The sequence below is a fragment of the Salmo trutta genome, chromosome 1 (assembly GCF_901001165.1).
Source record: "Salmo trutta chromosome 1, fSalTru1.1, whole genome shotgun sequence".
NCBI classification, from domain to species: domain Eukaryota; kingdom Metazoa; phylum Chordata; class Actinopteri; order Salmoniformes; family Salmonidae; genus Salmo; species Salmo trutta.
The window spans coordinates 67,113,480-67,167,619 of NC_042957.1; the positions used below are offsets into that span (position 1 = coordinate 67,113,480).

A 54,140-nucleotide genomic window follows, 5' to 3' on the forward strand; every position below is an offset into this window, starting at 1 on the left:
TCTCGGTCAATTTTTAGGGTGGGTGCATGGAATCAATGAAGGGTGAGATGCTGCAGCAGAGCACTTGTTGGCAAACAACCAGCCATTGATCATACTGACAAATAACATTAGTTAATAGCACCAACGAATCGAATAGCCACCATTCAATTGAATGCACTGATGCATTAATGTAAGTAGGTTTGATATCGTTTAACTAATTTAAATATAAACGATTAACATGTTATTAATAAGACTGCAACATATGATTAATTCATACATAAATATGAATGATATATGGGTGAGATCATGATTCATGTTATAGAACCGACAGGGAATGCTCGACATTAACCTCGTCGTGATGTCAGTAGGACAAGCTGGAGGGGGCGGGGCACTTTGTTCATCACACACAAACTAGCAGGGAAATATCAGCTCGTGTAGTATGCACATTGTTTTAACTTATCAATAACATGCAAAATAGCAGATACAAATGTGTCTAGAGTTAGATCACAACCAAAACGCAAAAACGAGAGCAGCAACAACAGAAAAACAAGCACCGAACTCAGACAGTAGCTAGCTAGCTAGTTCCTTAAGGTTAGCTAGGATTCTCCTCGACCCTGAGAGAAGGAAGCCTTCTCCTACTACCTCATAACGTTACTGTTTGAGTCAAATATAAAACTCGTAAATTTGATTTAAGGTCATAACTAATGTTAGTTAGCTAACTTGTTAACATGACAGCTAACTAAGCTGTACATCATTCAAAATGACTCACTGGGTGCCTATACGTAGTTAATGGTACCGCACTCAGTAACGTTATGTGTACAAGCTGTTTCATGTAATGTTATGTGTTGCTGCTATTGCTGTCACTTGTTTGGCTAGCTAGCTAACGTTCGCAACAACAATAGCTAACTAGCTATGGATAGTTAGCTAAAACTAGCTAACGCGTTACCAAGTTCAAGTTGTCCGTTTTGCTAGCTAGCTTACTAGTAAGCTTAACGTTCTTACCATCAATGTCATTGAGCAGAGCCGTGTCAATATCGCTGGGGTCATTTAGGGATATGGTTGGATCCAGATTATCCAGTGACTGATCGTCAAAAGACAAGTTCATTTTTGCTTTCTCGTTATGGTTAGCTAACTCACTGTAGCTAAAAACTTACGATTTCCACTTAAATCGATGTTTGTGTATCTAGCTACATTTGCAATAATTCCAGTGAGATAAACTCTGTTATTGATCTGTCAAATAGTGCCTTCTTCTGTCTTCATATTGATGCCCAAGAGGCACACTTCTCACGCTAAACAGTGCTCATTGAAGATCCACATGCTTGGCTAGCTAGTAACAGAGCGCTTAATGAGTGACACTTGTTCTAGCCAATCCCCGACCACCTGTGAATTTTGTCTCCCCCTTCATAGTCTCATACCTGTTTTGACTGGCAACTCCAGGACGAAATACAGTATGTCCATGGTATTTACATTTGTGCATGGCTATTTTGCATGGCAAAGAATAAAAAGCAGTGTTCCTTGAAAACTACTATAATGTAGGATGAACACTGTGGGGAAATACATATCCAAAGTTAATACGCTTCTTCAAGTGCCAAATACATAAATTGAACGTGGAAATATCATGTCATGTTTTTAATATTTGTTTTGTTTCGTGGTCTGCACTTATATAATGCATTAATAACGTTTTATAATCGAGAAAATGGTATTGTCCTCTGGAAAACAATAGCCTTGGTATGTTTATTATGGGCTTGTCCTTAACAGCCAATCAACGCCAAGCAGGGGTGGGCTAACAACTGTTCAAGCTTGTGTGGCCCGTAGTGATGACTCTGCCTGTAGAACCAGAGAAATCGACCAATGGGGAACTCGGAAACCGAGTGGGGTGATCTGACATCACGACTTTGGCTCCCGTGGTTACATCATGTATTTCTCCTGGAGTAGTGGAGGGGAAGGGGGAGCAGGCTAAATATATGGAGGGACATACGTACAGTGCCCAGTGCGGCTTCAAAACTTTTAGGGCAAGACGAGATTAACAGGGTTGATTTGACAAAGCTCATGGAAGTCCCTTTTGGTTGGACAATGACATGTAGCATAAAGTCAAAGCAAACAACATTTTCTTCAAACAATAAATAACAAAAACAAATATTATTCAAACCATGGTAATTAAGCAATTAACACAAAGTAATGGCTCTCGAGAATGACCATTCAATAATCAGCAATAATAACCTTTATCAAATTATCCGATATGTGGATTGTAGTAGGACGTGAGCCGTGTGTGAGCTCACCAAAACACAAGCACACACAAAGAGGGCACAACAAAGGTGTGGTACTGGAAAGAAATGGGTCAACGACCGACAGTAGCACAGCTGCAAACTAGTTGTTAAATAGCAAGCAGTGGAGCAGGAGCGATATAGTATATAGGGGCCCGGCCTGCTGTCAGCAGGACTGCCTTTGTTGCCTGGGACGATTGTTGTCCTGACTGACATGATGCTCTTTTGAATCTGGCAACACACCAGGAGATCAGTGTGATGCTCAACAGGCAGCCAAAGGAGCAGTCAGTTATCAGCATAGATCCAATAGAGAGGTTTATGGGTGTGCAATGTATTCAGTCAGGGAGATCCAGGCGGATCTATACTGAACAAAAATCGAAATGTAAAATGTTGGTCCCATGTTTCATGAGCTGAAAAAATAAAATCCCAGAAAATGTCCAAACACACAAAAAGCTTATTTCTCTCAAATTGTGCACAAATTTGTTTACGTCCCTGTTAGTGAGCATTTCTCATTTGCCAAGATAATCCATCCACCTGACAGGTGTGGCATATCAAGATTAAACAGCATGATCATTACACAGGTGCAACTTATGCTGGGGACAATAAATGGCCAGTCTAAAATTTGCAGTTTTATCACACAACGCCACAGATATCTCAAGTTTTGAGGGAGCGTGCAATTGGCATGCTAACTGCAGGAATGTCCACTAGAACTGTTGCCAGAGAATTTTATGTTAATTTCTCTACCATAAGCCGCCTTAACATCGTTTTAGAGAATTTGGCAATATGTCCAACCGGCCTCACACCCGCAAACCACGTGTAACCACACCAGCCCAGGACCTCCACATCCGGCTTCTTCCCCTGTTGGATGGTCTGAAACTAACTACCCGGACAGCTGCTGAAACTGGGTTTGCACAGCTGAAGAATTTCTGCACAAACTGTCAGAAATCGTCTCAGGGAAGCTCATCTGCGTGCTCGTCATTCTCACCAGGGTCTTGACCTGACTGCAGCTCTGCATCGTAACTGACTTCAGTGGGCAAACGCTCACCTCCAATGGCCACTGGCCCGCTGGAGAAGTGCACTCTTCACAGATGAATCCCGGCTGCAACTTTACTGGGCAGATGGCAGACAGCGTGTATGGCGTCGTGTGGGCGAGGGGTTTGCTGATGTGTGGGGTTATGGTATGGACAGGCATAAGCTACAGACAATGAACACAATTGCATTTTAATCAATGGCAATTTGAATGCACAGAGATACCGTGATGAGATCCTGAAGCCATTCATCCGCCACCATCACCTCATGTTTCAGCATGATAATGCACAGCCCCATGATCTGTACACAATTCCTGGAAGCTGAACATGTCCCAGTTCTTCCATGGCCTGCATACTCACCAGACATGTCACCCACTGAGCATGTTTGGGATGCTCTGGATAGACGTGTACAACAGCGTGTTCCAGTTCCCGCCAATATCCAGTAACTTCGCACAGCCATTAAAAAGTGGGACAACATTCCACAGGCCATAATCAACAGCCTGATCAACTCTATGCGAAGAAGATGTGTCGTGCTGCATGAGGCAAATGGTCACACCAGATACTGACTGGTTTTCTGATCCACGCCCCTACTTTTTTAAGGTATCTCTATTCCCAGTCATGTGAAATCCATCCATTAGGCCTAATTTATTTAAAAATGGACTGATTTCCTTTTGTGAACTGTAACTCAGTAAAAGTGAAATTGTTGCATGTTGCGTTAATACATCTGGAGTTTCTCCATGGACATCAACAGGAAACAATTCCCTTGGCATGGGAGGGGAGGTATAACTATAAGAGGAAAGGTTCAGGGCAGGGGAAACATGCAGTGCTATGAATAACATGGTGCAAGAAGTGAGTCCGTTGCATCACTCAGTGGGCCACTATTCCAGGATGAACCATGAGCTTGTCTCTGCCTGAATTTACCATGTGTGTTCACTATCATATACTAACTCCATCGCAAGGACAAATGTAACACACACACAAGAAAATAACCACAAACAAAGTGTTGGTAGAGGTCACACGTTGCTAATGTTTTATTGGTTAATACGTGCATAATCAGGTCACACAATAGAAAGCTGAAACCAAAGTAATGAATTGCAGAACAGTACAGCCATAGAACACCCACATCATCATACAGGAGGGACAAGAGTTCTCCTGACCATCTAGTCTGGACCGGAACATTTCCTAGTCAGGAAAAACAGCTGTTCCTCAACAGAACACCGGAGGACACAATTTCCAGCTCCTCCATGTCCATACTCAGTGAGCAAAACTGGTTGAAAAAACATTTCAACTAGTTTTGCTGTTGAAATTACATATTTTCAACCAGTTTTGCAGATAGTGAAGATACACATTGGGTTACAATGTCCAGTAGCTCATTCCAGTTGCAACCCAACAGGTCCACATGTTCCATAGCAACCCAACAGGTCCACATGTTCCATAGCAACCCAACAGATTCACATGATCCATAGCAACCCAACAGGTTCACATGATCCATAGCAACCCAACAGGTTCTCATGTTCCATAGCAACCCAACAGGTTCACACAACCATCTGATCGGAGGACAGCCGTCAAAGAGTAAGCATATACATAACTCTTCTGGTTTAAAAAAAATAAAAATAAGTGACACATAGAAATCAACTGTTTAAATGATCAAGTGAGATGTTACTGAAAAAATGCAACAAAGAATCTTATTTCAAACATCTCTATTCTTTGTCCAGTCTTAAGACATAAGAGGAACAGCAGTTGTTGACTGTAAAATGTATGCTACTATTTCATAAGAAGTGGAATTAAAGCCATAGAAGACCAAATAGGACAAGAATGAAACAGAGTTAAAGCTCATTAATAACAGTTTATTCTGTTACACTATTCTAAAACACATTCAAACATTAATGCCCAAGACAAATCATACAAATAATGTACTTGTTTGTAATATCACCCTCTAACATTTATAAATGACTGTTACAAATAATGTTTTATCTGGAAGCAGATGTTTTTAAATAAAATACAGTAAGGTCTTTTCTGACAAATATTACATTTTATTTAAATGAGTATCTCATTTACAGTATAATACACGTAATTTTGCTAAGTATATAAGGATACTTGCAAGTAAACACATAGTTCCTATTGAAGTGAAACGTCATGGCGTTTTGTCGTTAATTGTAGAAGCTTTATAAGCATTAACTTTGAAAAGTACTGGCAAAAGAGTTGAAATGAAGAACGAACCTCTTTTGCCTCAAAAAGGTCTATAGCCCATGTTTTCCTGACAACAGGAAGACAATGTTATCCCCTCATCTAACTCCATGACCTACTGTAGGTAAGCAAAGTAAAATAGAATATTAACAGGTTAAAAGGGGAAGTCCCACTAGCAGAGTCACAGCCCACAGCTACCACCCACTGTAATCCTCAAAAATAAAAGACAGGAAGCTTTACCAAACAATTCAGACCACAGTAAAAATACATAAAACACGGTAAAAATAACGTTTTTGGTCATCCTTCCGAAGCACATCCGAACCCATTTCTGTTCCACACATGAATGAGTAAAGAGGAGAGCAGGGGAGCTTCTCCAAAGTAGAAAGGATTTGGGAGGAATTCATTTTCCTGCATGACATTACTGTACATATACAACCAGGAGACCAAACAATACATTAATGAGTTAGCCTTTCGACTTAGCGATCTACACAAAAGCTAATAATTCAGTTTGACTTTTAAACATGTACTGCAGGTAATACTCACATATTTCTGATGTATATACATATATTTATGTAAACATACGTACATTTTTACAATAACTACATGTATAAGCGTTTGCAATAACTATTTTCTGTGAAGTATGCTACGAATACACCATCATAAAATTACAATTTGATTAGATTTTCAGTGCCATATTTCACCTGCACTTTTCCTTTAATTTCCATATCAGGAAAAAGTGTCCGTTTTTCTATTTACGACTGTCTGTAAAGTGTGCTTTGTAGAGCAGAAAAGGGCTGAAATTTCATAACGCTATAAAATCATATGCAATTAGTCTAAGAAAATATCTTGTGTCCTATAAAAAGAGTTCCCATCTTATTAACACAAGGATAAACATACTGAAACGTTCAAGGGTCCAAAAGTGCATAAAGCTCATTCAATTATTCTCATCATAGTAGAAGGGGAAGGAAAACATTGAAGAATAGCCCAATATTAGAAAACACCAGTGGAGGCTGCTGAGGGGAGGACGGCTTATAATAACGGCTGGAAAGAAGCGAATGGCATGGCATTAAACACATGGAAACCATGTGTTTGATGTTGTTGATACCGTTCCACTTATTCCGCTCCAGCCATTACCACGTTCCCGCCCTTCCCAATTAAGGTGCCACCAACCGCCTCTGATAAACAATTACTAAATGTGTTTGTCATTAAAACCTCTTAGGAAGAACAAACTCAAAATCGCCACATTTACATAGTGTACATGTACTACCAGAGCAGAACGTCACTGCTGCAACTCATACGGCTGTTTTACCATTGTAGCGGTAGTATTAATCACATTCCATTTGTCACATGCGCCGAATACAACAGGTGTAGACCTTACTGTGAAATGCTTACTTACAAGCCCTTAACCAACAATGCAGTTATGAAAAATAAGAGTTAAGAAAAATATTTACTAAATGAACTAAAGTAAAAAATAAAAGAGCAACAATAAAATAATAATAACGAGGCTATATACAGGGGGTAACGGTAACGAGTCAATGTATGGTACCGGTACCCCCTGTATAATATCGGTCACAAATATTTGGTGGGTGATACTTAAGTTCTGATTGAAAATACTATTTTGGACCCTTTCCTTCCCCTACAGTATGTACACACCACACAAGATAACATGGAGGGAAGTTGACAACAGCTTTTCAAAGAGGAAAGCAAATATAAAAGCTGTGTAACAGATATTTGCTGTGGTGCCATAGGGCTTGAACCTTGACATGGCTGCTTGCAGCTATATATATTTTTTCCTTCTCCCTTTTGAAATGTGGAAACAGACACAGGTAAGTAATGTTTGCCATTTGGCCTTGCTGAACTATTGGGCCATAATTGAGTAACACTAGCATGGAGTCTGTCAAAAAGTAGTCTTTCCTCATGCATTGCCTTTCCCTGTACCAACATTTCACAACTGTAGAATGGGTAATGAAAGGGTTAAGGACACCTAAAAAGGAACGAGTAAAAAAAAAAGGAAAAGAGGCAACTACATAGTGCAGCGCTAGTACATAGTACAGAACAAACCGTTAAAAGAATAAACGCAGAAATTATTCATAAGCTACATTTATTAAACTAACACAGTACTCCTCTGTTTGTATAGACTATATGCCTCGGTCTGCTTTTTCAGAAGGATTTTTTCTGTTAATCTTCACACCTTCAGAGGAACATAGAGACGAGGTTGTCATTTTATCCTCATCCTCACAATGTTAGGTTATATCCTCCTTAGGGTAGCTAGCTGCAGATGAGATACAAGACCACAGACATATCCCACACTGACAGACGGATCAAAACCCCAATAGTAATACATGATGCAACGCAGCTGGGCAGGCGGACAGCAAGCATGGTCCTCTGCAGGAGGAGGATTGGTGTTCAGTTCAGTAGCTACACTGCTGCTTGGCAGGAGTGGCGGATAGGGCAAGTGGGCCGGGGGGGATACCTAGGTACTGTAGATGCCTCAGAGAGAGAGGTTTCCTGGGGGAGAGTCTACAAGGCAAAGAGGGCATCCTCCGTCCGTTCAGCCTTCTTGCGGGTGCCGCTGGGGGCGCTGAGAGGGGGACCAGGCTCATCACCAGGGAGCGATGGTAAGGAATCGACCACCTTCGTCCGATCCTCCAGAAACTTATCAAATTCTAGAGGAAGAGGAGAGAAAACCCCTGTTAACAGCAGGACATATAAAAATGGTGAGTCAGTTGTTGACTTTTTGTGTAGTGATCCTCATTGCTGCACCTTCTGGAGAGGCACAGTACTGCATGTTTCTGCCCCACATCAGCAGTGAAACACCTGATTCAGCCAATCAATGTGTTGAAGATCAGTAGATTGGTTGAATCAGGTGTGATGGTACTAAGCTGAGACAAAAGCCTGTAGTACTGCGGCTCTCCAGGAGCAGGATTGAGAATAACAGCACAAGGGCTGCGTATAAACGGGCAGCCCAATTCTGATCTGATTGGATTGGTCAAAAGACCAATTAAGTGGCAAAAGCTCAGAATTAGGCTGCCTGTGTAAACGCAGCCTAATATACCAAGTACTAAAGAGCTGATCAGAGAATTTTGACACACAAATTAAGAAACTGAATCTATGCCACATTTAAATGAGAGCTTCTACATGAGACATGCACAGTATCAAGTGTTAGTGCCCTGAATCCATCCATACCTTCACTCGTCACCCCTTCCTCACCATCTAAACCATCGCCTTTCTATTCAGAGGAGAAGAAATGGAAATCAGTGAATCCATAACATTTGTGGGCAAGTCTGCCAGGAGGATCACACAACCATTGACTCACCAAGATGCCTTACAGTAAATGGACATTGTTAGGAGACAAAGTCGAAACATTAGTCTTCCCTTAGGTATTGTATGAGAATGGGTTGCAAAATTCTTTCCCAAAATCCCCTTGTTTTCCATAAATCTCGGAGTAGAATTCACAGATTTCCTGCTTATTCCCTCTTGATTCCAGGAATCTTCCTACAAGGATTTCTTGAAAACCAGGGGATTTTGGGAAAGTTACTGACATGTTACAACCCTACGTACAAGACGACTAGGCTACTTACCTTCCTGACTCTTACAGGACACCATTCACAACTCAGGGAGGTCACTCTCACGCAGTGCTTTTGTACTGACATTGAGGTACTTCAAGAACATGTACTTTCCACCACTGTGATGGACCCATGCTTCCACCATACTTCAATAGATCCATCCACTCGTCCATCCAACCTTTCAGAACCTGTTTACTCTGCTATATCCCTTTAACAACAGGACCTGTGACTACCTTTCACATTCATCAGGGAGAACCACTGTAGCATCACCTGGTGTGATATGATACAGTACCAATGTCATCTTTAGACAGGCAGGTTTTATTCTCCACTCCAATAGATTCTCTAGATTAGCATTATGGTAGCATGTGAGAGATGTACTAAGTCTATCTCATAGGTCACTGTTATATCACTCTCATTATTGGTGGAAAATCATTAGTCAGATAATGAATGGATGGAAGATGGTCAACTAAAGTTCAGAACACTACATGTGATCTACCTGGTTACGTGAAATGGATAGAAATGTGACTAAAGAAAAAGAAACGAGAGAGAAAAGAGAAAGAAGAGAGCGAGAGAAATCAAGGTAAAGAAGTCTCACCACATCAGCACAGAGCCACTCCTCTATGTCATCCATGACAGAGGACTGCGATACGGGGATCTATGGAGCAAAGCCATGGACAAACCCAGCGGACGGCACAAAGCCACACAATAATAAACCCACCGTCACACCCACCCGACAACACAACAGAACAAAGAAACGACAAAAACAAAAGGAAAAACAACAAGAATAGATTCACCGGAGGCTCTGAGAGGAAAATAACAAATAACAAAAACAAAGCCATCAAACCCAAACCAAGATCAGAGAACACCAGATACATGGCAGTGGTCCTCAGACAGTCCCTGTGTGCAGGTTCCTTTATCATTGACTCATTGATGTATTATGCATAGGGACAGGATTTCTAGCTGACTACATGACCTGACCAGGAAAAAAAATATGGAAAAAAAAGAAGAATTGGGTCCCTGGGCATAGGCAATAACCAGGGCCCAGAGTTTTACCTGGGTCAACTCACATGGTCAGGATTCTGGGAAAACTCTGGTCCCAGACCACTTCCCAGGTATTTATTTTGTCCTCGTTAGTTCTAATGAGTAGGCATGGAACTACCAGCTGATTTGATAGCTACAGTTATGTAACGCTGTTAATTAGTCCAGGTCATTAGTCAATGAACAGATCATTCAGTTAACGTGATTCAATCATTTGTTGGAAGGAGAACCTGCAAAACACAGGGACCACCGAAGACTGGGAATGAGGACTAATGTCATAATGACACACACACACACACACACAGAGCATGAGCAACGCTGGCTGCATGACATCATGCAGTGATAGTGAGAATGGAAAAGAGAAGGTGAGGGTGGATGCCATGGTTTGTGTGTCATGTGGAGGTCGGAGTGACTCAGGGTACAGTACCAGCAATCAGGACTGATAGGAGAGGGGTCAATGGTCATGAAGGCTGCCCTAACATTTGCCTATATGCACAGGTCTAGGATCAGCTTACACTCCTGGTTTAATGGTTCTGGGTAAAAGTATACCCATATGCACAGATCTAGGATCAGTTTACCTTCCTCAGATCCTAACCTGAACCATTAATTAAAACATCCGGGTCACGATGTAACTGAATCCTAGCCGATCTCTTCCGATCTCCTTTTAGTTGCTGATCACAAAGATCCAAGAGAAGGAGATACTGAGAAGTTACACAGAAGGACACAGACTAGTGGTGTTGAGAGCAGAAGACTTTGATGGAGAAGAGATCATGTTCAAGCTGCCAGGCATCTGATGTCATATCGACAATCTAGTCTTTAGAATCTAGATTCTCTAACAGATCAAATTCCACTGTTGTGTACCGATACGAGATGGACATAAACGTATCATGCTCTTAAAGATTCTATTAGATCTTTTGGGACTTTGACGAGAGATGTTGAAACACAGAATGAAGAAAGGAAAACAACAACAGGTACTGTTGTGTTGGATGCTTCATACACTAGGTCACTAGCGGTAGATAGAAAACTCACTCAAAAGGTAAAACAGAGGGTGAGTTACTGTAAGGGAATTCCCCACAGAGTCACGTGATCTGCATTATGATATGAAAGTCAGATCATATGGACGTTTGGCTGTCTAGCTAACTAAACTCCTTTCCAGCAACTTCACAATGTATTGTTTTTAAGCCTTTTTCACAGATTCCGGGTGTTGAACATTACGCAAAGACAACTTTGCAAAGTCAACAAAGTTGACAAACAAAAGTATGTGGACATCCCTTCAAATTAGTGGATTCTGCTATTTCAGCCATACCCGTTGCTGACAGGTGTATAAAATCAAGCTCACAGCCATGCAATCTCCAGACAAACATTAGCAGTAAAATGGACTTACTGAAGAGCTCAGTGACTTTCAATGTGGCACCGTCATAGGATGCCACCTTTCCAACAACTCAGTTTGTAAAATTTCTGCCCTGCTAGAGCTACCCCGGGTCAACTGTAAGTGCTGTTATTGTGAAGTGGAAACGTCTAGGAGCAAAAACAGCTCAACCGTAAAGTGGTAGGCCACATAAGCTCACAGAACGGGACTGCCGAGTGCTGAAGTGCGTAAAAATCGTCTGACCTCGGTTGCAACACTCACTACTGAGTTCCAAACTGCCTCTGGAAGCAACGTCAGCACAATAACTGTTTGTCAGGAGGTTAATGAAATGGATTTCCATGGCCTAGCAGCCGCACACAAGCCTAAGATCACCATGCACAATGCAAAGCATCGGCTGGAGTGGTGTAAAGCTCGCCGCATTGGACTCTGGAAATGCGATCTCTGGAGTGGTGAATCACACTTCACCATCTGGGTTTGGCGGATGCCAGGAGAACACTACCTGCCTTAAAGCATAGTGCCAACTGTAAAGTTTGGTGAAGGATGAATAATGGTCTGGGGCTGTTTTTCCATGGTTCGGGCAAGGCCCCTTAGTTCCAGTAAAGGGACATCTTAACACTACAGCATACAATGACATTCTAGACGATTCTGTGCTTCCAACTTTATGGCAACCGTTTTGGGAAGGCCCTTTACTGTTTCTGCATGAAAATGCCCCCGTGCACAAAGCAAGGTCCATACAGAAATGGTTTGTCGAGATTGGTGTAGAAGAACTTGACTGGTCTGCACAGAGCCCTGACCTAAACCCCATCGAACACATTTGGGATGAATTGAAATGCCAACTGCGAGCCAGGCCTAATTGCACAACATCAGCGCCTGATCTCACTAATGCTCGTGGCTGAATGCAAAAAAATCCCTGCAGCAATGTTCCAACGTCTAGTGGAAAGCATTCCCAGAAGAGTGGAGGCTGTTATAGCAGCAAAGGGGGGACCAAGTCCATAATAATGCCCATGATTTCGGAATGAGATGTTCGACGAGCAGCTGTCGACACACCATGGTCAAGGGTTGACATAGAAGGAGCATAATTGAAATAAATAATAAAGTATGGAACAGTTTTATACCAATCACAACAACAATCAATGCGTCAGATCATCCACAAGAATTGTAGCTAATAGGTTTAATATGTTAAATGGGTTAATGAACTAGTGTCCAGTGTTAAAACAGGACTACTATGCTAGTTGTCTTTAAATATGTGTAGTATATTATCTCCACTGAACAAAAATATAAACACAACATGTAAATTGTTTGTCCCATGTGTTGGTCCCAAGCTGATTACACGGCATGATCATTACACAGGTGCACCTTGTGCTGGGAACAACAAAAGGCCACTCTAAAATGTGCAGTTTTGTCATACAACACAAAGCCACAGATGTCTCAAGTTGAGGGATCGTGCAACTGGCATGCTGACTGCAGGAATGTCCACCAGAACTGCTGCCAGAGAATTTAATGTTAATTTCTTTACCATAAGCCGCCTTAATGTCGTTTTAGAGAATTTGGCAGTACGTCCAACTGGCCTCATAACCGCAGACCAAAAAAAAAAAGATATCTGTGACCAACATATGCATATCTGTATTCCCAGTCATGTGAAATCCATGGATTAGGGCCTAATGAATTTATTTCAACTGACTAATTTCCTCATATGAACTGTAACTCAGTAACATCTTTGAAATTGTTGCATGTTGCGTTTATATTTTTGTTCAGTATAGTTCAATAAAATGTATCTATAGACCGTTAGCTTGACAATGCATGTGACAGAGATGATGATACTTATCGCTACACAGACGTATGAACCAGGTCGAATCAGCAATAATGATACTGTTGACAAAACTGATGTCAATCATCGAACAAATCTATAATGTCAACAGCCATGGCAACTTAACACCTGTTGTGCAGCAGTAAAGTATCTGTACCTCTCCTGGGTTTAGTGTGTGACTGTTAGACATGAACTGTTTGTGACTGATGAAAACCCACACCTGGCCCTGGGGACCAAGCAGACCTTTCACTTCATCCATGAAGGGAGGATGAGAGGACCAGGACCAACAGTAGGAGGGACAGAGTGAAGGGAGTCCACATTGGTCCCGTGTGGCTCAGTTGGTAGAGCATGGTGTTTGCAACACCAGGGTTGTGGGTTCGATTCCCACGGGGGACCAGTACGGAGAAAAAAAATGTATGAAATGTATGCATTCACTACTGTAAGTCGCTCTGGATAAGAGCGTCTGCTAAATGACTAAAATGTAAATGTAAAAATGTGTGTGTGTTTGTATTCAAAATATGCATAACAACTCAGATTCACCAGCTCAGAGGTCCTAGGAGTTTTGATTCCTTTCAGAGCACACAAGGACAAATTAAGATTCTAACAGCTTATTTATTCATCATTGTGTGGGTATTGTACAATTGGAGGAGTCGTCTGTCTTTTTCTAACGTGTCTCCATTCTACTGTTGGCGCTAGCTGGTTTAGCAGTGCTGGGATATGGATTGTCAGGGGGGTGGATGGATGGATGGGGGGGGGGGGGGGGGGGGGGGGGGGGGGGGGGGGGGGGGGGATGGTGCCAGCGGTGTAGGGGGGAATATGGATGATGGGGTGATTGGACATAGGGGGAGGACACTGAGGATGGAGTCCTCACCATTCCTTGGGTAATAAGCCAGCTGTCTATGGGCAGCTCCAACTCTGGGTTACCATCCCCTATGACCCTCAGCTGAATCAACAACAGAACAACACCTTACACAAGATAGAGGAAGCCCCAGACCAGAGCAACAGAGCACAGAGAGGAAACAGAGAAATCAAATGCAATGCAACAACCCAGACTAAAGAAAAGATGGGGAGAGGAAAGGATGGGGGGAACCAACGAGAGGAAAAATACAGAATCATTCCAATTAAAAAGGTGAACGCATGGGGAAAGGAGGAAGAAAATAAGGATAGTTTGAACCCTCAGCTGATCACTAAGCCCCAGACAGGCAGATACATTCCATCTGAGGCAATCTCAACTGGCACTGGAGGGTGAAGGGTGTGTGTTATCGGTTTGTGTAATCGGTTTGTGTAATCAGTGTGTGTGTGAGAGAGTTTAGATTTCATAATACTTTATGTCTGGCTTTACAGGTGTAGAACCTGATTATTACAAAGTGCCTTGTTAGTACTGACTGACTGTGGTACAAGAAGTGGAATGAAAAAATAAATACAAGAGTTTTGACAATTTGAAGGAGAAAAGGTGACATGCAAAAAGTGGAATTCAATAGCATGGTTTCCTATGACCTTTGACACCCATAACGTGACAAAATACTGTCTTACAGAGAGCAATGACCAAGACAAGAGGAAAAAACACCAAACACTACTGAGGAATGACAGAATGACCAAGTAATGTTTATAGTTTAAAATGTCTAGAGAGAGTATTACATGTAGCTCTTTAGAATACCTAGTTATACTAGACCACAAGCCATGCGGTAGTATGTGCTTGTTACTCCAACAGTGTAGTTCACCATACAGAGCTGGCTAGCCATGGTCTACTACTGTATTCATCTGGTATTACTCCTGGAAAGTCAGAGGCTGTGTCCCAAATGGCACCCTATTCCCTATATAGTTCACTACCTTTTGACCAGGGCACTATATAGGGAATAGGGTGCCATTTGTGGTACAGAGAGCCGAGGTCAACTAACATCACACTACAGGCCATCACATGCAGAGAGAGGAGACCATGAGCTGAGAGATTAACCTTAACCATTTTAAGAGCACGTCAACCACACTCTACACTTCAATGTGGGGGGGATGTGAATCTAAACTACATCCTCCAGCATGCTTTGGTGCACTCACCCCTCCAGTGGCGTTCTGTTGCCTGACGTCCAGAGCTGAGGCAAGCCCGCCCAGGGCTCGAGGGTCCTCGTACTTCACACTGACCACACACACACATACAGACAGAGAACAAGTTAGAGCCTGTCCCACTATGTGGCATGGAGATGGTTCTGGAAGGCTGAGAGTGGCTCTAGAACAGGAGTGGACAACACCACATTCACAACTCTGGTCCTGGGGGACAGCAAATTGCAGGCTTTTGTTCCAGCCCAGTTCTAACACACCAGATAGATTTTATTAATCAGGTGTGCCATTGCGGGACTGTGATCAAAAGCCTGGAGAGCTAAGCTTGAGGAAGCCATACTTTTTGCGTTGATCTGCCAGAGAGCTGGTCCTGGTCTGAGCAAACATGTCAAAGTCGTCTCCAGGGTTGTGGCCCGACAGAGAGGACAGGGTACCACTGACACTGTCTCCACCCACATCTGAGAGACAGAGGGAAGGGGAGGAGGGAGGGCAGAGAGAGAGAGGCAGACAGGCTCAGAGAGAGACACAGAGAGAGAGGCAGAGGAGAGAAGAGAAAGAAATGAAGAAAGTTGATAGAGGGTGTAAAAGGGGGAGTGGGGAAGAGAGTAAAAGAAAGAAATGAGATCTAAATGTCCACAATGACAGTCATCATCCTGCACCAGTCCTCTAGAATCAATGACAGTCATCATCCTGCACCAGTCCTCTAGAATCAATGACAGTCACCATCCTGCACCAGTCCTCTACAATCAATGACAGTCATCATCCTGCACCAGTCCTCTAGAATCAATGACAGTCATCATCCTGCACCAGTCCTCTAGAATCAATGACAGTCACCATCCTGCACCAGTCCTCTAGAATCAATGACAGTCATCATCCTGCACCAGTCCTCTAGAATCAATGACAGTCATCATCCTGCACCAGTCCTCTAGAATCAATGACAGTCATCATCCTGCACCAGTCCTCTAGAATCAATGACAGTCATCATCCTGCACCAGTCCTCTAGAATCAATGACAGTCACCATCCTGCACCAGTCCTCTAGAATCAATGACAGTCATCATCCTGCACCAGTCCTCTAGAATCAATGACAGTCATCATCCTGCACCAGTCCTCTAGAATCAATGACAGTCATCATCCTGCACCAGTCCTCTAGAATCAATGACAGTCATCATCCCGCACCAGTCCTCTAGAATCAATGACAGTCATCATCCCGCACCAGTCCTCTAGAATCAATGACAGTCATCATCCCGCACCAGTCCTCTAGAATCAATGACAGTCATCATCCCGCACCAGTCCTCTAGAATCAATGACAGTCATCATCCTGCACCAGTCCTCTAGAATCAATGACAGTCATCATCCTGCACCAGTCCTCTACAATCAATGACAGTCATCATCCCGCACCAGTCCTCTAGAATCAATGACAGTCATCATCCTGCACCAGTCCTCTAGAATCAATGACAGTCATCATCCTGCACCAGTCCTCTAGAATCAATGACAGTCATCATCCCGCACCAGTCCTCTAGAATCAATCATCATTCAGAAGCACCTCTCAAACTCCACTCACTGTGTTTGTCCCAAATGGCACCCTATTCCCTATGGGTCCTGGTCAAATGTAGTGCACTATATAGGCAATAGGGTGCCATTTGAGACGCAAGCGCTGTAGCGCAAAGGAGCATATTCTCCCCCCTCTTCTGTGTCTCAGGCCTCAGCCAGAGCATAGTGCCACGGAGTGCAGCAACATCATTTAGGCTAACAGAGGAGTCATTTACAGAGACTTATAGAGCAGGGCTTATTTCCCATTAGAGCTCTGATTAGAAACCTTCTTACACTCCACTGCCTTTGTGTGAGTGAGTGTGTGTGTGAGTGAGTGTGGCTGGGGCTGCATGTATGGGCGGTGTGTTGCTTGCTATGGGCTACGCATCATTACAGTATAGCGCACCTAGCATCTGGTGCATTTGTATATAGTACACAGAGTATCATTTATGTTCCTACTGAACCATTCCCCATCCTTACCCAGGCCGGCGAGCTGAGTGGACAGAGTTGAGGGACCGGAGGTAGGGTCTTGGATCAGGGCCCGGGCAGGGGAGGCTGTAGCCCCAGCCCTGGGGGCGGTCACAGGGGGGATGCTGGACGGGGGTGTGGAGGTGGCTCGGAGGCTGACCACAGCGGGCGAGCCTGGCGTTAGGTCTATCAGGTTGTCCTCCGTGGCTTCACTTAGCATCTGGAGGGAGACAACAGAACACAGTCAACACACACAGCAGTGGCTCCTGTAGAGAAAATGAACAGAGGTAGAAGGATGGATGGAGGTAATGGAGATGTTTACTAGTCCAACACATCACTGTCCTCTACGTTAGACTACGGACATCAGAGGGCTTTACGAGAGAGAGAGAGAGAGAGAGAGAGAGAGAGAATATTCTAGTTCTCTGGAACAACACCACTATATCAAAGGTTCCATGTGAACATGTCATATGGTCCAATAAGAAGGTCCATACGTTACAGTAGTAAGACATGTTTCAACATTCTCCTCATTGACTCTATTCATCTCAAGACAGAGCTGGGATAGAATGGAGTGCTGCCATACTTGCCTCCATTAGCTGACCACGACACAGAGAAACAGAGAAACACAGAGACATAAAACTGCTATACACATGCAGCAAATCAGTCAAACATTGACAAATCTAAATCATATTGTATTTCAGAAAATACATCGAAAATGGACTGAAACAAATCAGACAATCAAAAGTTATTTGTCACATGCTTCGTAAATAACAGTTGGAGAGTAACAGTGAAATGCTTACTTACCATCCCAACAACACAGAATACAATAAAGAATTCTTCAAATAATATAACTAAATTGTAGCACGAGGAATAAATACACAATGAGTAATGATAGCTTGGCTATATACATGGGCTATCAGTACCAATCTGATGGGCAGGGGTACGAGGTCATTGAGCTAGATATGTACATATTGGTAGGAGTAAAGTGACTAGACTACAGCATAATAAACAGTAGCAGCAGTGTATGTGATGAGTGTGGAAATGTGGAAGTGTGTGTGTGGCCACAGTGTGCCTGTGTGTGCCTGTGTGTGTGTGTGTGTGTGTGTGTGTGTGTGTGTGTGTGTGTGTGTGTGTGTGTGTGTGTGTGTGTGTGTGTTGGAGTGTCAGCGTAAAGTAAGTGCTGTGGTAATCACAACAAAGTGACAGATAGTAACATGTATATCCACTCCTGTTGAGTTGATCATAGAAGTATAGATCAGTGAGATAACTCACCCCGTTATTCTGCACCGCTCTACCCAACCGGTACCTCTCATACCTGCAACACACCACAAGTCCTCAGTGTTCCATGTAAAGAACATGCAGGCATTGGCATCAATCATACATTTACATTTCTGTCATCTATAAAACAACATGAAAGGAACGCTTTGACTTTTTGAGAGCATGGAATGTTTAATAGAAGTGTATGCTCCAGATAGGTCCCCTGAGAACTAAGATGTTTAACTTTGCTCTTGTAGGTCGGACCTGCTGGGAAAATGTGCTCTACATGCAACATCATGTCACAGCAGATATCCTTGTTCACCAGTGGACTTTGTGTAGCTGGAAGCGTAATAAGTCAAGTAAGTCTAATTGTGTGTGTGTGTCTGTGTCTGTGTGTGTGTGTGTGTGTGTGTGTGTGTGTGTGTGTGTGTGTGTGTGTGTGTGTGTGTGTGTGTGTGTGTGTGTATTGTCATGCCCATGTCTGTGCGTTACCTCTCGTATCGTAGGAAGATGTTGTTGAGGTCGTCGTTGACGTGCAGCAGCTCCTCTGTCACCTCCTCGTTGGAGACCCGGGAGATCAGCTCCACCACCCGCTGCTGCATGGCCCTGCACGTCCTGTTCAGCTCCTACACACACACACACACACACACACACACACACACACACAGACACAGACACAGGGTGAGGACACAGACACAGGGTGAGGACACAGACACAGGGTGAGGACACAGACACAGGGTTAGGACATAGACACAAGGTGAGGACATAACATCACTGATGGAAAGGTGAGTCTGTCACTCGGAAGGTGGAAGACTAGAATTCTCTAAAACAGGTCTCTAGCCAGCCAGTAGCCATACATGTCCATCATTAGACTCAGTTGTGTTACTTAGTAAGAGAAATCACAACACCTACCTTTTATTTATTGAATCACAGTTTAACTGTATTACCTAAAGTCACCTCATAAAACAGTGGAAAGGTCACCTGATTCAAATACCTATCCATCACACCCTCAGTCACTGCCTGATATGGCAACAGCTCAGCCTCCGACCGCAAAGCACTACAGAGGGTAGTGCGAACGGCCCAGTACATCACTGGGACCAAGCTTCCTGCCATCCAGGACCTCTATACCAGGCAGTGTCAGAGGAAGGCCCTGAAAATTGTCAAAGACTCCAGCCACCCTAGTCATAGACGGTTCTCTCTGCTACTGCACGGCAAGCGGTACCGGAGCACCAAGTCTAGGTACAAGAGGCTTCTAAACAGCTTCTACCCCCAAGCCATAAGACTCCTGAACATCTAATCAAATGGCTTCATAGACTATTTGCATTGCCCCTCCCCCTCATTTACACCTCTGCTACTCTCTGTTGTTATCATCTATGCATAGTCACTCTACCTACATGTACACAGTACCTCAACTAACCGGTGCCCCCGCACATTGACTCTGTACCGGTACCCCCCTGTATATAGTCTCGCTATTGTTATTTTACTGCTGCTCTTTAATTACTTGTTACTTTCAACAAGATCAGCATCTAGGGACAACTTTAACCAACACCAACTCTCACTTAAGCAAGTACAGTACAGTAACATTTGTTGTTCCCCTCCCCTCACCCCTAGAGCGGTGGCACCACTCCCCCTAGAGCGGTGGCACCACTCCCCCTAGAGCGGTGGCACCACTCCCCCTAGAGCGGTGGCACCACTCCCCCTAGAGCGGTGGTACCACTCCCCCTAGAGCGGTGGTACCACTCCCCCTAGAGCGGTGGTACTACTCCCCCTAGAGCAGTGGTAGCCTAGTGGTTAGAGCGTTGGGCCAGTAACCGAAAGTTTGCTGGATTGTATCCCCAAGCTGACAAGGTACAAATCTGTTGTTCTGCTCCTGAGCAAGGCAGTTAACCCCCTGTTCCCCGGGTGCGGAAGACGTGGATGTCGATTAAGGCAGCCCCCCCGCACCTCTCTGATTCAGAGGGGCTGGGTTAAATGCGGAAGACACATTTCAGTTGAATGCATTCAGTTGTACAACTGACTAGGTATCCCCCTTTCCCCTAAAGTGGTGGTACTATGGTGGTACTACTCCCCCTAGAGCGGTGGTACTACTCCCCTTAGAGCGGTGGTACTACTCCCCCTAGAGCGGTGGTACTACTGCCCCTAGAGCGGTGGTACTACTCCCCCTAGAGCGGTGGTACTACTCCCCCTAGAGCGGTGGTACTACTCCCCCTAGAGCGGTGGTACTACTCCCCCTAGAGTGGTGGTACGGTGGTACTACTCCCCCTAGTGGGCTAAATGAGTTCCAACACATTTCAGTTGAGCAGCAGGGTAACTACGGCAGGGAAGGTATAAACTTGTATTTAGGGGTAAAAAATTTAAAAAAATAAACAGATGGAGCGCTATGGGTGAATTCCTTTTTTTTGTTAATGGTGCGTGCAGTACACAGCTGTCTCAAATTCTCAATGATGAAAAGCTTCCACAGTTAGGACAGAGAAATAGAATTACTAGACTGAACGTCCCCATTCAAGTCAATGTTATGGAATTGTGAGGGCCTCCCAAGTGGCGCAGTGGTCTAAGGCACTGCATGCTAGCTGGGCCACTAGAGATTCTGGGTTCGAGTCCAGACTCTGTCGCAGCCGACCGGGAGACCCATGGGGCGGCGCACAATTGGCCCAGCGTCGTCCAGGATTTTTCAAACATTTAGTATCTGACCTGGAGTTATAGAACTATAATTACTAGAATGGGCATCCCCATTCAAGTCAATGTTCTATCATTGTATTTCTATGCTGGTTGTAGTCCATTTTCTGACCTGAAGGAGTTCCAGGTCCGAGGAGTCCTCCTGTCCAGGCACCATCTCAGTCAGCATCTCTGACATCACTTTGGTGTTTCCCCTCACAATGTCCAGTTCACTGCGCAGCCGAGCGATCTGAGGAGGACACACAGGCAGCATGGATCAGAGAGAGAAAGTATTCCCTGATCTGATCAAAGCTAAGTGGAGGCACCCTTGCTTTTTCCCATCTACACATGTTAGATCAGTGTGTATAAGGTAGTTGTTGTGAAATTGTTAGATTACTTGTTAGATATTACTGCACAGTCGGAACTAGAAGCACAAGCATTTCGCTACACTCGCATTAACATCTGCTAACCATGTGTATGTGACCAATAAAATGTGATAACACCCAGGAGGGGAGGAAGGAAGGATGTATGTTGACAGTTTTCAAACAGGGCCCAAGATTATGCAAAGGCCTACAGGATGCATCTCAATTTTTTTAATATCCTTTCCTTCATCCTCACTAACCTATTAGAACTTGATCGGTGAAAACAAGTGCCATACAGTATGGTTCTCACATATCATACCAGTGCAGTTGAAGGAGAATAGGGGAAGAGAGGAGGAAGGGAAGAGAGGAGAGGAAGGGAAGAGAGGAGAGGGGATGCCACGTAACATTAGTGAGATGCACTCCCGTATTATGCATATCAAGTTCTTTGACGCAACCCTCAGGACAGGAGACACTTGTTTTTTTATTGGACAACGTCCAGTGAGTTCTTTTCCGTTTTGGGCCTAATGAACATGACCCTGGCAGTAGTTTAACATTAGCCGTCAGAGGCCATCTTTATCCTCACCTGTTCAGGGTTGGCGGTGATGGGGCCCTGTACGTTGGGGATGTGTGGTATCTGTAGGACGGGGGTGTGGAGGACGGGGGCCGGAGCCGGGGCGGCTGCAGGCTTGGGGAGGGTGGCTGTGGCTGCAGCGTGGGGCTGGATGGGGGCTTTGTACTTTAGTACAGCTGGGTCCACCTCTGGTAGACCCTGTAGAGAGAACACAACATGTAGTTAGTTAGTAGAGCTCTGTAGAGAACACAACATGTAGTTAGTAGAGCTCTGTAGAGAGAACACAACATGTAGTTAGTAGAGCTCTGTAGAGAGAACACAACATGTAGTTAGTAGAGCTCTGTAGAGAACACAACATGTAGTTAGTAGAGCTCTGTAGAGAGAACATGTAGTTAGTAGGCAGAGCTCTGTAGATAATATGTAGTTAGTAGAGCTCTGTAGAGAGAACACAACATGTAGTTAGTTAGCAGAGCTCTGTAGAGAGAACACAACATGTAGTTAGTTAGCAGAGCTCTGTAGAGAGAACACAACATGTAGTTAGTTAGCAGAGCTCTGTAGAGAAAACACAACATGTAGTTAGTAGAGCTCTGTAGAGAAAACACAACATGTAGTTAGTTAGTAGAGGTCTGTAGAGAGAACACAACATGTAGTTAGTTAGCAGAGCTCTGTAGAGAGAACACAACATGTAGTTAGTTAGCAGAGCTCTGTAGAGAGAACACAACATGTAGTTAGTTGGCAGAGCTCTGTAGAGAACACAACATGTAGTTAGTAGAGCTCTGTAGAGAGAACACAACATGTAGTTAGTTAGTAGAGCTCTGTAGAGAGAACATGTAGTTAGTTAGCAGAGCTCTGTAGAGAACACAACATGTAGTTAGTTAGCAGAGCTCTGTAGAGAGAACAACATGTAGTTAGTTAGCAGAGCTCTGTAGAGAACACAACATGTAGTTAGTTAGCAGAGCTCTGTAGAGAGAACATGTAGTTAGTAGAGCTCTGTAGAGAACATGTAGTTAGTTAGCAGAGCTCTGTAGAGAGAACACAACATGTAGTTAGTTAGCAGAGCTCTGTAGAGAGAACACAACATGTAGTTAGTTAGCAGAGCTCTGTAGAGAAAACACAACATGTAGTTAGTTAGCAGAGCTCTGTAGAGAAAACACAACATGCAGTTAGTTAGCAGAGCTCTGTAGAGAGAACACAACATGTAGTTAGTTAGCAGAGCTCTGTAGAGAAAACACAACATGTAGTTAGTTAGCAGAGCTCTGTAGAGAAAACAACATGTAGTTAGTTAGCAGAGCTCTGTAGAGAGAACACAACATGTGGCGCCCCCTGTGGCGCGCACGCGTGTTGGGTCTCACCCTCTGTGGTGTGCGGATGTGTAGATGTGTGTTGGGTCTCACCCTCTGTGGTGTGCGGATGTGTAGATGTGTGTTGGGTCTCACCCTCTGTGGTGTGTGGATGGGTGACAGAGTATCCAGGTCAGCCATGGGGAACTCGATGCCTTTCCTCTTCAGCTCCTCATAAATATGGACCACCCCCGTCAGGTCAGGGCTACTCCTGAAGGCATCCGCCCAGGCCTGGCAACACACAGACAAACACAGAATAAAGGCCTGTCCGGGTCAGGGCTACTTCTGAAGGCATCCGCCCAGGCCTGGCAACACACAGACAAACACAGAATAAGGTCCGGAAGCAACACCGAGCCGTTACATCCTGGTGGACATGTGAGAGGAGTGGATAGATGAAGGCCAAATGGTGAGGGCCCAGGTGTTGTGTTGCTGACTTCAGTCCTGTGTGTGTGTGTGTTCAGTCTCTGGTTACCTGCCTGGAGCTGCTCAGGTACAAGGTGTCCTCTCTCCTCCTCTCACTGTATTTAGAGGGGTTTGTTTGAGGTGTCTGGACTCATTTTGGATGTAGGGTTTTCCTAACTGCTGCAGCCTGGCCTCTTACAGCTCTCTGTCTAATGCGTGAGAGATGGGAGGTTGGAGCCTAGGGGTTTCTTAGATCAATATAATGTACCTGGATCAGAGCCAGGACTTTGTCCTGTACGATGGTGGGGGGGTTGGTTTTGGGGGAGATTATTTTGACGAGGACACCATCAATGAAGTCCCGGTTAGCCACGAGGACGTGAAACCGGTGGCCACAGTTCTTTACACACGTCTCCAGCACCTAGAAATGGAAAGATGGAGGTAAAACATCAGAAAGAAAGGATATATGTAAACAATGTTTCCCATGCCGATAAAGCCCCTTAAATTGAAATTGAGAGAGAGAAAACATCAGGAAGAAAGAAAGTATGATAGAGAGAAACTCCCTGTAAGAAGAGAAGTGTGGTCAGATATTGATAAAGAGCTGACTTCTGTCATGGAATACAGGAGCTTTGATGCAGCTAAAAAAAAAAATCAAGATCCACATAAACAAAATATGAAGACAGAAATAACATAAGAGTTGAGAAATCGCCTGAGGGAGAAGTCACAGTGAGACACAGCAGACAGCTAATTCATGAACGTGTGTTGGTGGCTTTTTGAAGCTCAGGATTGAAGAACAAGTGTAACAGATAATAGCACTGTCCTAGTTAAGCATGCATGCGTGTTCGCAAATGTGGTAAGTGTGCTCTAAATGTGAAAGGTCTATTTGTCTGTTTCTCTTCCCAGAGACTAGGTTGTTGATGAGGGGGAGTTCAGACAATAAGCCTCACTAGACCTAGCTCTGGAAGGATTCTCTCTCTGTCCCTGCTGGTGTGCTCATCCAGTGTTTTCCAAATGGTGGGTCTTCAGCGCTTTGTGACAACTGTCCACGTATAACGGCTTTAGAAAATACTTCCCATTGATTTGAATGGTCAGGTTCTACCGCTGGGTAGCAGACTGTGGGCTCAAGACATTCCAAAACATCTCCAGATGCACTTGGACACATGATCAGTGATGCAACCTGCATGTTTCAGGCTTTTCAACACCACACACCCTCTATTGTTCATCTGAAAAGATTTAGGTGGGTCAACGTTGGGAAGCCAAGTAGAGCCTGTCTCACCGTCAATCCTAGCATCACCTCCCGGTAGTTCCTGTTCCCACTCAGTCTCTTCTTCAGCGCCCGGATGGCGTCTTTAGGCCTGCAGGAACACAACACATAGAAACTTAGCTAAGCACACAGAGATCCTGTTAGCGTTCTGTAAGTCATTCTATGATTAACCAGCTAATCTTAAAATGTAAAGTAAAAGTATGCATGGCATTCTTGGATTAGCATAGGGCTTTGGTCATGCTATCAACTCAACCCCTTGTTTTTATTGACCTAAACCATCTTAGCCGTGGCGTTGTTGATTTTGTATGAAGCCGTGCGCAGGTCTCAGGAGTGGGACGTCACAAGGCAACTAGCAGTAAATATCTTTCCTCCGTGAGGCAATAACCACACATTGATACCTACCTGGCAGTCTAAACACATACACTTCATTAAAGGCCCAGTGCAGTCAAAACTCAGTTTTTTGTATCATATTGTACAACAGCTGTTAAAACTAACACTGTAAAAGTTTGAAATAATGTGATCAGTGTTATTTCCTTATAATTGCTGGTTAAAAATATAATTTACACAGGACTTTCTAATCAGCAGGTTTTGCATGGATGGAGTTGTGGCTTGCCTGGTGACATCACTAAGCAGTATACAATAATAGACCAATAAAGAGTTCCAAACCAATAACAGTTTTGAGGTTACATATCCCTCCCATTAAGCCCCTCAGACCAGCTCCCAGACGGTCCTAGCAAAATTCAAAAGTAACAGTCAGTATCTGGTGTGGCCACCAGCTGCATTAAGTACTGCAGTGCATCTCCTCCTCATGGACTGTACCAGATTTGTCAGTTCTTGCTGTGAGATGTTAACCCACTCTTCCACCAAGGCACCTGCAAGTTCCCGGACATTTCTGGGGGGAATGGCCCTAGCCCTTATCATCCGATCCAACAGGTCCCAGACGTGCTCAATGGGATTGAGATCCGGGCTCTTCGCTGGCCATGGCAGAACACTGACATTCCTGTCTTGCAGGAAATCAGCCATACTGCTCGTTCTGTGCGTGGTGGCATTGTCATGCTGGAGGGTCATGTCAGGATGAGCCTGCAGGAAGGGTACCACATGAGGGAGGAGGATGTCTTCCCTGTAACGCACAGCATTGAGATTGCCTGCAATGACAACAAGCTCAGTCCGATGATGCTGTGACACCCTGCCCCAGACCATGACAGACCCTCCACCTCCAAATCGATCCCGCTCCAGAGTACAGGCCTCGCTGTAACGCTCATTCCTTAGACGATAAACGCGAATCCAAACCATCACCCCTGGTGAGACAAAACCGTGACTTTACCAGTCCTGTCTGGTCCAGCGATGGTGGGTTTGTACCCATAGGCGACGTTGTTGCTGGTGATGTCTGGTGAGAACCTGCCTTACAACAGGCCTACAAGCCCTCAGTCCAGCCTCAGCCTATTGCGGACAGTCTGAGCACTGATGGAGGGATTGTGCGTTCCTGGTGTAACTCAGGCAGTTGTTGCCATTCGGTACCTGTCCCGCAGGTGTGATGTTCGGATGTACCGATCCAGTACAGGTGTTACACGTGGTCTGCCACTGCGAGGACGATCAGCTGTCCGTCCTGTCTCCCTGTAGCGCTGTCTTAGGCGTCTCACAGTACGGACATTGCAATTTATTGTCCTGGCCACATCTGCAGTCCTCATGCCTCCTTGCAGCATGCCTAAGGCACATTCACGCAGATGAGCAGGGATCCTGGGCATCTTTCTTTTGGTGTTTTTCAGAGTCAGTAGAAAGGCCTCTTTTAGTGTCCTAAGTTTTCATAACTGTGACCTTAATTGCCTACCGTCTGTAAGCTGTTAGTGTCTTAACGACCGTTCCACAGGTGAATGTTCATTAATTGTTTGTGGTTCATTGAACAAGCAAGGGAAACCGTGTTTAAACCTTTTACAATGAAGATCTGTGAAGTTATTAGGATTTTTACAAATTATCTTTGAAAGACAGGGTCCTGAAAAAGGGACGTTTCTTTTTATGCTGAGTTTATATCTGTCTTTCTGCCCGCCTGTCTGTCTGTTTGCCCTATAGAAAGATCAAAGCTAATCTTTATAGAGAAAGCTCTCTGTTGCAGATGAGGTAACGAGCTTCCATGAACTCTGGAGCTCTGTGAAGTTTCAGAGGAGAGATGAGAGCGTGTATCTCACTGTCTGTGACAGCCACGGCTGAGTGTATGCAGTGCATAAAACATTAACGGAGTAGTGCTCAGGCAGTAGTCTCACTGACAGTCAGTCTCTCCCTGACACTAGTGGCTCCTATGGGAGGGAGTTGAGGCCTTCAGACTTCAGACACAGACAGACTATAGAAAGAGAGGAGCTCAGGGAATACTGGTGTGCATGGGTGTTACATCATGTCAAAAGTTCCACTTCCAGAAGTTTCAGGTAGGCAGTCTATGTTTATCTGTCTGATAAGTGGAATTAGTCCAGCTAGCTGGCATTTCTTCCACATGCATGTCCTTGTCTGAACCTAAAGAGGATTGCCTGCATGCCATTCAGTTGTCACCACGTCTGACTTCCTACACTACCAAAATACACAAAGGCAATAGTAATTTGTTACTTGGTAGCCTTCACAGTCAAATTACACAACGCTTCAAGTAGGCAGTGGAAGTTGTAATGGAGGCGAGAGACTGATATAGCTCAAAAGACATGGGGCATTTTTTCCCCCTGGATTGTACTGAAATAGTGTTCTCCCAGGACTTCAGACAGCTAGCCAGTAGACAGTCATACCGGACCTGTTAACCACTGTGACTGGAACACAAGACACCCCAGTGTTCAGTCAAGCAGAATAGAGTGACTGGGGCTGCGAGTGAGAGTCTCAGTGTGTGTGTGTGTGTGTGTGTGTGTGTGTGTGCCAAAGCCTGAGTGCATGTGGGCATGAGGAATGTGAGAGACGGAAAGGGAGAGAGAGAAAAGATAGAGAAAGGGGAAGCAGAAGAATGATTCGGGGAAGAGGAAAGAATTGTAGGTTTGAATCCCTCCAGTTGTTACTAAAGGTCACAGCACTCAACCAATTTCAGGAGAGTCAACAACAACAACTTTTATCTCATTAAACTCAAAGAAAAATGTACGCTAATTTGCACTGCAGCTTGACCCTGCACTGCAGTGCAGCTTGACCCTGTGCTTGTCTCAACTGCATGCGTGATGTGTGCCATGTAGAGAGTTTGAGAGCAGAAGACAAATGTCTGTTGTTCACTATAACTAATGCACAATAAAGTTGTATTGTATTTGTGCACATCATTTGTATGTTATTTTTGAGTGTGATAAGAGGGTCGGGTCAGTCAGTCAGGTGAAAGTGTTGGAGTATTCTGATGTAGTCTGTAGCTCACCCTTCCTCCGTCTCATTGATGATGTCACAGATCTCCATGTTGAGGGTCCAGTCCTCAGCCTGCAGGCCACCATCCGTGGCCTTCTCTGGAAAAGACAACAGGAAGTCAACAACAACAGGAAGTAAACAAGCCTGCTCACTGGACCAAGGAGGACACTAAGTAGTAGGAAGTTTCCCCTAGACGAGCGGTGAGCAACACCTAACCCCATAGGAATAACCGGTACAGCCCAAAACGGATGAACCTCCCCTTTGGGTCTGGTTCCTACCTAGGTTTCTTCCTTCTAGGGAGTTCTTCCTGGTGCTTTCACTTCTGCTTGTCTTGCTCTGTGGGGTCTAGGCTGGGCAGCTTGTGACAACTGCTGATGTAAAATAAATAAAATAAATGAGGCCTGATTGATTGACAAGATGGGAGATGTAAAACAGGTTTTATAACAGACCTAGAGTCAGTACTCTGCCAACCCACTGTCCACTAAGCCTTGGGCTATATTTCAGTCTGACTGCGCTGTGACCTGTCCCCTTACCTCAACAAGCCGCACTAATTAGCCTAAACTCCATGGCTTATGTAACATTACTGTGGGCATGAGAAAAAGTTGTGTAACCAAGCACGTAAAAAAGAGATAACAGTAACAGGTTCTGTAGTAAGCCAATCTCTCGGTCTTGACGTGTCTCGTTTGATAACTGTAGTGTAGGCCTAGGCATTTTCAGATGTTAAAAATGCATTCTTCCTCCCTTCCTGGACGTAGGTTGATGTCTGATGATCTAACATGCTTGGATAGGTGTGAGCAAGGCTTCCACTGTGGTGATTTCACCAATCACCTCATGTGTGATGCATTTTAACCTATTTAAACAGGATCATGGGTGTTCTCTGCATTGTCTTAGAGAGGAAAGTAATGGAGGGAAACGTGACAGGATTTGGGCTATTGGCTTTTCAACACAGTCAGTAACTTTGAAGTTCTATAATGACATAATTGAGCTGACGTCTGGAAGTCCACTACCACTGGTGTCGACCAATTACCGTGCTGAATTCATCCCTCCATGAAACAGGATTAAAGAACTGTGTGTGTGTCCCACATGGAACACAATTCCCTTTGAGCCCTGGTCGAAAGTAGTGGACTACATAGTGAATGGGGTGTAATTTGGGAAGCAGACCTAGTCTCACTCCTGTTCTTCGCTGGCAGAAAATAAGGAAACTGAGCCAGCAAGAGCTAGAGGTTTTTAGAGTCAAAACAGAGCTAAAATGATGACTAGACTAGCTCTAGGTTAGCTCATAGCTCAGAACATTTCCACCTCCAGCCCAGGGGCTCAGAGCAGTGTGGCATGCCCAGGCCAGGGACCTCTCTCTGGGGCTATGTGTCCTGTTCTGGCCTCTACCTCCCCTCTCCTTCCAACCCATCAGATCACACAGTCTACCACTGAGGCCACTGTGTGTGAAGGACTAATGCTTTTGGTGTCTGTTTCTCTCCTTTCACACTGCCTCTAATCTAAATATTACTCAAATAATGTACAGTGAGGGAAAAAAGTATTTGATCCCCTGCTGATTTTGTACATTTGCCCACTGATAAAGAAAGGATCAGTCTATAATTTTAATGGTAGGTTTATTTGAACAGTGAGAGACAGAATAACAAAAAAATCCAGAGAAACGCATGTCAAAAATTGATTTGCATTTTATTGAGGGAAATAAGTATTTGACCCCCCTCTCAATCAGAAAGATTTCTGGCTCCCAGGTGTCTTTTATACAGGTAACGAGCTGAGATTAGGAGCACACTCTTAAAGGGAGTGCTCCTAATCTCAGCTTGTTACCTGTATAAAAGACACCTGTCCACAGAAGCAATCAATCAATCAATCAGATTCCAAACTCTCCACCATGGCCAAGACCAAAGAGCTCTCCAAGAATGTCAGGGACAAGATTGTAGACCTACACAAGGCTGGAATGGGCTACAAGACCATCGCCAAGCAGCTTGGTGAGAAGGTGACAACAGTTGGTGCGATTATTCGCAAATGGAAGAAACACAAAAGAACTGTCAATCTCCCTCGGCCTGGGGCTCCATGCAAGATCTCACCTCGTGGAGTTGCAATGATCATGAGAACGGTGAGGAATCAGCCCAGAACTACACGGGAGGATCTTGTCAATGATCTCAAGGCAGCTGGGACCATAGTCACCAAGAAAACAATTGGTAACACACTACGCCGTGAAGGACTGAAATCCTACAGCGCCCGCAAGGTCCCCCTGCTCAAGAAAGCACATATACATGCCCGTCTGAAGTTTGCCAATGAACATCTGAATGATTCAGAGGACAACTGGGTGAAAATGTTGTGGTCAGATGAGACCAAAATGGAGCTCTTTGGCATCAACTCAACTCGCTGTGTTTGGACGAGGAAGAATGCTGCCTATGACCCCAAGAACAACATCCCCACCGTCAAACATGGAGTTGGAAACATTATGCTTTGGGGTGTTTTTCTGCTAAGGGGACAGGACAACTTCACCGCATCAAAGGGACGATGGACGAGGCCATGTACCGTCAAATCTTGGGTGAGAACATCCTTGCCTCAGCCAGGGCATTGAAAATGGGTCGTGAATGGGTATTCCAGCATGACAATGACCCAAAACACACGGCCAAGGCAACAAAGGAGTGGTTCAAGAAGAAGCACATGAAGGTCCTGGAGTGGCCTAGCCAGTCTCCAGACCTTAATCCCATAGAAAATCTGTGGAGGGAGCTGAAGGTTTGAGTTGCCAAATGTCAGCCTCGAAACCTTAATGACTTGGAGAAGATCTGCAAAGAGGAGTGGGACAAAATCCCTCCTGAGATGTGTGCAAACCTGGTGGCCAACTACAAGAAACGTCTGACCTCTGTGATTGCCAACAAGGGTTTTGCCACCAAGTACTAAGTCATGTTTTGCAGAGGGGTCAAATACTTATTTCCCTCATTAAAATGCAAATCATTTTATAACATTTTTGACATGCGTTTTTCTGGATTTTTGTTGTTGTTATTCTGTCTCTCACTGTTCAAATAAACCTACCATTAGAATTATAGACTGATCATTTCTTTGTCAGTGGGCAAACGTACAAAATCAGCAGGGGATCAAATACTTTTTTCCCCTCACTGTATTTCCTGTGTACACAAAGACAGTATTTTGCTAACAACATGTCAGAACATGAGAAGCCAAGGTAAACAGCATGACACGGTGTTTAGCTGCTCAGGCCCAGTGTGTGAACAGCAGAGCATTAAGTGTTGTTAAGTCTTAACCACTGCTATCTCCACTGGCACGCCCCACGTAACCTCCTCAAGTGGATTGGAAAGCAGACAGGCAAGGAGAGGAAAAGAGGGAGGGAGAAAGAGGAAAATTAAAAGGGAGAAGGAAAGGACCAGACCTAGTTAGGGCTGTTGTGGTCATGACATTTTGTCCGACGTTGATTCGGAAGCAAATAATTGCCGGTCTCACGGTAATTGACCGTTAATTAACAAACACATTTAGCATCTCCTGGCTTCCTCACATAGCCTACAACTTGAAAGTCACGCGGTGCGTGTGTACACCAGTTGTCTCTACACCCGTTGTAAAGCGGATGAATGTGCTTCATTTTAAGACGTTATTTGGCCACTTTAGTTGTGATACAAACCTTATTAAAACATATAGGCCTATGGGCTAGGCTACATGAGGTGTTTAAAAAAGATAAATATTTTTTACCTTTATTTAACCAGGCAAGTCAGTTACGAACAAGCTCTTATTTTCAATGACAGCCTAGGAACAGTGGGTTAACTGCCTTGTTCAGGGTCAGAACGACAGATTTGTACCTTGTCAGCTCAGGGATGTGATCTTGCAACCTTTCGGTTGCTAGTCCAACGCTCTAACCACTAGGCTACGCTGCCGCCCAGGTGTGCGACTATGATTTTAAAAAGTTGCACAAAAAAAAGGCATGTGCTGTTTCTTGCCTTACTGCACACAAGCTGGGCATCATTTACAAGTGATTTCACTACACCTGCAATAACATCTGCTAAGTATGTGTCTGTGACCAATAACATTTGATTTGAGAAGTGATAATAGATCATTCACAAGTGGTAGGCTAATATTGTCAATAGAAAAGTTTGTGGTCATATGCACAACCTTAAAAACATAGGTGCTGGGCTAATAAAGGATTCTAGTGTAGAACAAGAAGGCCTGCACACCCTTAAAGCTCCCAATTCACCGCTTTATAGACAACGTTTTGATCTGAAACAAATCATCAGGTCAAACACACCGAGTGTCCACATCCCAAAATATCCACATTTCACCTCACATTGTGTACATGACGCATGGTGGATGCAACAAACGTGTATCTCTAATAATTAAATGAGTACTGTGATGGTTCCAGAACATAATATACTCTCTAATAATTAAATGAGTACTGTGATGGTTCCAGAACATAATATACATTTAAAAAATGACCAAGTGGGTAACCTGGAAGGCAAGACAAATCAAAGTGAAGTAACATATTCAGGTAACAAATGGTCTGATATCAAACTCTCGATTCAGACCTCTAGGAGACATGGTACACAAACGGGGAATCCAATACAATTCTCTTAATAACAGATTATCAGTATCTCCACCCCTCCTAGGAGTCTTAACATGTTCCATGCCAATGCATCTCAAAGAGCTAATGTTGTGACGAGTCTCCATGAAATGCACAGCCACAGGGTTTCTCTAGTCATGGGATCTGATATTACTCCTGTGTTCTGCTATCCTTATTTTCAGAGCTCGTTGTGTTTTTTCCTACATAGCATAGACCACAAATACACTTGATCAGGTATATCATGTTTTGTGGAACATGTAATGATGCCCTTAATCTTAATGGCCTTGCCCGTAATAGGGTGACTGAATATTGTGCATTTGTTGGTGAAGTTACATTTGGTGCATCCGCCACATCTATAGTTACCGTCCGGCACATTGTCTAGGAAGTTACTGCGTGGCTCTGGTGGAAGATCAGACCTCACCACCATGTGACTGATGTTGGGTTCTTTAAACGTCTTTTCCAGTTGTCCTCCTCCAGTGCTCAAGATGTGCCAATGTTTTTAATAATGTGGTTGAACTGTTTTCCAAGTGGGGAGTACTGAAGGAAGCATTGAATGCGTTGGTCAGGAGAGCAGGGAGGTTTGGGCGTGAGGTTGTCATCCTGGGTCATATTTTTGTAAACGTTCCCTTGCGTCATGCAGCCATTCCCCTGGGTAACCCCGCTGTCTGAAACGCTCATCCAGATGGTCGGTTTGTTTGACAGTCACTTCGTGTACTACAAATCCTACGTATGCGACTGGATTGGCTAATGGGGAGGTTCTTTTTTAGGGGTGTAGGGTGGAAGCTGTCTCCGCGTAATAGGGAATTTCTGTCAATCGGCTTCCTGTATAGATCTGTACTAACCCCCCCTTCTTACTTAAAATGTCAAGAAAACGTATTTCACAAGCAGTGAATTTCAAATGTTCACTGCTTGTATTGATGGAGGAGTGGAATCGATTAAGTTCCTCCGCTGTGCCCTGGAATAGAACGAATACGTCATCAATTAAGCATTTCCAGAGTCTAATATAGTGCAAGAATGGATTATTAGGGCTGAAAAATCACCTTCTTCTAAAAAAATAAAAACACATACAGATTGGCATAATTGGGTGCCATTTTACTACCCGTAGCAGTTCCCTTCTGTTGAATGAACATGCCATTTTCAAACATGAAAAAGTTCTTAGAACAATCTCAGCAAGCTACTGTGCCAGTGGGTTGTTGACTGAGGTAATGTGCCATGGCTTCTAGGCCTCCCTGATAGAGGATATTAGTATGCAGTGATTCAACGTCAAAACAAGCCACAAGCATCTCCCCATTCATGTTGTGCATTGTCTTGAGGGTGTTAATCATGTCCATAAAATCATGTACATATGCAAAGAAATCAACAAATGCAGAAATATTTTCAGTCAATGGAGGCCACAATAGGTCTCCCTGGTGGCTTATCCAGTCGTTTTGTGGATTTTTGGTAAGGCATGAATGACGCTCCTGATTGGATAGTCAACTTTCATGAACTCATATTCTTTTTGCATAATGTCTCCACTTTCCATAAGAGACTTCAGCTTGCAGTGAATCTCATCTTTGAACAGGGGTGTAGGGTCACGTGACAATTTCTGATAGAAAAAGTATTGTTCAATTGTCCCCAGATGTCATTCACATAGTCACCACGGTTTAACGACACCATAGATCCGCCCTTGTCAGCATTACACACTATCAAAGTGGAATCCTTTTTTAAAACATCCAATGCTTGCCTCTGTACTTTAGGGAGATTATTGTAGACTGTATTCTTGTTTCTTAATCAAAATCTGAGACATCTTTTTCCACCAATCTGCAGTATGTTTCTTGGGAGGGATTTCTGTATCTGGGCGGACAAAAAGTGGATTTAGCTCAAAAAGGGGTTTTCGTTCTATGGGAAATGTCATTCTCTATTTGGTCACCCATAGTCTGAACACCCATCAGACTATTCTTGATTTAATCTTGTCTTTACATAAACTAAATAATGTGTGAAATATGTTTCGATTTTGAATGGACCATTATCATGCACCTATTTCGAAACAGTGGCAGAAAAAAATTAAGTAATCTATGCACTTAAATAGTGAATGTAGGACACTTTTCCCATGGTTCATTTTCCTGCCAGCCAGGTAGGCTATTCTCCTGTTGTAAAGAAAGTCAATGTGCTTAATATTAGGAAAGTTGATAAATAAATATAGTAGGCCTTGCCTATAGAAAACTGATGGGATCCTCCTCTTTTTAATAGAGGTCATCAAATCTCTTTTCTCACCAATTGCATAGCCTATAGAAATGTTGCGCAGAATGAGCTCATGGGCTCACGTGAAATGTTTGATTAGATTTTCGATCACATTTGCATTGATGTCAGAGTGATTAGAGGGGCAATAGAGTGCTGAGTACCAGGCAGTTAGCACGTTTGGTAGGCTACTAATGACCATCAGCAGCATCAGCGCTTGGAGAAGGCTAATTACCGTGACTAAACAGTCATGTGGAATTTGACTGCCCTCATGACCACCGGTGTGGCGGTAATATGGTCACCCTAACAGCCCTATACAGTCATCCTTTTTGAGGCCTCTATTCATGGAACAAGACAGACATTACAACCAGAGCTTTGCAAATAGAAGAGAGACTGATTGGGTGCGAGTTCAACCCAGGCTCCACCCCCAGACAGTGTCCCAGTGCCATGGAGTGAAACCAGTACAACCAGTCACGTGGCCACACAGGCGGAAGGCTGTGCCATCCACTGCCAACTCCACAAATCTCTGTTTCAGATCCCTCTTTGCTTACCTTCTGTTCTCTCTCTCTCTCTCTCTCTACCCTCTTCCTTTCTCTATCCCACTATCTTTTCTCTCCCTCTTTCCCCCCCTTTGTCTGTCTTCATCCCTCTCACTCCCTATTCCTCAATCCACTAATGCATAGCCCTGAGATAGACATTTGAAATTGGCTCATTATATGACCCAAACATGTATCCATGGTTACCAAACTATTCCTCTGTCTTTTCAACATCTCGTCATAGAGGGCTTATTACTAGAGAGTGCTCCAACCCATTAGGGACAAATCCATGGGCCTGCTAGCTACACTAACCCTTCCACTAATGGAGATGGCAGGCAGATTGTTCTGTTTCCTCCAGGATGTCTAGCTGCTTTCCCTCTATGATGGTCTCTGTCTCTTCAGCAGCTAAAGGGAAAGAGATGGAGTCAGCATCTAGGACAACTGTACTCTGAGACAGAGTAGTTTCACTAGTATCAAACCTCAAGCCACACACACACACACACACACACACACCATCCACCCACCGCAAACAAACGCACCATCCACACATCCCAACATAAACATGCACACACACTGCAAACATAAACACACACAACATCCACCCAGCCTCTCTCTCTCTCATCCTGTCCACCCCCTGCCTGTCAGGCCACTTAAGGCAATGAGAAAGGACAATTAAGATGCACAATGCAAACCTCATCAGTAGGGTTGCTGCCTGTTCTGTTGCCCTGTCTCTGAGTGCTCTCCCATTTCCTCTGTGAGAAGTGAACCTGATCCCTTTCCCCTGTCCTGCTGCTGCTGTGGTGTTGGGTACCACTCTCACCACCAGCACTGTATCCACACGGACAGACAGAAGGCCTTTATGGACAGCACAGTACAGCACAGTACAGTGAGCACTCAACCAGAGAGATAACACACTGGGGCAGATGATTTAAAGCTAGTAGCTCCTAAAGAAATTAAAGATCCACTCTGCTGCTCGCTGGGCACAGTGTGCAGTGACCTGAGCAGACCGCTCTCTGAGCTGACAATGATGATGATGGTAGTAGTGACTTAGCCTAGCTGGTGTGGTTGTGTTCAGCGGTGGCCATCTAGGATGACTTGGCACCAAGCTGGAAGCAGGCCAATGGGCAGGGGGCCACACCCTGGCCTGTAGGCTACACTCACAGCAATGAAAGACCTTTCTTCTGCACCTCCTCAGACCAACTTCCTTCTAGCCTGGTCCCAGATTGTGACCATGATGACCAATGGAGTTGATAAGGCAGCACAAATATATCTGGAACCAGGCTATCTTCCTTCCTCCAGAGTAAACCCATGATATGTTCTCATTCGATATCACACAGATGCATGACTAGGGGCTAATAACCTGTGGCTATTAGCAGCTTCAGACATCGATATCTCACCTTCGGAAAAAGGCCTGACCATGAGAAACTGGACTGAATGCATGGGAAACTGTTTGTGCAATATGCCTGGGTGACATCCTAGGAGATTCTCTCAGAGACAATGCAGAGAGGACAGCTTACCCCCCCCACCTTGTCATCTGTCTAGTTTGTTAGACTATACAAGATCTCAACCTTTATAAGACCTTTATAACATAGGATAGTTATGGTTGTAGCTAAGGCCTTGAGCAGTAAGGATACAGTACTAAAGGCTAGTAAGGATACAGTACTAAAGGATACAGCTAAGGCCTTGAGCAGTAAGGATACAGTACTAAAGGATACAGCTAAGGCCTTGAGCAGTAAGGATACAGTACTAAAGGCTAGTAAGGATACAGTACTAAAGGATACAGCTAAGGCCTTGAGCAGTAAGGATATAGTACTAAAGGATACAGCTAAGGCCTTGAGCAGTAAGGACAACAGTACACGTTGGCGGGTAGTCAGGGCTTCACAGTGCGAGCATTTCACTCGCATTTGTGAATAAAAAGTCAAGTTCGATCACATTTTTAGTAAAATAAATGCTCCAGTAGCTTTTTTCAAAGTATTTCTGACATTTTGTTTCATAGCTGGTAAATGAAGTCTATGAACTACGAATCCTATATAGCCTATTCCATCTTGCGCTGGAACACCACCAGGCTGGGTGCATGCGAAGAGCTGAGCGAAAGGTGCATTTTTAGAAGCGCTGCGCACAGGCATAAAATTGGTCTAATTTACTTGACCCGAAAGTCTACTGAAGTGAGACTTGTCCATTTACATTGTGTTGTTCACAGGCTAGGTTGTTTTTCTGTTTGAGTTCCAATTGCAAGGGAAGAGAAAACAACACCTCTCCTAGTCAGACTCAATCACAGGCTCAAACATGACTCTAGTCGCGCTACCACGGTTACCTCCCACCCTTAAATGAGCAGGGGAAAATGTTTGTCTCATCTGTGATAGTTTGGTTTAATGACTCAGGTCACAAAAAAATGAAACATGAAATTAAACAATATTAAACATTATTTCTTACTAATAATACATGTATTGTTTTAGAAACATTACAAAGCATGCTCATCTGTTTTTTTTGTGTTTTGTTGGTATAATTTTAGCAGGGGGAAAAAAATCTGAGTGGCTGGTAGAGTTTTTATTATAAACTGAGTGGTTCGAAAACTTAATGCTGATTGGCTAAAAGTCTTGTTATATCAGACCGTATACCATGGGTATGACAAAACATTTATTTTTACTGCTCTAATTACATTGGTAACCAGTTTATAATAGCAATAAGGTACCTCGGGTGTTTGTGGTATATTGCCAATAAGGGCAAGGGCTGTATCCTGGCACTCCGCTTTGCGTCATGCATAAGAACAGCCCTTATCCGTGGTATATTGGCCATATACCACACCCCCTCGGGCCTTATTGCTTAAATCTACCTGCCACAGTGGCTGGTGGACCAAAAAGTGAATTGTATGCCCTGTACAGTACTAAGATCTTCATAAAATAGAATAATTATGGTTGTAGCAACAGCCTTGAGCTGTAAGAATACTGTACAAAGACCTTTATAACATAGGATAATGATATAGTTGTAGCTAATGTCTTTATAAAACATTTATAGCCTAACTATTCTATCCACGGAGCCCTGGTTAGTATTCTGCCATGTTCCATTGTTCGTGCAATCGTCAATCCAATAGTTTTGCTGTGGATGTAGACGTGCTGTTAAATAATCAGTGACTCTATCAATGAAGGACACAGTCCCTGCCTGAGGGTACATAGGCCCAGTAGAGTCCTACCTAGCCTCAGCCCAGTCCCATCCAATCATCACAACCACATCATATCTCAGCCCAGTCCCATCCCATCATCACAACCACATCTTATCTCAGCCCAGTCCCATCCAATCATCACAACCACATCTTATCTCAGCCCAGTCCCATCCAATCATCACAACCACATCTTATCTCAGCCCAGTCCCATCCAATCATCACAACCACATCTTATCTCAGCCCAGTCCCATCCAATCATCACAACCACATCTTATCTCAGCCCAGTCCCATCCAATCATCACAACCACATCTTATCTCAGCCCAGTCCCATCCAATCATCACAACCACATCTTATCTCAGCCCAGTCCCATCCAATCATCACAACCACATCTTATCTCAGCCCAGTCCCATCCAATCATCACAACCACATCTTATCTCAGCCCAGTCCCATCCAATCATCACAACCACATCTTATCTCAGCCCAGTCCCATCCAATCATCACAACCACATCTTATCTCAGCCCAGTCCCATCCAATCATCACAACCACATCTTATCTCAGCCCAGTCCCATCCAATCATCACAACCACATCTTATCTCAGCCCAGTCCCATCCAATCATCACAACCACATCTTATCTCAGCCCAGTCCCATCCAAGCATCACAACCACATCTTATCTCAGCCCAGTCCCATCCAATCATCACAACCACATCTTATCTCAGCCCAGTCCCATCCAATCATCACAACCACATCTTATCTCAGCCCAGTCCCATCCAATCATCACAACCACATCATATCTCAGCCCAGTCCCATCCAATCATCATAACCACATCTTATCTCAGCCCAGTCCCATCCAATCATCATAACCACATCTTATCTCAGCCCAGTCCCATCCAATCATCATAACCACATCTTATCTCAGCCCAGCCACACTCTCCTTCTGGCCAGACTACACTTTATCACAGAGTCTGCACCACCTGGGGTTGGAAACAGTCCATTGTATTACATTTTATATTATTAACCTTTATTTAACCTGGGGAACCCATTGGGACCAGGATCTCATTTCCAATGGTGCCCTGAGAACAACAGTTGAAGCAATGTGAGAAACCATTCAACCAAATTACAGTTACAACATTTCAAATGAATTACATTACATTCAAAAAGGGCAGTACTAACAAATATATACGATCAATAACAACAAGAACCCAAAATACACAATTTGGGACCAAATAATCAAGTTTTAGAGTGACCTGTAGGTCATTCCAGGATGGAGGGCCATAGGGAAGACTGCTTTCAGTTACTAACTCAGAAGGGACCCGCGGAACCTCTAGTACTAACCAGGAGACTGAGTCTTATAGTTACTAGATTTCCAATTTAGAAGTGAGGTAGTATGGGAGTTTCTGGAGAAGTGCTTTATATATGAATAATAGTCCATGTTGGGCCCTTCTGGTAGTCAGAGACTCCCAGGCAACTATATAACAGACAATAATGCTTATGTCAATTATCACCAGTGATAAAACACAAGGCTGAGTATATAGCCACAGAACTTAGAAGTCCACACTTGTTAAACAGCCCTCAAAAGCAGCAAGCCTATAACAACGCAATTTTTTAAATTTAACCTTTAACTTATAATATGGAGGTGCTATAGAAGTTGTCAAATAGCCTAGACCCCCCTCACCTAGAAGTGAAAAACTATTCCTGCTTTACCATATCTAGACCAATCCCAACCGCAGGGATCACTCAGTTATTATCTCCCAAATCCCAGGCCGGGAGCAGGGCCTGAAGAAATGTCCACAGACTGAGTCAGTTACACCTGTTGCAGGGGTAAACAAACTAGGCTAACTGAGCCTTAAGATATTATGACTGTGATTATAAAAGCCTTAGAGCTGTTCGCAAAGCTAACCGTCATGGTTATTAGTACAGTAGATAGAAGATCTATGCACACTACACAGTGGACCAAGCCTATCAAATCAGGCATTCCCTATCCATATATTTTGCGTGCCCTACTGTATAAGGCCTCAGTATGAACCTAGCTCTGGTCCAGGGCATTATGTGTGGCTTACTGACGCTCACTCGCACGTGAAGCCCTGGACCAGAGCTACTATAAACCATACAGACAGGGTGGAAAATAAAAGTCTTAAGGTAGTAACAGGTTAGGCTACACAAAATGCAACTTCCATTAGGTATTGGGCTAATCAGGAAAACAGAAGAGCTTCTAACATGTTAATTTTCTTATGCCTTTAATGCCCATAAACACTTGTCAGTATTTCAGTCCCAATAAGCACTGTTGAAGCTCCTCCTCCCAATAACAGAGCAGGAAACTGCCAGGAAAAAGCTATGTCTTTAGGAGCTGCAGGAGGGAGGGCACTGAGGGGAAGGGGGAACTTTGAGGGAAGCTACAGGGGGATGTCGGCTAGCTTCCTCATCACCATTCATTACAATCCCAACTGACCAAACTACTACCCTAACAACGGAGCCCATGGGAAAAAAATTGGGCACGGTTTAGTGGCAGCAGGTAGCCTAGTGGTTAGAACGTTGGGCCAGTAACCGAAAGGTTGCTGGATCAAATCCCGAGCTGACAAGGTAAAAAAACTGTTGTTCTGCTCCTGAACAAGGCGGTTAACCCACTGTTCCCCGGTAGGCCATCACTGTAAATAATAATAATTTGTTCCTAACTGACTTGCCTAGTTAAATAAAAGTTCAAAAAATCTAGGTCAGCTGTGTTTGTGTAATCACAGAAAAGCTGGTAACAATGCAAGTCTATCTTCTTGTAACAGAAGTGATTTACAATGACTCAGTGTTACTCGGTGTTACTGACAATTAATCATCTTTGAAGGGTGTTTTGCTAATGTGTCATCAGTATTTGTGAGAAAGCTCATTGTGATTTGTCTGCATTTTTCAGCATAGTCAAAGGTCAAATGACGTATCTTCCCGTTTATCCCCTTCCATTATCAATGTCATGCCTGTACCACTGAGTGTGTGTACGAGCTTAAAGAATACAGACCAACTGTTCAAATGTGAATTCATGAATTCGTTTAAAAGCACTAGTTAGTGTCATAAAACACTAATTGGCAAATGAGACCGCACATCGTCATTGATAAACAATTTCAACTGAAAAACTGTTACCCAGCTGTTGTCTCGTTGCATTTCAAAACAAATGAGAATCCAGTAGAAAACTCCCTCGTGAAATCATTTCGCTTCATTTGGAGCAAATTTGTGCTTTTCAGCAAATGTGCCAACGTAATTCCAGTTAGCTTAGCTAACGTTTGCATGGGCTAGCCGCGAACCGATATTTATAAGGTTACTGTAGCTGGTCGATGATGCTACAGCTAGCTAGCTAGCTTAGCTCGCTTCTGAATGCCGTACAATAACACATGCAAGTCAACATTCAAACCTTACATTATGGCTTTATAAGACCTGATTAAACAGCATCTATAGCTGGTAACTTACCTAAGCACTGGCCCACAGGAGTGCTGTACGGATTGCCCAGTAAGAACTCCATCTTTATGACAACAAACAATACCCACAGAATGACAGAAGCTGGAAGAGAGGCGCATTATCTGCAAGTCCCTCCCACTGAGCAACCACATTGGAAGATAAAACTGAGATATCAATCTGTATGGCTGGATTTATTGTCGATCAAAATTAGCAGCTATCCAGGGTATGTTCACCACCAACACTAAAGATAGCTAGCTATCTATGCACAAGCTCCAAGCCCTTGCTGGATGTGATCGATTTTAACGTTACTGTTCATGTTATGTATCCAGTCTGTATCACAACCTGCAGTGATTGGGAGTCCCATAGGGCAGCGCACAATTGGTCCAACGTCGTCCGGGTTTGGCCGGTGTAGGCCGTCATTGTAAATAATAATTTGTTCTTAACTTATTTGCCAAGTTAAATAAAGGTTACATTTAATATATATATATATTTTTTTATATATATATATTAAAATAAAGTATTGTTGTTTGGGGAAATTACTTTAAACCTTTCCCTACAATCTGTACTATCAAACTATTGTTGTTGTTTGAGTGAATTGATTCTGAATATCCAGATCATTTCTAACATACTGCACTCGATGGGATTAACTAGCTAGATAAACTGTGGGTTACATGGCATCATTCAGGAAATCCTGACCAAATCCTGACTAGAAGAGATAAACATTTATGATCCCCTTGATTCTAATAATTGTAATTTAAATACATAATATTCACAAAGAAATCTCATAGTAATGCTTACATTGGTTCGCATAGTGCATATCGCACATAGCAACTGTATCCTCTGTGAAACGGTTTAAAACGGTTTAGCTATCAACTTTTCCGTGTTCAATGTAGCCTAGTCCTGCTGCCTGGTTGCTAGGCAACAGTATACATCTTTGTGCAGCAGACGTGGGGTTGAAAGGTATGAGGCTGATAACATACATTTATTTTCAAATGACTTTGTTGTTTGGTTTTCTTGTGGTCTCTCAAAACAGCAGCTTGTGAGAGAGAGCAATCTGATACCTTTTTAATTTAGCAGAAATTAGGTTACTCAGCTCTGGCTTGTTGTGTTGTGTTGCTGCTGAAAAAGTACTAGCTACTATTAGCTAGCTAACGTTAAGTTACTGTACTATAGCTAGTTATATAAACGTTTATTTACAATATTTATAGCTAGCCACCGTAGCTAACGTTAGCGAGTTAACCTAGCATAAATACATTATACACAGTTTGTGTTTATTGTTATTGCAAAACAGCCACTCAACTCTACAAAGCTACGTACCTGGCAGGATTGTGATGACACTGAGACTCACTGTTTATCAATCAGAAACACATTTGTTAAACCTACAACCACCGCCAGACAGTGGCATTGAATACAGCATTTGATATTGAGCTGCCCTTCTCTCCACAGTAACAGTACAGGGTAGAGAGTCAGGGGATCCAGAGACATTAGCAGGATGAGCAGGCTATATGATACCGCAGAGCCCAGTTTGGTGGATGAGGAGCTGCTGCAGAAGGCAGTGGAGGAGCAAGGCCCTCAAGACCAGGCTGGGCAGATTGCCAAGGAGGAGGGCATCCAGTATGATGAAGTCTGCCAATTGCGCCTAGACTACAAGAGTAAGACATTTGACAGATGTTGATGTTCTTCATTCATTTGCATACTTTTTGGTGCAGACATGTCATGTCCATTGTCCACAGAGAGAAGGGCAATAGTTGCAGTGGAAATAGTTTTTATTCCTTACTTTGTCCATATTTTTTACATTTTTGCCCATAGACATCCTGAAGATTGATCACCTGTGGCAGTTCACGTCTCTGACCAAGCTACAACTGGACAATAACATCATTGAGAAGATTGGGGCGCCTCACTAATCTGAAATGGCTAGGTAAGAAAGGTCTCTCACAGACCCTGAATATGTTCCACATACAGTAAATGTTAGACAATGTATGTGTTAAACTGTATATAGCTAGATCAAGATGACTATATTGTTTTTCACTAAAAGACAAGCCCTTCACTGATACAAGGCTATTATGGCCTAATGATCAATATTATCTTTCTCTCTATCTCCTCTTCTCCTCTAGATCTGTCCTTCAATAACAATGAGGAGATCGAGGGGTTGGATTCTCTGGTGAAGCTGGAAGACTTGAGTCTCTACAACAACAGAATCTCTGTCATTGAGAACATGGACACACTCCTAAACCTACACGTTCTCTCTATTGGGAACAACTTCCTGGCTCAGTTGGAAAATGTGAGTAACTTTCATACACTACTTACATTTATTGTTTATGTTTCAAATTATGAATGTAAACTCTGAAATTGTATACTGTAGAATATTTGTGACAAAATATGTTATTTTCTTGGTATGGGCTGGTATTGCATGTTTGCTGGACACTGTAGGAATTGCAATCAACCATATCCTCTGATTCCCAGGTGATCTACCTCAGAAAGTTCAAGAACCTGCGCACTCTCAACCTAGCTGGAAACCCCATCTGCAAAGAGGACCGCTACAAGATCTTTGTTGCTGCCTACCTTCCAGAGTTGGTTTACTTGGACTTCAGGCTATTGGATGAACAAACAGTGAGTGACGGAATAGGGTGAAGTGAAATTGCCCCTTGACACTGATATTGGGTCAGTCTTGTAATCCCCCCACTAATGATTAAGGTTAGGATCGGGGAGGGGAAGCTGATCCTAGATCTGTACCTATTAGAAACACATCCCTGGCGCTAGAGCGACAGGCACAGGAGAACCAATGGGCTGACAAGGTTGTACAGTATATATATGTGCTTGTATACACACCAACATACCATAAGTCTTACAAAACACAAGTCTTACAAAATAAGAGATTTATGCCTAGGCTCAGGGACATTCCTGTCCTGATGAATTAAAGCATTGATGTAAACGAGAGCATTACCAAACGGTTAGTCATGGATTACAAACGTTTCCCCTGGGAATCAGACAGCTGAATAAGCACCATACTAAAAGCAGAATCGCAAAACTGCTGTACTGCCATACCTTTACACATTCCATCCATATTGTAACCACAGATTTAAAGAAAACAGTTCCAAAGGTCTAGTTTATACATTTTTCTTTAAGCACTGCACTGGAAATACCATTAGTTTGTATGAATACATGAATAACTTGCTTTTTTCTTACTCTACCAACCATAAGGGCGGGCATTGAACATTAAGTATTTCCTTATGTAGCGAGAGCAGGCGTTTGGAAAATACCAGTATGCCATTGAGGAGATGCGCCACAATGAGACCCAGGAGAGAAGGGCAATGGACGCTAGGCAAGAGCAAGAGGACGAGCTGCAGTTGCACAGGGTAACCAAGAAAAATCCTACATTCAGAGCAAAGCATACATTCTACATCCATGTGTGCATTGAGCTTGAAATCATTGGGCAACTCTGCCATCTACTGTTGTGTGTGTGTGTGTGTGTGTGTGTGTGTGTGTGTGTGTGTGTGTGTGTGTGTGTGTGTGTGTGTGTGTGTGTGTGTGTGTGTGTGTGTGTGTGTGTGTGTGTGTTTGTCTTCCCTACCTACAGGATGCCTTTGTGGAGCTCTTGAATGGCCCATATTTGTTTGACAGCATGTACGCAGATGATGCAGAGGCAGCCAAGCTGGCCTACCTCCCCGGAGTGTCTCTACTACTAGAGACATATCCTTCTCCATACTCTGTTCTCACAGTGTCAGTCTATTTGGAGCATGTCTTCTCCCTTCGACAACTGGCCCTTGATTTGATGGATGGCTAAAAGCAGATGCAGGTGAAATAATAGTAGAATGATATATCTTGTTGTAAGATAGGGATTTCAAGGAGAGAAAAAAACAGGAAAAAAAACACAAGTCGATTATTCTACTATTGCATCGAAGGCTCCTTCCTTGACTCTGTTCCTACATACAAGAGCCACCTGGTGGCGCTGTGTGTGCAGGTGTTTGAGATTGGCTTGGCACAGCGCAGCCGGGGGGAAGACGAGGTCAAGTCCTTCTTTGACTGTTCCAGAGAAGCCGTGTACGACAACCAGCAGAGAGCAGCACAGATCGCTGCAGACTTTGAGAAAGCCAGGAGACAGGTGTGTCATGGGACTGTAGCTTTTACGGTCATGTCAAGAAGGGATGCCGCTAATGTCAAAGTGACGTCAAAACGTGCATATCCGAGTAGCGTCGGGGAGAATTTTTGCATTTTTGCTAACAATAATGCTTTTCCTAACCTTAACCTAATTCTCCTAACCTGCTACATTGATTCTCCTAACCTGCTGCGTAAGTTCTCCAAACATGCTACGAAGAGTAACTTCTGATATTAGCGGCATTCCATCTAGTCAAAACCGGCTTTCACTTGCACTGACAGGGAAATGGTCACGTTTGAGACCATCAGTTCAGTGCAGACTGACAGATCTACAAATCTTAATGAGTAGACCAATTGGCAAGTCTAATTGGAAACTGTTTTAATTACAGCTCTTCCCTGCCCATGTAACTTTTATCAATATCTAAAAGCTTTAAAAAATCCCAAATTAGCACTCCTACTCTGAGATGCTTTATTATAATAATAATAATAGATTTCATTTATTTTGCGCTTTTCATTATACAGATAATCTCAAAGATGCTAAAAAACAGAACAAAAGTACATGTAGTTCTTGGGCTGAACAATGGTCTTCAACAGAGGCTAAATATGAATATAACCCATAGAATTCAACTGACTCCTATCGGCCCCATCTCTATGGAAGGATATATGTGTCAAAATACATTTCATATGAATTATTTTGGAACAAATATTACGTATTTAATGTATTTATATGCACTGAATATCTTCTTGGCCACACATAGATAATGTAAGAGCCATGTTCTTTAGAGAGCTTGGCAATTGAGGTTTTCTGCATCATGTGCATTTGCATGACACTACAACATTCTGTGTGAGCCATGGTAGTGCTGCATTAAAATAACATGGGGAATATAATGTCTAGAAGGAGCATTGTGATGTATTTACATGAAACTTTCAAATTCTATGGCAGCTATGTTAGCGCCCCATTAATATTACATGGGAATATTTAAATAATGCTCTGTAACTGAATGTCTAGAATAAGAACAATATTCAAAAATATGACTGAAATATATGGCTCTGGATAATGGTATAACAAACAGCTGAAATACAAACATCATAGCAACAGTTTAACAAAAATGGTGCTATTTTTATCGTTTCAAATCCACTGTACATAAATCTTACAAATCACAAAAAAATCATGCAAATCACACATAAATGTTGTGTATCTCCACGTGGCCACACACACAGGTGATGTCTGAGATGCAGCAGGCCACAGACACACGTCTCCTGGAGGCCCAGCTGAACCACTGCAGCGAGGAGATTAACCAGCTCTGTGACAGCCTCATGACCCAGGAGCTGCAGCTAGTTGACCATCTGGAGGTGTGTGTGTGTGTGTGTGTCTATCTGTGTGTTGTTAAGATCTACATTCTTGGTCGCCCTTAAATCTGAACTGAATAACTTCCAAGAGGTTAGGAGTAGAGGTTTTTACGGATCCACCTGTACTCATACCAGATACCCGATCTGGGACCCGAGTAGGGGTGGATCCAGAATTCTAAATAATGTCACGGGTCTGGGTCGGATCTCATATGATTGTCACGGGTCTCGGGTGTTGTCCTTTTTTGTCCTTTTTTTTAATTACATTTTTTACTTTGACCCCTTTTACTCCCCGATTTCGTGATATCCAATTGGTATTTACAGTCTTGTCCCATCGCTGCAACTCCCCTACAGACTCGGGAGAGACAAAGGTCGAGAGCCATGCATCTGTCACGTCATGACCAGTAAAGGGGTTATTTGTTATTGTAGTTTGGTCAGGACGTGGCAGGGCGTGTTTGTTTTATGTGGTTCGGGGTTTGTTGGGATATGTATTTATGTAAGAGGGGTGTTTGTTTTATGTGTTTCGGGGTTTTTGGGTATTGTTCTATGTTTTGTATTTCTATGGTTTTTCTATGTTGTGTATTTCTTTGTTGGCCTGGTATGGCTCTCAATCAGGAACAGCTGTACATCGTTGTTGCTGATTGGGAGTCATACTTAGGTAGCCCTGTTTTCACCTGTCTTTTGTGGGAAGTTGTTTTTGCATTGCTGTGTGTAGCCTGCAAGACTGTTTGTCGTTCGTTCGTTTCTTGTTTTGTTTTTGTAAGTGTTCAATAAAAGTAAATATGAGCACTCAACCCGCTGCGCCTTGGTCTACTCCATACGACGACCGTTACAGCGTCCTCCAAAACATGACCCTGTCAAGCCGCACTGCTTCTTGACACATTGCTCGCTTAACCCGGAAGCCAGCCACACCAATGTGTCGGAGGAAACACTGTCCAGCTGGCGACCGAAGTTGCCCGGCCGCCACAAGGAGTCGCTATAGCGTGATTGGACAAGGAAATCCAGGCCGGTCAAACCCTACCCTAACCCAGACGATGCTCCCGGTCATCTGCTGCTGCAGTAGTTGTTGTTGTTGACCAATCGTTAGTCATCAAAGCGTCAATAGGCTACAGTCATATAGCCTCTGTGTGTGGCAAAGTTAGGAGATATGTAATCATTGGGAGATGGAATTAAAATGACAGAATTAAAAGTTAAAGGAGAAGGATAGGCTACAATGACCAAGAGCCAACAGGTAGACTGCTACTTAATATTATGAATGGAGTTGTTGTTAATCAAATCAACGTTTATTTGTCACGTGCACCGAATACAACAGGTGTAGTGAAATGCTTACTAACCAACAATTAAATATCAACAAAAAATATATATTTTTTCTTTTTAAAGGATGAGAAAGTACATGCACTGCATCCTTTATTACCCTAGCTAGCTAATGTTAGCTAACTTAACTAGCTAGCTTCTCCAGGTTTGATGCAGTCAAAACAGGTACTGTGTAATCATATTGGATGATCAATAACCTAGCTATGGCAGCTATTTGTTTACTATAGTGCGTTTTGGCTTGTTGGTTGTTTGCTGTCTGTCGTCTCTCCCTCCCAGCTCCCTGTGTCACTCCCTCACAGCGCCACCTTTCTCGTCCTCCTCTCGCACTTTATCAGCTCTGGTTAATAAAGACACTTAAAAAATGGGTCTCCCTATAAAAAAAATGTATGCATGTTGGGTCTGGGTGGGCAAGCCCAAGGTCCATATCAGAACAGGTCCAACTTCTTTTGGTCCGTGAAGACCTGTAGTTAGGAGGCCCCATAACGCAGAAACTGTTATCCTAGGTGACCTCTAGGTGATCTCCCTGAGACCTCCCCAAGTGCCAATGGCTATAAATTCAGCCATCAGGAGTTTCAAATGATAGAGACGTCTAATATGCGGCTCACTCTGACCCAAGTGGTCTCGACAACCTTGATTTATGTTGTGACCAGGGGCCCGGAACACTTGGAGAACCAACAGATAAGCAAGAGTATTTATGCTTGCCTGCCCTTGAGGAGGTTGGCAGATTGCTACAAACCTCTCAGAGGAACATGTCTGTCTCCCCATATGCATATGTTTGTCTGTCTGTCTATTAAACCTTTCTCTGCCTTATCTTTGGGTACAGCATTTTCCAATCCTTAAGAAAATCAATTATTCCCGAGTGTGTGTGTGTGTGTGTGTGTGTGTGTGTGTGTGTGCACATTTGATGTATATTATAGTACACGTGCAAGATTTCATATGGAAACTCTCATTTATAGAAGAATGTTTGGAGTGGTTCATTTATTTATTTTTATTTTCCATTTGATATCAAAACACACATTTGAATTTAAGATACGTTATTCATATGTCAATAACTATTCTCCTTTTTTTCCCATAGGACATAATCAAAGATTTTGAGAGGAACATTTCAGACATGGTTGCCGGATTCATTGAAGTTGTTCAAGGAATATATCCTTTGCTACCTTAGGTATTTATTTCAATATAACTACAAGTTGCATGTGTATTATAATGGTGTTACAGTGCACTGATGCAGTTATTCAAATCAGGGTCTGTATGTACCAAGCGTCTCAAGAGTTAGAGTGCTGATTTAGGATCAGTTTTCCAATTAATAAGATGACATGGATAGGGAGGACCTGATCCAAGATCAGCACTCCTACTCTGACACGCTTGATATACAGTGTACAGCCTCAGACAAAGTCTCCTTGACACAGACCCACTTTCGCCCAGTGCCGAGACTTAGAGAACCACCATCACGAGAAGCTACTGGAAATCGCTGTGGCAACCCTGGAGCGAGTGGCCAAGAATGAGCTGGAGGAGGATATGCCTGATGATGTCCGAATGGTCAGTGTCAGAAAATCCCTGTGTCTACAGCACATCCTATATAGGAATAAATAAAGGTGAAATAAATAAAAAAATAGGTGGCTATTTGAGACGCAGCCTAAATAGTGTTTCCCTACTCCTCTCTCAACCCTGTCTCTTATCTCCACAAACATTTTCAAATATTGTCAAAGACTCCAGCAACTCAAGTCATAGACTGTTCTCTCTGCTACCACACGGCAAACTGTACCAGTGCCAAGTCTGGGATCAAAGGGCTCCTACCCCCAAGCCATAAGACTGCTAAATAGTTAACTAAATAGCTACCTGGACTATCTGCATTGACCCTTTTTGCACAAACTTTTTTGGACTCTGTGCACTGGACTCTACCCACACACTCACACATACTTACACTGACACTCCAAAACATACAGTGCATTCAGAAAGTATTCAGACCGCTTGACTTTTTCCCAAAACAATTATATTACAGCCTTATTCTAAAATGGATTCAATTATTTGTTTCCCTCATCAATCTAGACACAATACTCCATAATGACAAAGCAAAAACAGGTTTTTATACATTTTTGAAAATGTATAAAAATAAACAGAAATATAACATTTACTCAGTACTTTGTTGAAGCACCTTTGGCAGCGATTACAGCCTCGAGTCTTCTTGGGTTTGACCATACAAGCTTAGCACACATGTATTTGGAGAGTTTCTCCCATTCTTCTCTGCAGATCCTCTCAAGCTCTGTCAGGTTGGATGGGGAGCATCACTACACAGCTATTTTCAGGTCTTTCCAGAGATGTTTGATCGGGTTCAAGTCCGGGATCTGGCTGGGCCACTCAAGGACATTCAGAGACTTGTCCCAAAGCCACTCCTGCGTTGTCTTGGCTGTGTGCTTAGAGTCGTTGTCCTGTTGGAAGGTGAACCTTCTAGCCAGTCTGAGGTCCTTAGCGCACTGGAGCAGGTTTTCATCAAGGATCTCTGTACTTTTCTACCATTCTCCTCCGCTGAAAAACATCCCCACAGCATGATGCTGCCACCACCATATTTCACCATAGGGATGGTGCCAGGTTTCCTCCAGACGTGACGCTTGGCATTCATGTCAAAGAGTTCTTGTTTCTCATGGTCTGAGAGTCCTTTAGGTGCCTTTTGGCAAACTCCAAGTGGGCTGTCATGTGCCTTTCACTGAGGAGTGGCTTCTGTCTGGCCTCTCTACCATAAAGGCCTGATTGATGGAGTGCTGCAGAGATGGTTGTCCTTCTAGAAGGTTCTCCCATCTCCACAGAGGAACTCTGGAGCTCTGCCAGAGTGACCATCGGGTTCTTGGTCACCGCCCTGACCAAGGCCCTTCTCCCCTGATTGCTCAGTTTGGCCAGGCAGCCAGCTCTCGGAAGAGTCTTGGTGGTTCCAAATTTCTTCCATTTAAAAATGATGGAGGCCGCTCTGTTCTTGGGGACCTTCAATGCTGCCAACATGTTTTGGTACGCACCCCAGATCTGTGCTTTGTCAGAATCCTGTCTATGAGCTCTATGGACAATTCCTTCGACCTCATGGCTTGGTTTTTGCTGTGACATGCACTGTCAACTGTGGGACATTATATAGACAGGTGTGTGCCTTTCCAAATCATGTCCAATCAATTGAATTTACCACAGGTGGTCTCCAATCAAGTTGAAGAAACATCTCAAGGATGATCAATGGAACTAGGATGCACCTGAGGTCAGTTTCAAGTCTCATATTAAAGGGTCTGAATACTTATGTAAATAGGTATTTCTGTGTTTTTTTTAAAACACATTTGCTAAATGTTTGCTTTGTCATTATGGGGTATTGCGTGTAGATTGATGAGGATTTTTTTATCTACTTAATCCATTTTAGAATAAGGCTGTAACATAACAAAATATGGATAAAGTCAAGGGGTCTGAATACTTTCCGAATGCACTGAACACACTCACTTGCACATAACACTTCCACTTCCATATTGCACTCAAACACACTGCACACAGTCCAACTGTATTCTTTTCTTACTGCTTTTCCACCCTTTCCTCTCTGACAACATTTCCACTGTCACTGCTATTGAAACTACAGATCTGCTATCTTAATTTAATCTGTTGTCACAGAGAATTTACCAGCGCAGCAGGAAATGCAAATTGTAGTTTATTCAAGGTTTAAAAAGTCTTCTAAAGTTTGTAATTGCCCTAACGAAAAATATGTCAACCCCTACAAAAAATGTATATTAATTATAATCCACATAATAATTAATATTTCCTGTTTCTGCAGGATTATTTTCTTGTTGTGAGAAGCAGGGTCAAATTAAGATCTGTAGCACCTCAGCAACACTTTCCCCAGTGACACTCAGCAGTATCTTGATCCCACTGGTGCCATGGTGAAGTTTGCCCTAGGTACAGATTTCAGATCAGCTTTCCCTCCCTCAATCCTAACCTTACCCATTATGTTGAGAATGAAAAACTGACCCAAGATCAGTGTCTTGGGGTAATTTCACCCTGCATCATTCCTCTGTGTTACACAGTGTCTGTCTGTCCCCCATGCAGCTGTTTGTAGACAAGGACACAGTGATCAATGCAGTCAGCGCCTCCCACGACACCCACCTGCTGAAGATCGACAACCGTGAGGACGAGCTGATGATGCGCTGCAACAGCTGGATGAGTGCTCTGATGAAATCGGTAGGCAGGGAAATGCATGGAAATAGGATGACATACATTGTATTTCTATGGGGAAGGCAAGGCATTGCCACAAACTCTCAGTATGACAGTTTCCAGTTTTCCACCATGAAGAATATTCTAACCTTGGTGTTTTCCTTTGTTGTTGTTTTGTCTCTTATTCGCCTGTCCATGCAGGTACAAGATGAAGAGGTGAAGCGGAATCGCAAGCTCATCTCAGAGATTCACAACTACATTGACTACGTAAGGGATCATCTGGATGAGATGCAACATGAGCACCATTCATTAAGAAGTGGGGAAAGGAAATGTAGCAGAAGTAACCATCCTAACACAGATTCACAAGCCTCAGGCATACAACAAATGCCCTTATTTTCAAACTTACTTATTTCCATGAACCTGGATTATAAAAACATTGAATTGTGTCAAAATGAAGTTAATTATTTTAATAAATCCTCAGAGTTATTTCCCTTGTGTTCATTTCCAGAAACAGGCAGAAATGTTTGTCTATTCCTAACTGGTTCATATTTCAACTCTCTAGGACAACTCTGCCATCTACTGTTTGTGTGTGTGTGTGTGTGTGTGTGTGTGTGTGTGTGTGTGTGTGTGTGTGTGTGTGTGTGTGTGTGTGTGTGTGTGTGTGTGTGTGTGTGTGTGTGTGTGTGTGTGTGTGTGTGTGTGTGTGTGTGTGTGTGGTGAGAGAGAGAGATATACATTACCCATGCATAACCATCAACACCCAACCAAAACCATTAAACTAAACATGTTCTTATGTTTTGATTATAATCGTTGTATTCTACAATA

The 54,140-nt window shown here is 43.5% G+C and overlaps 2 protein-coding genes, 1 long non-coding RNA gene and 1 pseudogene across 6 annotated transcripts in view; 1 reads left to right on the forward strand and 3 right to left on the reverse strand.

The window, feature by feature from the left end:
* The window catches only part of LOC115205751 (sterol regulatory element-binding protein 1), a 30,576-nt gene extending 29,264 nt beyond the window's left edge, over window positions 1–1,312 (reverse strand). Inside the window, exon 1 of one of the 2 annotated variants that reach the window (XM_029772048.1) lies at window positions 982–1,312. In XM_029772048.1, the coding sequence (XP_029627908.1) occupies window positions 982–1,084 (103 nt within the window). In that variant the 5' untranslated portion in view covers window positions 1,085–1,312. The remainder of the gene's footprint in view (window positions 1–981) is intronic. The other variant, XM_029772058.1, reaches the window with a different exon arrangement.
* A 5,947-nt stretch (window positions 1,313–7,259) lies between these two features.
* Window positions 7,260–42,532, reverse strand: LOC115205759 (TOM1-like protein 2). Of its 3 annotated transcripts, XM_029772067.1 has the most exons (16): window positions 42,402–42,532; window positions 28,496–28,580; window positions 25,147–25,225; window positions 24,142–24,291; window positions 23,568–23,702; window positions 22,144–22,329; window positions 21,332–21,448; window positions 19,036–19,169; window positions 18,559–18,601; window positions 17,302–17,509; window positions 15,631–15,748; window positions 15,291–15,369; window positions 14,110–14,181; window positions 9,620–9,679; window positions 8,645–8,687; window positions 7,260–8,124 (listed from the first exon to the last, which is right to left on the reverse strand). In XM_029772067.1, the coding sequence occupies exons 1-16, from the start codon at window positions 42,451–42,453 to the stop codon at window positions 7,979–7,981; spliced, it is 1,707 nt and encodes a 568-aa protein (XP_029627927.1). In that variant the 5' UTR covers window positions 42,454–42,532; the 3' UTR covers window positions 7,260–7,978. The 3 variants fall into 3 exon arrangements, with proteins under 3 accessions (XP_029627927.1, XP_029627937.1, XP_029627945.1); XM_029772077.1 differs by lacking the exon at window positions 14,110–14,181 and having other exon boundaries at window positions 42,402–42,531; XM_029772085.1 differs by lacking the exons at window positions 9,620–9,679; window positions 14,110–14,181 and having other exon boundaries at window positions 42,402–42,528.
* Window positions 10,280–11,381, reverse strand: LOC115205779 (uncharacterized). Its single transcript, XR_003880679.1, has 2 exons — window positions 10,612–11,381; window positions 10,280–10,548 (listed from the first exon to the last, which is right to left on the reverse strand). It is a non-coding gene; the product is annotated as an uncharacterized LOC115205779 (long non-coding RNA).
* A 540-nt stretch (window positions 42,533–43,072) lies between the features above and the next one.
* On the forward strand, window positions 43,073–53,323 carry LOC115205785 (dynein regulatory complex subunit 3-like; annotated as a pseudogene).
* The last annotated feature ends 817 nt before the right edge of the window (window positions 53,324–54,140 follow it).

Coding starts and splice junctions, on each gene's coding strand:
- LOC115205759 (XM_029772067.1), bottom strand. CDS start 42,453: ATGGAGTTCTTACTGGGCAATCCGTACAGCACTCCTGTGGGCCAGTGC. Junction 19,170..21,331: donor CGGACCTGGAACTCCTTCAG/GTCAGAAAATGG, acceptor GTGTGTGTGTAG/GAGCTGAACAGGACGTGCAG. Junction 17,510..18,558: donor GAGCGGTGCAGAATAACGGG/GTGAGTTATCTC, acceptor GTCTCCCTCCAG/ATGCTAAGTGAAGCCACGGA.